We start from the raw sequence: 60,948 nt of genomic DNA, 5'->3' as shown, positions 1-60,948 counted from the left end.
AGGGTTATAATTAATCCAATGGCCAGCTGTGGAGGCATAGAAGTTTCTGGGAAGAGGACTGACATGACTATAACCATACCTACGGAGATGAAATGAACGCATTACTGGATGGCCCAAAGGTAGAAGAGATGAAGGACAGAAAGTCCCGCTAAGATGCCTCACTCGATGTAGGCTGTTGTGTTAACTTTAATTGTATCTAACAATTTATTTTATTCCATCTTAGCACACTAATCTCATGATTTTAGAGAGCTGATTTATTTTCTATTATGTTCTTAGGTTTTTACAGGTCTTTCTTACTGCTTTTTTTTTTTTTTTTTTTAGGTCTTTCTTACTGCTTATTTCAATGGATGGAATGTTCTTTACAGAGTTCTGTAAGAGGGGAGTCAGATGGCAGAGTTTTCTAATGTTCAAAGTTTTTTAGGAAGGAAGAGACAGCCTTAAGGGCTAGTAAATTCCCTAATGTTGAAGGTAATCAAACACAGGCTGGACGACTACCACCTGGTAGACAAGTATGAAGAAAATTCATTCATTAAGTGCAAGGGTGAATGAAACAACCTTACTTTAAGGTACCCTGTAATGCTGAAATGACCTAAGATCACCCCCGTTTCCTTATGCAAAGAAACTGAATCCCAAAACACGTTGAGCAGAGAGAAAAAATACAAGATGAAGAAACTAAATAGGGAGAAAGGAGCTAAAAATTAACAGGAAAATAAAATCAAGCATAGCAGAAAAATAACTTTAAAAAATATGGGGCATGAAGAAAAAGGAACCCCCCAAAAAAACATTATGGTCCATTTTGGGGAGAAAGGACCCCTTCAGCTTTCTAGAGGAATAGTTTTATTCATTTTTAAGACTGTTTCCGCCTCTGTTATTGTGTAGGACAGATAGAACACAGGTAGCATAGCAGGAAAGGGAACAGGATACAAATGGTCAAATTAACTTCATACTTCAGGAATTGTTGAATTTCTGGCCTGAAAGGATCCAGAATCTGCTTGCCTATGGGATCAAGCTCATTTGCTGGGGTAAGCTTTTCTCTAACAAGGGAGTAGTGAAGAATGACTGCTAAGGAAAGCAAGAAAAATTGGAAATCAAACCCAAGTTTCTACCAAAGCCAACGTGACAAAGAAAATAAAAACTACATAAGAATGAGACGTGTCCAAAGCAAAGCCATGGAGGAAATGGGGGGGGGGGGGGGGAACACACGTTAAAAAGTTATCTCACACACATTTCATCTGAATTTTATCACCATTTGTAATCAACTTCCAAGGTTTCATAATACCCTTGAACCTTAGTTTCTCAAACCATGAACAAGTCATCTCATTGTTACCCCATTTGAAGGAAGAGTGGAGACTCTTTTCATGTTGATAAGAGACAGAAAAAAAGAGTCAGTCCCAGGAAAGAAAAGCAGTTCTGAGTAAATTCCAGGAGTCTAATGGTAGGAAGTGGTGATAATTTATCACTTGCCTTAGTTAACCCTTTCAAGCATTTGTCAAGCAAGTAGTTAGAAATTGACGTAACTGATCAAATAAAAGTTTGTTTGGTTTTTTCATTTAAACAAATGGAAATTTTTCTTTACAAAACAAAGGAACAGAAATTCTATCACTCACCCATTTCCTAGGTCTGCCTCTTGGCCGTTTTTCTCCAGTGGCTTCTGCTTTCTGCAAAATGAAAAGGAAGTCATATAGTTTTCTACCTGATTTATAGGTGCTACACCAAGGGACACATTTCAAGTAAGAATGTTGTGGTTTGCAGATGACGTATATGGATTTTTTTAACAACCTCTTTTTCCATTAAGGTTCATCTTTGAGTAGATTTTTCATTTTCTTTTTTTTTTTACATGGGCAGGCATCGGGAATCAAACCCAGGTCCTCTGGCATCACAGGCAAGCATTCCTGCCGGCTGAGCCACCATGGCCCGCCCTTAGATTTTTCTTTACATTATGCAATGAAGAACTATCAGCCCTTACCCTTACTCTCCTCTGGAATGCATGAAAATGTTTTTAAAAATCTATTTTGCTTTTTTCCACAGGCATAAAAACATACTGAATACCCTAAATTATGTAAATTAATATTAAAAAAACTGTTTCTTAAATGACTAAAATTTTCTCTCCATGTCTCAACTAAAATGACAAAAATTGATATTGACCATTGCTTTTCATTTACAAAGCACTTCTACCTACACTGCTGGTCAAAAGCAAGAGTAAATGTTAAAAAGAATACAGAAGCATTCTAATTCAAAATAACAAACATTTGCATACTTCTATGTGGTTAACTTTCTGTTCCTCACAAAAAACAATCACCTGTTAATCAGTACACCTACCAAAGCAGACTCTAGTCGACCTTAAGCAGAGGAAAAGAAAGCTGGCAGAAATGAGTTTGCTGAAACGATGACTGCCTAAAATAATAATTAATACATCTGTCCATTATTAATAATTTCACATTCAACACGACCTAGCATGAAAAAGCTTCTAACTACTTTGCGACTTTGCTTCGTTGCTGAACTTCATGGAAGATTTTTCTGGTATCCCAGTCATTCATCTTTTGAATCAAAACACCTGTAATCAGTCTTTTCCCTGTTTTTGTCACCCCTACTTAAAGCCCCAAACACACATCAACATACATACATCACATACACCGTCCATAAAAATACGTGTTTATATTTCTCGGGGTAAAGAAACAGTACCAATTATTGGGTGCACAAGAATCATCCCAAAGCTGTATCGACATGAAAACAATAGGAAACCTGAGCCAGAATAACTTTTTTGTTTTACTTTTGTCACCTGGGTTGGCAGTCAGTGGGTACCTGATGCAATGACACTAAAATTACATTTATAACTTTCTACATAGCCAAATAATACTCTTCTCTGTCTCTGCAATCTGCTCAGTAAAAACAGGTACCCAAAAAAAGTCCTTAAAAAAAAAATACAGATGATAGATGAGTTGGGTTAGGTAGGTGTAGGTAGGTGGGCTGGTAGAGAGATAAGGTAATATAAGACAAGAGAAGTCACAAGATTAGTCACCAAATAAAATCTTCCTGATCTGACATTACTATCCAACGGGCCCCCAAATTAACCCAGACTCTATAATAATAATGTCAGCTCCCATTTACTGAGCATTTAAAATACTGGAAGCCTTGGGCTAAGTCAGCCCCAGGTGTTACATTTAATCCTTACGAAAGGCCCACAGGTGGGTACTATCATTTTTCTCACTTTGCAGAATAGTTACTGAGTCTTAGGTTAGGTAAACAACTCGTCCAAGGTCACACATAAAATTAGTAAATGGCAGAGCTGAAATTTGAACCCAGTTTGTCTGCTCCTACCCTCCTAGTGACACTGCCTCCCTTTGGTGTACAAACATCTGCTACCTGAAGAAAATATTTTAGGAAACCAAAATTGTTGTTGATTCAGCTAATTTCCCCTGAACAAAAAGCAATCTGATAGCCTTTATGAGCTCCACGGAACCATCAGAGTTGGGCGCTCTGAATGGTTATTACATTTGAATGGCTCCACAAAGGAATCATTTATGAGCAGGGTTTGGTGACATTGTCTTACCTTCAATTACACGAAATTAAATGAAGTGAAAGCCAGGGGTAGCCAGTGCATCACACTCTCTTAAGAGTGCTGTCTCTGGGAGAGAAGGAGGTTTCCCAAGCGGAGCACAGACTCTACTCTGGAAAGCTTAGATTCATATCCCTGCTCTTCCAGTTTAGCTTGATGACTTCGGCCAGGTCCCTGAAAACCTTGATTTGTGAAATGGAGACGCTTCCTGGGAGGAGTCATGGAGATACTTGAAAACGCCCGCCATAAATCAGGTGCTCAGTAAATGTTCTTTCACTCCTGACAAGATGGAACCCTTAAAGTAAGGGAAGTTTTCCTTCAAGTCAGCCTGAGCTCACAGAGGGTTCGGTTCATGCATCCCATTACACCCAACCGTCACCTTCAGAATGTAGCTTTTAAGAAAAGCTTTGACTAGTACATAATAAGTTAAACGAGTACAAGCTTTCCTAATACAGAAGGAACATCTGATTTAATCTCTGGGAGCAACTGTAAGACTGCCCAGTTACCCAGTAGTATATTACACAATGTAAGATTGAATCCCTTTTCATGGGAATGGGATGGGGGTGGGAAGGGAAGTGGGGGTTAGAGGAGGAGGCTGTGATCTTAAAGTCTAAGAGAGGGCACCAGGCTTTCCCTACAGTGGTTAATGTTTCAGGGTTATGGTGTGATCAGGATTTTCCTGAATCTGTTGAAGGGAGGGTTATTTCCTAAGAGGGATTCACTGTATTTCAAAGAGAAAGTAAACCCCTCAAAAAAAGAAAGCCCTGCAAATAAGCTGACTTTCAAATGAGCATCTCATTTACAGAAAACCTATTCAAAAATAAAATTCGCACCATTAACAAAAGGGCAAAATATCACGATTATCACTCGGACTTGTTAAATAGAAGTAAACTTGCTCTTGGTGGTTCGGGCCAGTGTTACATGTAAACTGAAACCCTCTTCTGAGACTACATCTAGAAGAAACACATTAGCTGTGCTGTGTGGCGACGATCTGGGAGGTTTTCATTGTTCTCTAAAACCCACATTATTTAATCATCCTCTTCAAACTCCACACAGCCTGCAAACCAACGTAGGGTTTTACTTTGCTAATCAGCATTTGCAGGACTTTACTACATTGGAAAACACTAGTTTTGATGTTTTTTCCCCCTGTGTTTAATGCTCTTCAGGATATTATTTTTCAATAGAAGACAAAACATTCAGGGAACCTGTTTTGCTTTTAATATGTCAACACGTGAGACTGTGGAAGTGTATATTTGATTTCCCTTTGCCAGAGTGATTTGGTTGTATATTGCAAACCCATATATAATTGAGATAGCTAGTTCTAAACATTTATTGCTTATTGCTTAGCTTGGGGAGGGTGGGGCTCAGAATTTTGAATTTGTAAGAAATGAAATTTCACACTATTACTGGCACTATTATATTAATTTTCACTACTATCATAAATCTTATCTAAAAGTGTGTTATTTCTTCCTAGCTTGGTCTTATTCACAGTTTTGCTTTGCTTTTAAGTTTAGGTTCAGAACTATATATTTAATTTTATAATACATTGAGAAGCAAGTTCATCAGGGTTGAGAAAAGGGTTAAACGGAAAATGTAAAATAATTTCTTTCTCTAAGAAGTTCTGGTATTCTAGGTTCTCAAACGTACTCCACATATAAAAAAATGAAATGAAATTAATTTATTTTGCAAATTTATCTTTTGAACTAGGAGCTTAGCATAGTCCCTGGTGCACAGAAGCAATGGAGGAAAAAAGAAACACTGTTGTTTATATTGCATGTATGCCTTATTTCCCTCTTTCCATCAGAGTTCTAGAGTTTAGTAGGGCTTTAAAAAGCATTTAGTGTAATCTTCTCGTGTAATAAATAAGAAAATTTTGAGATGTGCTATAATGCCCAAAGGCCTAGGTCTATAGCTTTTCTGGGGGGCCAGAAGTCTGTGGGTACTGATAAAAGTGGGCACACATTTCTAATCCCTTTATAAGTCTGTAGGGAGCTGCCCTCCAAAGGCTTCTGAAAACTTAACCTCCGGGGTCTGAGGGTGGTTCAGTGGTAGAATTTTTGCCTGCTATGCAGGAGACCAGGGTTCGATTCCTTGTCATGCACTTCCCACCACCCCCGACCTCCCCAGAAAAAAAAGTCAACAAATGATGCTGCAATAAAAGGCTACTAACATGAAAAAAGAATGAAATGTGACCTCCACCATACAGCATACCAAAAAAACAAAACTTAACTTCCAACCTGCATTTCAGGTTATTTAAGACAGCGTAAAGCTACAAGATATTACAAGACATTTGCCAGCACATAGCAGTGAAAGGACATAAGGTCTAGAATCAGATTGGATCAAACCTAGGTGCCAACATTTACTAGACTTAACATTAGACAGAACTTAAGTCTCTGAGTCACAATTTCCTTATTTGTGAAAGGGAGACCATAATGCCCACCTCAGAGAATTAAAAGAGCTAATATATATCTATACACAGACACACACACACACACACACATATATATATATATATATATATAAAGTGCCTGACAAAAGCTACAGCATTTAGTGGCACTCAAATGCAATTTCTTCCCTTTCGGGTGTTTAAAAATGCTATGCTTAAAAAAAAACCTCCCAGTTCTGTAAGTTTCCAAGTGATTTCTCTGAGCATTATTTTACTTAAGTAGGGCAGCTATTATTTCCCTGTTTTTACCAAATGAGAGGTTAAGTGACCTGCCCACATTTACAAATGGTGGAACTGAGACCCAATCTGACTTTAAGGCAATAAAGGGTCTGTTCTTTTGGGAGCTATTCCCATATAAAATTAAAGAGCCAGGGGCAATAATGTAATTCCTGGGGTAGAAATCAAATAAATGATTAAAAGTAAAATATTTCCAAGTTTCCTAGAAAGACAAGGACAAGAGCTGAGACTGGGCAGCAAGAGAATAACTAATTCAGTTTTGACTTAGGGTCAAATTTAGATGGCTATTCAATTTTTGCTATTCTAAATGCTTTCATCATAGTTTATATGTACTGTGATGGCATGAAAGCCAAAGCACCCCCACCCCAAACCAATCAATGCATCCGCATAAAAGAAGGGCCAGAAAATGATGCGGGTATGGTAGTATCCTGGCTTTTTGTTTGTTTGTTTAAGGACTAAGGCCTCATGGGCCTAACAGGGTACTGAGCAGACTATCCAAAGTCTATTAACTCACATTTTATTTTCTTCAGTTGCTCTTTTAAAAATATTAACAATGTAAATGAATGTGTCCTCCTGGCTCAAAACCCGCTGAATTGATCGATCAGACTAAGCCTGGTGTAAATTCCCATTTTACCTTTTTGATAATCCAGCTCTATGTGTTTCCAAATTTAAGGGCAACCATTTTCAGTATTTGAAAGATATTACAAGTTTGCTATCACGATACGTCTTCCAATAGGCAATGAGGTGAGCGTACCTAGTTTTGTCGCTGCGGACATGAGCCAATGGTACCTGAACCTCATTTGTTGCTGATTTACATCTGCAGTCGGCTAGGAGGTGTGCCTGCTGCAATGAAGGCCCTTTGACTTAATTGGCTGGTGCTTAAATGAGAGAGCACAACATAGGACAGCCTAAGCAGCTCGGGATTCCTCATCTCAGCACTCGCAGCTCAGCCCAGGCCTTTGGAGATGCAGGAAGAAGTCACCCAGGGGAAAGCTGTTGGAACCCAGGGGCCTGGAGAGAAGGCCAGCAGAGACCATCCAGTGCCTTCCCACGTAAGAAAGAACCTCAGTGGAAAGGTAGCTGTCTTTCCTCTGAAGAACTAACAAATAAGCCCCCTTTTATTAAAAGCCAATCCGTCTCTGGTGTGTTGCATTCTGGTAGCTAGCAAACTAGAGCAGTGTGTAAATCCCATCACCCACTGTAGTCCGTGCTCATTTTACCCAAGAAAGCCCTGTGGTAACTCCTGGGCAACCCGTGCACTACTTGTCTTCATCCATACGAACAGGTTAAAATCAAGGCCAATGGACAAGAGCCGTTCTTTTCAAAGTTTAAGTTCATCCTCCTTTAAGCCTCTCTACCTCTTTTGTAATCTGAAAAATCAAGTGCAATGATACAAGAGTTTACAGAACAAATTTCTCCCTGTGTAATTCTAGTGGGGGAAAGGATGAAGCTGCACTACCCTGGGCTAAATCAAATAGAAAATACCATTTAAAACTGTTCCGTGTGAATAAAACAATAGCCCAATAGAAAGAGGAAGTTCTCCATTCATCTTTTTCCCCTGGTTAGCAGAACAAACATTCATAACTACAAATTTGAGAATCTAGGACAGTGAAATTCAATGTCACTGAATTTGCACCCTTGTGCAAGCTATGTGGTTCCAAGATGAGGCCCAGAACCTGCACAATCAACAAAACAAGACAGGTCTGAACGATTTAACTGACATAAAATGCCCTTCAGCAGCCATCCACTCTCAAAAACAGAATTAAAATGCAGTAGAATACCAATCACATAAATTCTATTTCCTCAGCAAAATGATCTGTTGAGACCTTGAGATCAAAATGTGTCAGGTATGTATACAGATGAGCCAAATTAATGGAGAGCTCTTGATGAAAAGTTTCAGAAGAATGACCATTTCCAGCAAATTAGAAATGTGGGTCCCTTGAAATAAAGTTATCTCATAAAATAATTCAAATATATTTGAATCTCCCATATTTGGGTCATAATCTATAATTCAAAGGCACTGCCAGATACAACACACTACTACATTAAGGCTTTGTCCTACCTGACAAACTGAAGTAAAAAATGAGGCAACTGTCGAGGTAATTCAGGCTAAAATATCAAGATAATGGAGACAACGGTTAGGCTTTACTTAATTCCACTTGCTTGAATTCATCTGCATACTTAGACAGGGCCTAGATTCCACACGGAAACCTACCTGTCCTTTAAAACACAAAGGAATCAAACTAAATCATACTTGTATTAACCATAGGCCGCAATTGTTCGACAACTTCCAATGCCATCTTTTCCTGACTTACCCATACTGATGCCTTTGGCTGTTTTCTCCAATGAGGCCCGTATATTCTGAAGAAAATCCTTTCTTCACTCAGCATCTGTGCTCTAAGATGTATCCATGATGCATAAAGCCCACCTTCTCTCAACTTGAAATATCTATGACTGGTGGTAGTAATAAACTACGAAAGCGCAACCCCATTTCTGAGAACCTAAATTAACCCGCCTTGATTGTATTTAATTAACATTAGGCCTTCTTTATATTAGCAAAACGCAGACAGAAATTAAATGTTTATCCTGAACTCATTATTTAAAGTATACATACTTTACCTAGATGAAATTTTCATTCCGTGCTTGGCTCTACAGGACATGTCGCTTATACACAAGTCAGAAGGAAGTTAGAACAAATCTATAACCTTACAAAGTAGGGCTATCTCACACCTGAGGACCTTCTTTCATAAGCAGTTTCTTCAATTACTATTTTCTTCAATCTCAGAAAAACATTTCTTTTTCTTAAAAACACTTGGGTAAGAATCGGCTGTGACTTTAAGATGAATTTGACTTGTGACTTTAAACCCTGGGGAATTAGTGATAACTCCTCCAATATTCTCTCATGAAAAGAAAGCAACAACAAAAACCCTAAACTAGATATAAAGGAAACTATATCTTTCTTCTCTCCAAACAAGGGAAATGTTTCAAAAATACAAAGTATTTTCATCCGGCAGAAACATGAGAAGAAAAAGGAAATTAAGAGAGAACTGGTCCCAGGTGTATCTCAAACTAAAAAATAAAAAGACCTAAATAAAAGGATAAACACACACACACACACACACACACCTAAAAACAGATAAATTATTGATCATGAAAATATTAACTTATAATTGCTTTTCTTTTACTAAGGTAACAATATGAAACCAGCTCAGGGGCAAATCTTGAGCACTCAGATTAGAGTTCTTGGGAATGACTAGGATTGTCACATATGGTCATCCACAGGAATTCGTTTTAATGGAACATAAGTAGATTAAAATATAATTATTTTCACATCCAAAATTCCCAAGCACAACAAACTGTGTTTTTTATAAATCTGTTTTATATGCCACACAAATTAATTTTCTGAATTAAAATGACTGTTAATTTAGAAGTAGCCCAATTGGTCTTACAACTCCCAGTATGCATTGTCAAGTTTCACACTGCCAATTTGCAACAAGCCGTTTTGTTTTCAAATGCCCAAGGCCATTTACTGAGTCTAAACACAAACTTTGGAAGTAAAGAAACTCCAAGTGGCAAGACATTTTAAACACACATTATCAAGATTCCAGTGAACCATGTGTCTCTCCTCGAATTTTAAGAGTTTCTTTTGTTTATACGTACCAGTTTTTGTAATATATTTTTCATTGTGATGAGTCTCAGTTTACAGGAGAATACCCAATTAATTAATCATAGGTGACTTCTTTTATCTACTCTGGTCATCCTAGCAGGGTGTGTTTATCTTACATGTTATGAATAATATAACTTTTTCTCCACAAGATTTTTAAACACTAACACATACATATTTTTGTTAGAACACAATATATTTTTCATAAAAAGTATATGTTCGATAATCATATTCTTATGTAGCAGTAGCGTCAATAAATATGATTTGAAAGTGAAAATACCTTAAATTGACACATGCCCTGAACAATTCAGTGTCGTTCGTTATTTTGCCAATTATTATCTTCTCCAGATGTAGCATAAGTCATAAAATTGAAGAGAAATAGTCATATTATGGGAGAATAGACTTATTCACTTTTATTAGAAAGGGGATTTTCATAACAGAATTTTATGAAATAAATCTATCTGGAAGAAACAGAAAAATAAAGAATTTGAGGGAAGGACTTCTCTATTTGTAAAAAGCAAATCTATTTCTTTTTTGGAAATTGTACTAACGCAGGCACACGCATAAAGATTTATGAGGAAGAGGAGCAACTTGGCAGGGTGCAGAGTCATTTGGAAATGCCTAGCAAAAAGGTTTCTAAAACTAAATCAAACCTTACTTGGAAACAGAGCAACTTTTTTGTTATTTTGCTTTAGGTTATAAATTAGGCACAAGTCACCTTTTTTTTTTTACTAATTCCAAAGCTGAAGTCCAGTGAAATCTGGCAAATAATTTGCTTTCCATTTCTTTGATATTGAAATTTAAATAATTTATATATGGGAGATGTAAAGATTTCTTCCTGGGAGATATTATAATGATATATTTTGCAGAACAATTGCATCACAGTTTAAATGTTTATTAGCTATCTACTAAGATATTCATTTGCCTTCTCATTAGAGTAAAATTAAGTGAAGTAAATTCCACACCTATACAACACAGAGAAACTCCTTTTTAAAAGTAGTCCTTTTTAGTTAATTTACTAAACCAAGTAAAATGTAACAAATAGAAAGTATTCCTATTTAAAAGACCAAATTGTATTTTATCACTTTTAAATGGTAAGGTAACTTAGAGCTATTATAAAGTTTACTGATTAAATGTGATTCATATTAAATCTACACCCTAAGAAGCAGTTCAATTTAAATATATTAGAACTCTGCTCCTTCAAATCTCTTCAAAACTGTTAAAATAAAATGGACAATAGTCAGTATCCCTTAAATAATTTTATATGCATCGCTAATTAGTATAGCCATTTATAACACTAAAAATCAACACATAATATGGTTAGTGCCCACATTCAGAGAAAACCATACAAAACATTAATCCCAATAAGATGAGTATATATATAGTCCTTTTCAACAAATACTCTACATACGGTATTCAAATGTATTGAAAAGACACATCGAAATTTACTTCTGAATTTTGAACCTTTGTATTCAATTACTACACAACCCTACAAATAAAATGCAGAAACTCAATTTCTGATTTATTCGTGAAGCTTAAAGACTTTTACATTCACCTTCACTTCTCTATACATGCATTGACCCACAGATATTTACTCTTTGCTATCTCAAACACAACCAATATGATGTTATTTTAAACTGTAATTTAAAGTTTATTAAGAAAGATATCGAATATTACACTTGACTGGGTTCTATCCTATCCAACAATATACATGAAATGATTCGAATTTTACAAACTTCTCATTTCCCAATTCTGATAATTTCTACTTCGCTTGCTGGAAAACCTTTTTGAGAGATTACCAAATATTATAAAAGTACAGATTTCTTGTAAAACAAACAGTATACTTTATCATCACATTTAAAGCTATAAAATTTGTGAACTTCTTTTCTAGTGTTACATAATTAGATTTGCTTCTGGTAACCATCAATTTGGCCAAGCACCTAACTTTGATGGGGATTTGGTTTGCAATAGTCATACACATAAAAACAGAGTAAATTAATCTCATTTACCAAAAGAAATTGCAAAAACTTCACCACCAGGCAAAAAACTTTAATTTTGGTTCATTTGAAACTATTTTATAACTGGTGAAAATCTTAATTCTGTCATTCTTTACCCCTTCCCTCCTTTAAGGATATTATTAGGTGAAGGTTTGTGGTGTTTATTTAAAAACAACACTGTAAGTATTTTTAGTGGTGTATGTAAGCATCTGCTTAGAAAAAAGGCCAATTCCCATCTAACTCATGGCCATGGGTTACCCAGTTGGGACAAATCCTTAGGTGTGGATTTAGAATGGGGGAATTATAGCCTGCCCCTCCAAGAACATCAACTAATTCCATCCCCCTATCCCATATTATCAACACGCCTTTCCATCATGAAAAAGTTAGAAAAGGCAGAGCCCAAATACCTCTAAAGATGTGAAGAAGGATCAAAGGAGAAGGAGGAGTTATAACAGAGAAGATAGGATTTAACAAATGAGTATGACTGCTGAATCATCACATTGATATTTCTTTTAGTCTCCAGTGTCTTAGAGGAGCTAGAAGGAAAAATCCTAAAATTATGGAACTAACTGTAATCCATACCAAACTCTGAAATCTCTTCTATAACTGCTTGTTACAATGTACTCTGAAATTTATTGCTTTTTTGTGTGTTATATTTCATAATAAAAACTGTTAAAAAAAAAAAAAAAGAGAGAGAGAGAGAGAGAGAATGGAGATCATAGGAAGGCTCCATAATAGCAGGTAAAGTTCGGGACAGCTTGAGAACTCTCACCTTTTGAGCTGCTTTAGAGGGACTCTTGTTCTTGCTGCCTTTAGGTCTTCCCCTGGGTCTCTTCGGAGAGGGCTCACCAGTTGGCTCCTAATTGTGGGGGGGGAAAAATGATGTTGTGGCAAGAAGTTCTGGAAGACATTGACCTTGACTCTCCAGCTACATTTTCAGCATGTGCTGCTTAACAGTGTTGGATCACACACAATTCAAGCATAAATGGATGATGATGAAGCAGACTTTACAGAGAGAGGAAATAACTATACTCTCAATTCAAGGGTTCAAAGAGGAAATTCTATTCTGTATAGATAACCAGATTCCATTTCAACCCTAATAACAAAGGCCGGCAAGTTTGCATATTCTAGAAAGAAAGTCATGCGTTTTTAAGGTGTAAATTTTGTATGATTATGCATTTGGAAACTCACAGAAATAATAAGTCTTTTATACAGTTATCACTGCCCACTGTAATAGCATTTCAAACAACAGAAGAATGAAGTTTACATTGTAAATATTTGAATGATCTATATTGAAAAACTGATTTTCAAGCATCTCTGTTTACCTGCATTTTAGGTGGATTACATGCAACTGACATATTTGGAGTAAAATTTGGAGTAATTCTCCCAATTCTTAGGCTCAAAATAATTTCATTTCCCCCTAAAATTTCTAAACAAGTATGGTGTCAAAAGACAAATCAGAGTTGAGTTTGCAGACTACAGCATTTTATTTGGGTCACCAAAGTTTTGCTGCAACAAAAGCAGACAAATCACTTGCAAGAACAAAAGTAGCTTTGGGATTCTAGGGACGGCAATTTTAATAGACCTAAAAAGGAAGTTAGCTTGACTCCTACTGATTGGATGAGAGTTTGTCCATCTTATAGGGGTGGGGTTACGGTTGGTGGGCTTTATTTTGTATCAGGTAAAACATAATGAATCTAGGGGCTTGATTGGCTTTCTAGGTCAGCTGTCTTGGTGGGGATTTCAAATTTCAAAAGATATCAAGTGGAAATTAAAGAGAGTTCAAATGTGAAGTAGAACAGGGTTTTGTTTTGTTTTTTGGCTGTAAGGGGGTCCCCAGGTCTAAAAATTGTCCCCCTTTTGGTCATGCCCTTGACCAAAGAGGTTGTTAGTCTCTCATTCACCACTAAAAGCCTCCCATGTTTCAGCATAGATTTCCCGCGCAAAAGTTTGAGATTTTCATTGTCCCATTCACACTGGTTTTGTATCCTCAGTTGTATCACCTTTGATTTAGTGGCTGCACAGTTGCATGTAAAAAGAGAAAGATCAGACAACAAATGGGGGATACTATTTTAACAACTCTGAGAAGTTCTCCATGACCCCAAAAAGCCAACCAAAAAGAGACTCAGACCAATCAGATTCAAGAGGTGCGGAAGTTGATTTGGCTGCTTCTCTAGCCTGGGCTTCTGCTACCACTACCTCTTGGTAACTTTCCTTGACTGTCATTTACAAATCCACAGCACCAGGTAGCCACTAGTGGACACAAACCTCCTTGGGAAGTCAGAATACAACCTAATGCTAATCCATTTTGTATAGTCATTTTGTAAAGATCCAGTACTTCATCAGCTAGAGAGCTGATGGCCTGCTATAGGTGGGTGATAGATTTTTCTAACTCTGAAACTACCTTTCCTAATACCATCTGTAATCTTATAGTTATCTCCCAACATAGGAGATAGCTGCCCTGACGACAAGAGGTGAAAAAACCCGAACAGAACACCCTGTGAGTTTACCTTGGGTTATTGGGTTTTCCCAGGATCCATTTAGAGTTGTGTGTAGTCTGGGGGAGGTCATAATAAAACTCATATTTCTAATTTTCCCTTTTAGAAGCTTATCAAAAACAGCCATTTGAGGAACATCATAAGCTGTATAACAGGAACTAACCCAATTTAGGTGGTAAACTTTGTGTGTCTTGTGTCCACATACAAAATAACATCCTTGAAGGGCTAAATAAGGGTATCTATTGCCTTTAGGAATTGGATATTGGCATGTAGAGTTCATTAGGTATGAACTCCAAATGGAGAATCATAACCATCATAATCTTTATTGCTACATGATATCTTAGTCATATTTAGTCCACAATCTTTTTTGTCTGACCTTTCGGCCTATCAGATACTTGTGCCTTAAATGGAGTAAGTTCTTATGTTATGAAAAATGCAGGGTGCTTGGAAACCAATGGTGCCTCTAATGGGGTCTATCCCATACAGTGTGTTGCTGGCTCATGAAAGTCAAAGGATGTCATCTAGAAACTGGACAGTCACTACGACCTACAGGGTGGCCATTTTTATCTGTCTGGTTTCTAGTAAAACACAACATTCCTTGGATTAGAGAGGCCACGTCATAATCCCAGTCTCAGGGGCTTTTAAGGCACAGCCCAGGGTATCTGATGTTCTCTGGCAGGGCAAAGGCTACAGGTGTGAGGAGAATGATTATTAGAAGAATGCCTATTTTAGGACCAGGTGGGGGATGGGCACAGACCCAGTATTACAATAATTGGTATTATTTACTACATGTATGCGAGAAAGACAAAGGAATTGTGTTCAAGGTAGGAGAGTAAACAGGGGAGAAATAAGGTAAAGAGGAGATCAAAGAAAATAATGGTGAAGATAGGGTATTACTGGGGTATGAAGTTTGGACATTGTATGGAATATAAGCAAATAAGAGAATGTTTAGACAGATGGCAAAAGGAAGAGAAAGAGAATAAGATATGGAAATACAGGTGTGTCTTGGTCCTTGATCATGGGTATCATCTCCTTGTTCTGATGTCTTGTATAGAAGGTGTTTACATCAGATGCTGCCTGCTTCTGGAATCCTCGTGTCAATTTTAGCTTGAAATCTGGAATGGGAATAACTTCCCAAGGGTCTGAAGCACGTTTTGGTTATGACAGGTGAAGCCAGAGGTTAATTCCCTGCAGTTTTACTGCTGCAATGGTGGTTAATAAGACTGATAAGGTCCTTTCCATCTAAAGTAGTCCTCCACTGATGGCTCTTCCAGCATATCGTCTCCAGTTGGAAGGTCATGTAGCAACTGCTGTAGAGGAATCTCAGGAAAGGCAGCCTACATCTGTGAATGGTGGAACTGGGTATATGGGATTAATCCCTTACAAAATTAGCAATTTCATATTGGAATAAGCTGGAGTTGGTAAAGTCGGAGAAATAAGCCTCCTGGGTCTTCTCATTATGATTTCACAGGGGGGTTAGCCGGTGTTTCCCAGCTGCAATAGATCTTACGGCCATCAAGTCTAAAGGAAGAACTCTAAGCCAAGCTAGAGAGAGAGAAGGATTAAATAATTTAGCTAATTTAAGTTTTCAGATATCCTGTGCTCTTTCTACCTTTCCCTACCTGTGGATGGTAGGGACAGTGAAGCTTTTGGCTGATAGGTAAGAGGTTGCAAAGTTCCTTAATTGGGAGCCTCTATTGCTTGAGAGAATAGCAGCAATTCCCCAGATGAGGAAAACAAAGTTTAACAGTTTTTCAGCTGCTGAGGGCTGTACCTTTGTGATAAGGAAAAACCTCCAACCATCCAGAAAATAAGTAGAGGATAAAAAGAACATATGCATATCCTACAGAATGGGGTAGCTGTACAAAGTTGATTTGTCCGAAGGGCGCAGGAGCTTGAGGTATTTGATCTTATCCCACCTTTAGTTTTACCAGGGCTATGTTAATTGACAGGTGGAACATAATTGATATCCTCACCTTGTTTCTCATTTAAAGTCCCTTTTTTGTGTACTGGAGATTTTAGCTCTGCCTGCAGCTGATTGCAAGCACTTTCAGAGAAGCATCAGAATAAAATTGACATAAAATTTGGTTGTTATGTAGTATTTTAAAAATAATATCTAAATTATGACCAAAAACAATATAATGTTGTCTAATATCATGCACATTAGTGTCAGAACATATCACAGACAGTAAGAACATTGTCAAATCTCTAGGAATTCTAGATAATCTCTATGTATATGAGTAATATTTTACACATACAAATTTAACCAGCAGAAGATTAGAAAATCCCTTTTAATTTGACAACACTTCCCAGGCAACTCACAACATATAACATGAACCAAATTATTTCTAGTACATCTCTTTTTATAAGGTGAAGGAACAAATCCTTTGGGATATTCCAGGCACACTCTGGAAAATCCCAAAGAGAGGGTGAAATACAAAGATATTCTTTAGGGTTTGATTTTGAGAAGGCAAAATGTCAAAAGTTTTCAGGTTTGAACACTTGGCTAACTGGGATCTTGGTCACTGATAAACAATAGTTAGTTAACTATTTAACCAAAGTGACAAAAAAAGACTTTAAAAGTGAATATAGGAGGTAACAGGGTTGTTTAAAAAAAAAAGTTGGGGGGGATAAAAACTTAGTTCTTGTAAAATGAGAAGACTTCTTGTCTCAAACAAGAAAGAGTAGTTAGGTCAATGTAAATATCAATGAGGATATTATTCTGACATGACATAGAATCTTTGCCTTCTAGGCAGATTACTCAGATAGCTAAGAAAAAACTTTTATAACCTCTCACTAAGAGGAGACCAATAATCCAAGAAAATTTCATCATTTTAATAGGAAGAAAAACAAATTCTTGGTTTTTGTGTGAATATATTGTTTGCTACAAAGGCCTTTAAAAATTTTATAAATAAGCCTATCAAATCTTGGTCAGTATTGACCATGACAAATAAAACTCATCCTTCAACAACTTTCTATATCTATTTAGGTTTTGTCTTACACTTTCCTGTCTCTCATTCTGCACCACTCAGTCAATTTACTATAGGACAAATTTACTCTTTTTCCTTAACAAAAATACATTCTGAATACCCTTCATACCCTTGACAGTGGATATTGTCTTCAAGTCAACATCATATAAAACACAATAACTCTTGAATTAAAGTTTTATCAGAATAAAAACTCAATTTGATTAAACACAAATTTACATTTTTCATCATTTTAAACATCTGGTAGATATAATGCCATCTTATTTGATCAATAAACCTGGTTAAATTTAGGAAAAAGATACCAAGTAGAATAAAATTGTACTCTTGTATTGTACTTCACATTATAACTTAGAAGAGTGCAGCTGGTTTTACTGAACTAGCAACATTAAAGTAGTCCTGTTTGCCAAAGTTTCACCTAACTTACGCACCTGAATTTTTAAAACATTTGGATTTAGTTCTACAAACAATCTTTTTATATTGGAAGTTTGGTTCCTTAATTTCTGGGATTTTAGGAGTATTAATTTACATGTAAGCACTTATGTATCTCTAAACAATTTGAATGGAGCTCTTTTAATGGTTTTTGTTATTATGGCATGACCATCTGGAGGTAGGAAAATAGACAACAGATTGATAGATACATAGAGAGAGCTTATAGCTTCAATTAAAATTTTTTCAGTCATGAGTCAGACATTAAAACAGAAACACAGAAATACAAAACTTACTAGTTTATATAAAAGAGCTAGCTTTCCCTCCTTTGTCCACTCTTACATTTTTATCAGAATTTTTGTTCTTGGCAGATGGGACAAGTTAGGTTTTTTATTTAGTAAGAGGGCTAAAGCTTTTCAATGTAATTGTGGAGGAGACTATTAAGAGTCTCTCTGTCCTGACATGTGATCTTACAGAAACTTTGCCTTAATTCTCAGGCTTGCTTGACTCTCAAATTTACTGTGGAAAGAGGAATCTTTTGGGTCCCTTTCTAGGTCAGTCCAACCATCCAGGATTTAGCATCTGAGGTTCTGAACTACATGTGTACACGAGATCAAGGTCAGGTAGCCCTGGATCCAAATAATTCTATATTCTAAATTCCAAAATAATTCTAATTTCTTCTACGAACTTTTTCAGGACTTCTTCGGTGAAATCTTTAATTAGCCTTAATTCAGTTTGGGTTCAAGGTTTAAATTCTGCTCTAGTGGGCCGCCAGCTTCCATGAAAAGCTTAATCTTTAAAGGAGCCTGGACTAGCTCATTTTCCTTCAGGGGGTCAAGAGGAACCGGTTAGGGCAGCTTGGGGGAAGGGCTGGGAGCGGGAAGATAGGGGAGCTATAGGTTTGGTTTGGAATTTGTTTCCCTTCTGTTTTTGTCTTGTTTGTTTTGTTTTTTGCCTTTTCTTTTTCTATCGAACCTTTAAGGGAAGCTGTTGTGGAAGCAGATCGTCCTCTAACAGCCTCCAAGTACCAATGTTGGATTATTTTTTCTTTTCAAGGCACCTCTCAAGTGCACAATTTTGTTCCTATAAAGTTTCTCAAAATGGCCATAGAGACAAATCGTCTTTTGTCAAATCAACCCATGAACAGAAAGTCACAGGTCCATAATAAGAGTTTATAAAAGAAGGAATTTTAACAGAGGAAGATAGGGAGATTTAGAGCAAGAAGAGCTGCAGCCAGACAAAATGTCTCTTGGGCCTTTAGGCTCAGCCATTCAGACATGGCTCTGATCTTAGCAGAATTCCACGGTAAGTGGACGTTCCGGGAGAGTGTCTGGAACTGAACACAGGTAGCTCATGGGTAGAAAAGGAGGCTCATTACACAGGAGCGAGAAGGTTGGCAGAAGCTTACCATGTGACCTACATTAGGAACTGGCTTATCACGCCTCATGGATTCCCAAACCATATGTCTTCAAGAGAGCAAGTCAGAAAACTAGAGAGCTGGAGGAAGAAATGGAAGGTCTGACAATAGAACCGAAAACAAATCCAAACCAAAGGTACCTAAAACAAAGTCACAAATAAATGGCAATTTATTTGGACGCATATTGCGGAGCTCAGAGATACGAAGAGCTTACTTGGGGAATGTCAGACAGCAGACACAAAAGGATTTGTGATGGGCACCTCACCTGGCTGGTCACCAGAACCCACAGCCCCAGAGGGTACCCTCAATATCTTTCTGGAGCCCCCAAACTTGTCAAACGACAAATTGAAGTTGAGTTTACTGACTACAGCATTTGGGGGGGAGGGGTGGGACAGCAGAGTTTTGCTGCAGCAAAGGCAGAAAAATCACTTGCAAGAACAAAAGTAGCTTTGGGGTTCTAGGGATGACAATTTTTATAGATAGAAAAAGGAAGTTAGCTTGACTCCTATTGATTGGATGAGGGTTTGTTCATCTTATAGGGGTGGGTTTAGGGCAGGTGGGCTTTATTTTGTATCAGGTCAAACATAACCAGATTGACTATCTGGGTCAGCTGCCTTGGTGGGGATTTCAAATTTCAAAAAGTAACAAGAGGAAACTCAAGAGAGGGTTCAAAGAGGAAGTAGAGCAGGTTTGTTTGTTTGTTTGTTTTTTGGCTCCAAGGGGTTCTGGGGGCTTTTCCTATATAATTTTATCAATGGCAAATCTGTGGTGGGAGGTTTTGCTGGAATCATCTGGAAAATTGCTTTCATATTCTCCACTTCCTCTGAAGATGAAAGCATGATCTTCAGTCTAAATTTAAATATCTTTTGATAAAAGCAAACAGATTCTCTCCTAAACTTTTTTTTTTGAGAAAACTCTTCCTTTTTTGAGAAAGGAAAAACTCTAAGTAGGAATGGAAGTGTTATGGGAAAGAGAAATTAAAACTACCAATAGGTTTAGCAAAACTTCAAATAGTTCCTATTCCAGGTACCAAATACTAGAGTGGTTAAGAGAATGTGATTCATATCCCAGGTCCTAAATATTTATCCAGTGAATCATCAAATCACATTTCGTTCAGATTCGTAATTGAATGAGACTAATGAACTTTAAATGCATGGTAGTCCTCATTGTAACTTCCTATTTGGAGAATAAAGTTCCCTGCGGGCTTCTGTGGGACCACGAGAGGCAGTGGGCACATCCGGGGCAAATAAAAGTAACACATTTGGCTTCTTTGTGAAGACTGTGTTAACGCAAAGGTAAAACCTCCAGTCACCCCTAGACCCCACCGATTTGTTGTTTTGTTTCGTTGTTGTTGTTTGGTGCGGCGGTGGAGGCGGGGGCAAATACTAGAGTTAGAGAAGCGTGGCGGGTGGGAAACAAGCCGAGGAGGTGTAAAACAGAATCCTAACGCGGTATGCAGTGCGCCTGGGCAGGGCGGGAAAACACAGGGGCCTCTAGATTGGCTTGTTTCCTTTGATGATTTCAAAAAGGTACAACCCTCTCTTTTTCTAAAACGCACTGGCAAGCAAACATTGTTCAATTTCTCCACTTTACTCTGGGGCAGCTGAGGGGGGCTCTTTAGGATTATTTTCTAATCGGCCTGCTTACCATGGAGGAAGCGATTTAAGGTTAAGGAACGAAGAAGTTTTGAAGTCCGCGCAAGCGGACTTTAAATGATCTCAGTAGACACGTTCCGCTCCAACCTTGTCCGCCGAGGCTTGGAAATTGCAGCAAACCGCCCCCCCCCCCCGCCCCCCCGCCCAGGGCGCTGCGCTGAGGCTCTGCGAGAGTCCGCTGCACACTTAATTGGTTGCATCCGCAGACAAAACCCTCCACTCCGCCAGGTCCCAGGCGCTCTTCGATCGTCCCCTCCCAACCTCAAGCCACTCGCTCCGGAGAAGCACATTTAACGTCTGCAGCTTTGAGGCGAGGAATCCAGAAGCAAAAAGGAGACAGGCGCCTGGGGAGGAAGTGACCCTAGCTACCGCGCACCCTCTCAGACACCCCTTCCAATGCGCCCTTGGCGGAGCAAGTTAACCCCGCCGCGCTGGGGGCCGGGGTTTCCCCTCCAGTCCCTTCTCGGGGCCACCTCGGCAGTGGCGGCCCGGCGAGCCACCCGCCACTCAGCGTTTAAAGAGCCCTAAGAGGACCAGGCGGCCCAGTCCCCACGCATTCTTTGTCGGGAGGGCGCGAGTCTTGGGCCACCCGGGAGTTCGGGGAGGGCGCCAAGAGGGTGGCTGCGGCGCGCCAGTCTCCAACCCGCCAACAGCTCCGGGAGGCGGGAGAAAGAGGCTCCGTTCCCTAGGACTCCAGCCCTTCCAGTCCAGAACCCCAGAGCGCCGAAGTCCCCCAGCAACTCCTTACCCCCAGTGCAATTTCAAAAGTGGCTTGGAAAGCCGCGGCCAGCCCTGGTTTGTCGGACTCCGGCTGCTTCCAATCACGGGAAGACACCGCGCCACCCAAGGCCGTGCACAATAGTGAAAGTCCGAGGACGCGCTTGGCCCGACCCCCACATCCCACCGGATCTCCACATCCCGCCTCTCCCAGGCTGCCCGCCGCGGGTCCCCACCTCCCAGCCCGGAGGGGCGCGGGCTCCCGGGGCTTCGTTGCGCACTGGAGCCCGGGACTCCGCTGTCCCTCCTCCCACCCACCTACCCCCACCCAGCGAGCAGCGTGCGGCCGCCGCTCGGCTCCCGCGCTAGGGTCACCGCACATCTCGCAGCCAGCGCGGGACCCTAGCAAGGGGACAGAAGGCGGGTTGATGTCCCCACCCGGCCCGCGCGTACTGACTTGCTGCTGCTTCCTGGGTCGTCCGCGTCCTCTCTTCTGAGGCGCCGGGGCGGCAGGTTGTCCCTGGGCTGAAGTGGATGGTTGCCCGGCGCCTTCACCTCGTGCGCTCATCCTGCCTGCCGCCGCCGCCGCCGCTGCCGCTACCACCGATGCAGCCGCTGCGCCTCGGCCGCCTCAAATCTGCCCAGCACCTTTCGGGAGATTGGGTGTTAGGGGCTAGAGAACGAGGCAGGGTGAAGCGAGAGCTGGGGTGCTGCGAGGTGTTGCTGCTTATGCTGCCGCTGCTGCCACCATCAACACCGGACGTCCAACGGCTGCCAAAAGAGAGAAGAGGGGAGGAGAAGAGACGGAGGCGCTGCTGGTGTCGGCGGTGGCGGTGGGTGGGTGCCGGAGGTGGAGGTGGATGTGGTGGTGGAGGTGGAGGTAGCGAGTGAGGAGGGGAAGGAAAGCCAAGGAAGAGGAAAGCAGAGTTGGAAGTTGGCGAGGCTCCTCTCTCGGTTTGCGATCAGAAGTCGCGGGCACCAGGAGTACTTCGGAAGCGGATTGGAAAGGGAAGAGACTTGGAGTGAATTGTGTCCCTTCAAATGTTAGGCGGGGAAAGAATTCCTCCTCCTCTTCCCCCCCCCCCACCCCCACCCCGCTCCGCGCTCCCAGAGCAAGAAAGAAAGAGAAAAAATAGCGCCTTGGGCAGTCGGGAAGCAAAGGGAGGATGGGGAGATTTCGCCTGGATCGGGTCGGGGGCTGAGCACAAGCAGGAGACAGAGCAGTGGGTGGCACCGCGCCTCCTCGGGTGGCGGGAGCGAGCGGCGGCGGCACGGGAGAGTCGGAGCAGGATCGGCTGCTATCTCCTGCGTCCTGCACCAAGCGTGCGCGGCCGGGGCTGGAAGTTTTCTAAGTTCTTGCCCCAGAATTCTAGTGGGATGAGAGAGAGTGAGTGTGTGTGAGCGCGCGTGTTTGGGGAAGGGGCGGCTGTGTGTGTGTGTGTGTGTGTGTGTGTGTGTGTGTGTGTGTGTGTAGGGGGTGGGGAGGGAGTGCCCACCTCTAATCGTGGGCGGATAAAGGGGAGGGGGCTGCGCAGGAGGAAAAGTATGAGGAGGAGGGAGGCCGGGGAACAGCCTAGCCAAGTCGCTTGGCTGCAGGCCAGAAGCAGCGTTCGAAATACTACTGCCTCGGCCGCGGCGGCGCCCGGCTGCCACCCGGAGCCCCACTCACGTGCTCCCGCCCAGTGGCGGGGTTAAAGGGACCGGTCAGGGATCCCAGGCCCTATTGCCGCGGGCCTAGCCCCGCCCGCCACCCGCGGTCGCCGCAGGGCGGGCGGTTGCCCTGGGACGGCGCCGCAGGAACATGACTGTCCCAGAGGCGTGATTCAGGGCTCGGCCTTTACCTGCGCCCGCACGATTCGTAGCCAACACTTAGCAGGAAACGTCTAGCTGCACTGGCGGCAGCGTTCTAGCTCCTTGTTGGGGAGGGGCGTGGGGGCGGAATCTGCAGAGGAGTAGGAATGGGGTCCTGGCAGCCCTCCTCCGCCTGGGAATGCCCTTATCACAGAATGCGCGGGCGGGCGCTCACAGAAACTTATGCACACAGTTACACGCATCCACACAAGCAAACAGATGCACACTTAAATGCACGCAGATACACATGCACGCATACACACGCGTACTTACATGCACGCAGATATACAGGCACACATGCAAACAATGAGCACACACGCACATGGAGCGCGCCAGCTTCTTCATTAAGCTTTTTTTTCTTCTGGGAAGACTAAAGGCGACGCGAAGTATTCCCTCCGGCTGGAGCTACGCACCAGGATTCCAGCGCTCCCAGGGTAAATGGGTAGCCACGGGCGGGGACCTCGAAGCTTCCTAACCCCACAAATTGTGCCAACTGCCCAACTCTCCCTTCAGTTTACCTCCATTTAACCTTCTCCCAAAGAACTCCCTTTCTGCCAAGACCTAATTTTATAGCTTGGGCTGTTTCTGAGTTATATGAGCATCCTGATGGCCACAGTCCGTTTTTAAAAGGTGGAGTACATTTTTAAATGTACCTCTTTTCATCCTTGAATAACACCAAACCCTGAAAAAATTAGGTTCAGATTTTCACACATCACACCCAAAATTATTTTGGACTACTTCCAAAATAAAACCTTTCACCCGAGGAGATGTATTTTCCCCAAAGTTACAGATCACCGTGGAATTAAAACGCCTACTTTGAAGCCCTAAGCAGGGCGTGAGGCATCGCCAGGTTACACTGTGCACGCGGAGGAGGCGCATGTAAAAGTCCGCTGCAGCGCGGCGCCGCTGATTGGCCGGCGTTGCCATTTTAAATTTATTTCCAGCTGCCCTTTGCAGAGCCGGGACACTTAGCTACACGCTGAGTGGTGTGCTGGAACCCCGGGTTTCTCCCGGGTCTGGGAACGCTTAGCTGTGATGGAAAGGGAGAACCCCCCATCCCTCTAGATGGAGCCCAGAAACTGACTGGGGAGATAAGGGTCTGATGGGAATTAAAGGTTTTCTGCCAGGGCTTGGCTGAAAGATGGCATCTTCATCAAAGGGATTGAAGTTCCACGTACTAACGCCTGCAGTGACATTCTTAACTGCCACATTTTAAAACCTGTGGTCACAGTTTTGTGTTGTGGTGTGCAAGTTTTACATATACATACAAAATAGGCTTTTGGGTTTGGGTTTGTTTTTGTTTGCTTGCTTTTTGCAAGGAGTAGAGATAAAATTCTATGAGAATGAATGTAGGCGGAAATCACTGAGAATTTCAGCCAGCTGCTTTTTACTAAGTACTTCATTATTTCCTAGGATTTTTTTTTTAATTATGTGCACAGAGGTCGACAAAGAGGGGATTTCATTTTTTTTTTAAATTTTACATTAAATCCCTGAATCTATGACGAACACAGAAAAATCGGGGACAGGGTGGATGTACAAATATTCATTTGCAGGCCACTATCACTTTGCTATGAAACGTGACAAACTATTTGACTACTTTTGAATTTATAACAAGTGAGATATAAAACAAAGTTCATTGTCTCATGTTTTATCTAAACCAGTTTTATGTATTTTCATTGTTCAGAAATTATGTCTTTTTTTTTCAAGTTTCTGTATATTTTCTGTGGTTAAGATATTAAACGTGTTTTCATGTTTTACATTTAAAAAATGGGTGCCCTTATACTATCTTTTTTTTCTATACTTTCTTTTTATAAAGTTAAATAGTTAGATTTTATTTTTAAATGGAGGTTTTTTCTACATTTACTTTTGAGGATTTTTTTTCCAGTTTACATTTCTTTCTCTATCATCCACTTCTTCTTCTATAACTCACTTTATTTTACTCAACCTTTCCAACCTAAACTTTTGTTCCAAATTGAAAACTTTCCTGGTGGTTTCAGTCCAGTTAAACTGTTCCTTTTCTTCTGTACCTGTTATCAAATAGAACATTTAGCACCTTGGTTGTATATATGAACAAGGTTTCTAATTATCTTTGGCACATGATTTAAATTAGTGTTTAGATCAGGTCAGCTCATCAATGGGAAGTAAAATTAGTTTAGTGGGCCTAAAACATCATTTTTTAAAGACAGAGTAGAATAGAGAATGTCACTTGTTAAAGTTGTTTTAGTTGTATAGTACATGAGTATATAAACTGTAGTAAAATGATTTTTTCCTCCTTTTAACATCTTGTTGGGATGTGTCTAAGAGTTAAAGGTATCTTAACGTGTCTTTACATACTTAAGCAGTAACTTTTCTATTCCAGTGGTATATAAAATAATGATGCATTTTATCATTGGCACCTAAGATCCGAGAAATATAGCATATATGTAAAGCAGATTTCTTATTGTGGGTGCCGTAGATTGAGTTATGCACCCCAGTAAAAAATCATGTTCTTTATCTTAATCCATTATTTCCAATGTGATTACATTGCAAATAGGATTACTTAGGGTGGTATTTTTAGTTAAGGTGTGGCCCAACTGAATGAAGTTGGATCTTTATCAGAAGAAATTTAGAAATAGTGAGAGAAAACCTCAGGGAGGAGCCAGAAGCCAGAAGTCAGTGGGAACCTGGCCGAGAAGCTTTGCCGTGCGCCTGGCCATGTGATGAGGAAAGCCAGAGAACCCAAGGAGCAGCGCCAGCTAGAACACTCCCCACCCAGGAAAAAGCAAGCCAGAAGCAAGCCTCTGAAACTGAGAGCCAATACCTTCCTGTTGTTAAGTCAACCCATTGTATGGTATTTGTTTTCACAGCTGGAACACTAAGACAGTGGGGTATAGTGAAACATGTTTGAAGGCGATCTATTTAGACAGTTATAGCCAAACCAGCTTTGTAATCTTTGGTAAGTCATTTCTCCTCCTTGTGTCTCAATTTCCTTATTTCTAAAATGAAAAATTGGTGTAACCTCTGAGAGTTCCTCTAATCCTAGCAGACTGTTAAGCAACATATCTTGTCCTCTAACTGCATCATGTTTACATGTAAACTATGCGTAGTGCGTGGAAACGGGCAATATTTCTTTCTTTTTGTATTCTGTATGGTGGGGTCACATTTCATTCTTTTTCTATGTGAGTATCCCATTATTGCAGCAACCATTCATTGATTTTTTTGTTTGTTTTTGTTTGTTGTTTGGGCAGTGCGTGGGGCAGGAATCCAACTGAGTCTCCCGCATGGCAGGCGAGAATTCTACCGCTGAACTACCCTTGTGCCCCCCCCCCCCAGGCAGTGTTTCTAACACCTCTTTTCGCACCAGTTGTATCTAAGTAGTGTTCAGTATGTTGTATTTACTTGCTGACAAAGATACTTTTTATAAAGTTACTATTTTACCAAATGAACCACACAGGGTAAGAATAGCATCATACATATTGAAATATCTTCAAAATTCTTTTTTCAGAATTTTTCCAGATTATAAATGATTGAATTAATCACAGATATATACCACATGTTAAACAGAAATTGATTATAACTAGATCTATAAGTGATTCTATAAGGGTTAACAGAAAAAATGTTAAGTAATCTTTATTGAATCCACAAAATGCATAGTACATATATATAATTACATATATATAAAAGCTCAGCACAGTACAAAGTCAGTATATATTTTTTGTCTTCATGTGCTTGCATTCTTTTTGTTGAAAACATTTCAAGTATTTTAACATGAGTTCATTGAACATTGCTTGAATCCACAATTTTAGAAATTGTGTCTTTTAAAATATGCTTAATATGTCATGAAATGTGGAAAGGGTGATTGCTGAGAGTTTCCCCATACTGTCACCAGGAAGAATATATGCTGTCAAATTAGCATTTTTCTTGGAAAGTGGAGTGAAGAGCAGCCTTCCTGGTCCCATAGACTGAGGATCACCACACACACTGAATTTGTTCACTAATTCACTTGGTAAGCATAGATTGAGTTGGCTTTGCACTAATATCACCTATCATTCTCAGAACTCAGCAATATAATTCATTCAGAACTGAAGCCAATTTATTTATTTTTTCTTTTCTGAAAAACAAAACAACTACAGAAAGCGTTTATTTTATTCAAAGCGACCAGTGATATTGATGCAAAAACAAAACAAAACCAATACTGCCCTTAAAAAAACTAATAACTCCCCAATAATATTACTTCAAAACAAATATATCAAACTTGGTTTCCATTAAAATAGTAGTTTTTCTTCACTAATAAAAAAACAAGACCCAGATTATAGATATAGATATATATATAAAGCAATGCAAATAATTATTTGAGCTTTATCTTCTGGATGAGAATGCCAAGTTAGTCTCTCATAAAAGCAATTATAATTTGAGAACACCTCATGTTTGCCGCTTTTGCCAGCACCAAGTCTGCCTCATCAGAATCTTTCTATTTCATGAGAAACATTAATTCTCCACTGCTCTCTGTGGCACCAATTATGTATTTAGGATCAAGACCTCTAACAAAGCTTCTTGGAATGTCAGCAGCATCTTTTTTTTCTTTGATTTGCTGTCATCAGATTCGCTATCAGATAAAGATTTTTTTTTTGTACCATTCTTTTCTTTACCAGCTTTTTGAGAATTAGGAAATGCTTCCAGTAACTCTAGGCAATCTAAATTTTCTTCAGACTCCCAAGTATTCCCAGCATCTGTAAATCTCTTCCACTTCAGGAAATACTCCACCTTCCCATTCACTATACATCAATCCAGTACTTTTTCCACCACAAATTCTTCAGGCTCTGCCTCTTCAACTTTTTTTGTTCTTTCCATTCTGCTTCTTTTCCATTTTTTGCAATGTAGTTTTATTGGAGGCCATTTTTATTGCAGACTTGAAGAGCTGTTATTCACCGCCTCTGAGCTGCTCCAGGTCCCAGGTCTGCAGAGTCTCCCAAGCCAATTTCTTTTAAAGCAACTAAGTATGCATTTAAAATCGTTTTACCTATTATGTTAAGCTTTCCATTTATCCTTACCAGTGCTTGTTCTACTCTCTCCAGTCCATGGTTCACTCAACAAATATTTATTGAACATGTAATACATACTAGGATTCACTGAACATTCTTTTTCGACAAAGTCATGGAAGCAGAACAGAGTGGAATCATTTCATTTCCTCCTATCATTTATCAACATTATACTGTCAGCCGCAAGCAATTTAGATCTACAAAGACTATCAAACATTGTTGTATAACAGAAGGAGCCCAGGCTTTTAAATCAGATTTAGGCATGGATGTGTGGTAGGCAGAATTCTAAGGATGGCCCTCAAGATTTCCTCCCCAACCCCCAAAAGTGTGCATGCCTTGCATAATCTTCACTACTGTAATATGATAAATTTTAGGTTATATTATGTGGCACAATTGACCTTAAGTTAGGAGTTATCCAGGTTTGCCTAAGCTAAACAGATGAGTATTTTTACATTCATGAATTTTCTCTGGCTGGTCACAGAAGAGGAAGTTAGAGATTTGAAGCATAAGGAGCATTTGACTAGCCTTTGCTGGTTTGAAAATGGAGGCAGGAAATGTGGCCTCAAGGAACTGAGAGCAGCCCCACACTGATGGTCAGGAAGGAAACATGAACCTCAGTTCTGCAACCACAGGGCATTGAATTTTGCCAATAACGTGAATGAACTTGAAAGGAGATACTCAGATCCTCAGGACAAGAGTTCATCTAAGCTGATGCCTTGATTTCAGCCTGGCGATACCTCTAGGAGAGAACCCAGTGATGTCATAGCTTTCTTCTGACCTACAAAGCTTTGAGCTAATGAAATGGGTCTTATTTTAAGCCATTCAGTTTGTGGTAATTCTTCATGCAGCAGTAGAAAACGAATGCAAGAGGGATCTGGTCAATTAAACCTTCCCTCCTTTCTCCATCCCATAGGCTGCTCTTAAAGCACAGTTTCTCCACACAGCCCATCTGAAAACATGGCATGTGGTTGCACCATGTTGACCCAGCAACCTGCCATATCTTTGTGCTTGTGTGAAGCAGTAGCCAGCATGGAAATACATAAACTTGCATTGCTTTCCATCATTCCCTGCCTCACTTCCATTTTTCCTTGTTTTCACTGCCCTGGGTTTATATCTCTGAAATAACACATGAGCGTTAATCCTTAGCTCAGGCTCTGTTTTCTAGGTACCTAGGCAAAGGCTCCCAGAAACTCATGATCAACTTATTTGAAACTGAATTTATCATCTGTGTTGATTTTTTTTAAAAAATAGTTTTATTGACAAATCGTCACACACACACACAGTCCATACATGGTGTACAATCAGTGGCTCACAATATCATCACATAGTTGTATATTCATCACCAGGATAATTTTTAGAACATTTGAAAATTATCACCCCAGAAAAAGAAATTAAAAAAAAAAAAAAGAAAAACTCATACATCCCATACTCCTTATCCCTCCCTGTCTTTGGCCACCAGTATTTCCATCTACCCAATTTATTTTTCCCTTTGTCCCCCCTATTATTTATTTATTTTTATCCATACTTTCTTACTCATCCATGCACACCCTCGATAAAAGGAGAATCAGATGCAAGGTTTTCACAATCACAGTCACATTGTAAAAGTTTTATCTGTATATCTGTGGTGGCTTTAAAACATGTTTATGAATTCTTCTACATTCCTTCCACAATAACCTGGCGTCTTATTCCTCTTCCCTTAAACCTGGATCAGCCTTAGTAACTTATTCCTAATAAATGAAATGCAATAGAAATGATGCTACATGACCTTCGAGATTACATAAGAAAAGGCGATGAAACTACCACCTTGATTTCCCTCAGGGCATCCTGAGATCCTTGAGCCAACATGTAAGAAGCTTAGCCACTTTGAAGCTATGGTGCTGGAGAGGCCACACTGAGATGGAGAAAGATGCAAAGGAGCCCTTGCAGTACCAACCTCCCAACATTTGTCTTCCCATCAACTGCCAGATATGTAAGTGTGTGAACTTTCAGATAATTCTATCACTACCCATTACCTCTACCTTCACAACCCAAGCAGATGTGAAGTAGGGCAGAGATGAGGGACCGTGGCTGAACCTTGCCCCAATTGCAGATTTTCTTCTGTTTAAGTTTTGGGGTGATTTGTTATATAATCATAGAAACTGGCTGTGTTGGTTTGAAAGGATTATATACCCTAGAAAAGATATGGTTTAATCCTGATCCAATCTTGTGGGAGCAACTTTCTTTTAATTCTCATTCAGTACTTTAGGTTGGAATCTTGATTACACAGAGATGTGTCTTGCCCAATTGTGGGCATTAACATTTGATTAGAGGGAGATGTGACTCCACCCATTTCTGGTGAATATTGATTAGTTCACTGGGATCCTTTAAAAGAGGAAACATATTTGGAGAGAGCCCAACATATTTGTGGACAAGATCCACAAAGGCCATGACAGAGCCACCAGAGGTGGCAGAGCCCAGGCAGCCAGAGACCTTTGGAGATGAAGGAAAAAAATTGGGAGCTTCATGAAACAGGTAGCCAGGAGAGAAAGCTAGCAGATGTTGCCATGTTTGCCATGTGCCTTTCCAGTTGAGAGAGGAACCCTGAACTTCATTGGCCTTTCTTGAGTGAAGGTAGCCACTTGTTGGTGCCTTAATTTGGACATTTTTATAAACTTGCATTAATTGGGACATTTTCATGACCCTAGAACTGTAAACTTATAATTTATTAAATTCCCCTTTTGAAAACCTGTTCCATTTCTGGTATATTGCATTCTAGCCGCTAGCAAAGTAGAACACTGGCCTGTCATTTTCTACCCCAAACTAGCTTCTCTTTTGATTTTCTCCTCCCAATTAGTAACCTCAAAGGATATTGCGTTGCTAGAAACCTGGGAATCCTTCTAGATCCTTTTTCTCACTCCACATCAAATCATCACAAAGCCCTGCCAATTCTACCTTCTGAATATTTCTGGAATCTGTCTACTTTCCAATTCCACCGTTACTACTTCAGTTAAGGCTCTCTCCAGTTCTCTTTTGGATTACTCTAATATATTTGTTTCTGGAATCCTAGACTTCAGTCTTACATTTAAAAAACCCGGTCTCCATACTGCTTCTAGAAGAATGATCCTCTTTCTGTTTTTGATCAGTTATTTTTATTGTCCTATTTTTCTTATCACAAATATAGTGGAAAATGCATTGTAGAAAATACTGGTGATAAAAAACTAAAGAGAAAAATTCCTATCTTTTGACCATCCAGAGGTAACCCTGTAACATTTTAATCCTTCTAGACTTTAAATGAACACAGGTAGGCTCATAGTGTGTATCCACTTTCATAACCTATTTTTATCTAAAAATTATATAATGAATATTTTTCATGTCAGTTAATGTTATTCTACAACAACTCTTCAAATGGCTGCATTGTATTCTATAGTGTGTATATGGGTATGGGTGGGAAGTAGAACACTTGGAATTAAGTTACTATCTGACAAACATTTTTATAACATCCTTGTAAAAATATGAAGAAATAGGGCCTGAATGTTACACACTCCTTTGTGCTGATGACAACTTCAAAGGTGGTCTCTTGTATCAGCATCCTGGCATAATTTTCAGATATCCCAAAGGTCAAAGACATAACTAACTCTGTTAATGTCTGAGTCAAGATTCAAAGACATCTCCATAGGTGTCATGGTCAGGTTCATGTATCAACTTGGCCAAGTGGTGGTACCTGTTTGTCTGGTTGGGCAGTGCTGGCCTGTCTGTTGCGATAAGGACATTTCATAGAATTAAATCATGATCACATCAGCTGTGTCCTCAGCTGATTTCTTTTGTAATCAGCCCAGGGGAGTGTCATCTGCAATGGGTGATGCTTAATCTAATCACTGGAAGCTTTTTAAGGAGGATTCAGAAGAGACAGCTGTCTTCCTGCTTCAGGCGGCGAGCCTCTCCTGTGGAGTTCGTCCAGACCCTCCATTGGAATCGTCGGCTTCACAGCCTGTCCTGTGGATTTTGGACACTGCATTCCCATGGTTATGTGAGACACTTTTATAAATTTTATATTTGTGAGGGTTTCCTGTTGATTCTGTTTCTCTAGAGAACCCTAACTAATACAACTTAGTACCAGGAGTGGTTCTTAAGAAACAGAATTTTTAAAATGGGTTTTTATGAATGGTTTTCTAGTCTGACTGGACTCAAAGGCACTAAGAACTCTGATTCCCGTAATCAGAATGACACTTCCAATCCATGGAGTGAGTTGGCAAAGGAGATAGTCAAAATATCACCATTCGATTCTCCTAATGCTTCGCTCATACGAAGCCAGACTCTGGGGGATAATGTTTTTGACACCTTTATGGAGATTTGTGGAAATAAGACATATAGAAATGTTGGCTGGTTGTTGCTAGATACACTGGATACATTAAGGAGTGAAAGGGATGGACTTAAGGCTTCAAACAAGAAGCTTAAGCACCCTCTGACAGATATAGAAGTTTCTATGACTATCCTGAAGGAAAGTCTTATTTCCTATAGCCATAGACTTGAGATCTCTGAAAATCAAACTCAGAATCTTATTGTGAGAGTAGCAACTTTACAACGTCAACTGAAATCTCAATCTTGCATGGTGTCTACCATTAAAGTGAGGGCATTGATTAGAAAGGAGTGGGACCCTGAAAAATGGGATGGTGACTTATGGATTGATAATAATGTTGGGGTGAGGTTGAAACCCTAGGTCATGCTGAGTCTTCTGTAGATAACCCTGTAATAGTCTTCCCTGAGGACATAGCCACCCCACCTCCAGCTTGCCTTGAGGAGTTGGCCACCCAACCTCCACCTGAAGGGATTAGCCCTAGAGTGATTAATCCTGTTTCACCAGATGAAACTGCAAATGAAAGCCTGAAGCAAATGGCTTGGAAGATATTTCTAATTCTTTTCATGACCCACCCCAACCACCCCTCATTTCTTCCAGACCTATAACTAGAGTAATGTCCTAACAGGCCCCTAAACGTGAGGTGCAAAGTATCACCCATGAGGAGGAATGTTATACTCCAAAAGAACTGTGTGAGTTTTCTAATTTATATAGACAGAAATCAGGAGAATATGTGTGGCAATGGATTTTAAGGGTGTGGGAAAATGGTGGGAGGAATATGAAGCTGGATCAGGCTGAATTTATTGATATGGGCCCACTAAGCAGAGTTTCTGCATTCAGTGTTATAGCTCGAGGGGTTAGAAAAGGTATTAACAGTTTGTTTGGATGGTTGGTTGAAACATGAATCAAAAGGTGGCCAACATTACCTGAGATCGAAATGCCAGAAATGCCCTGATATAATGTAGATGAGGAGATCCAGAGGCTTAGAAAGATTGGAATGTTAGAGTGGATTTATCATGCAAAGCCTGCTCTGACACCCCAGGAATGTCCGGAGGATACACCTTTTACCAGAACAATGAGAAATAAATTTGTGAGACTAGTGCCATCATCCCTAAGAGCTCTGTAGTTACACCTCTCTGTAGGTAAGATGTTACTGTGGGAACTGCTGTCACTGAGCTGGAATCCTTAAACACAATGGGGATGACTGGATCCCAAGTTGGCAGAAGCCAGGTGGCAGCACTTAGTCACCAAAGACAGGGTAGATGTGGCTATTATAATAGACAGCAAACTCAAAGCAGGAGTCAAAATTATATGACTCACAGAGATTTGTGCATTGGCTAGTAGATCATGGGGTACCTAGAAATATAATAGAGAGGTAGTCTACTAAATTTTTGTTTGAGCTGTATAAACAAAAGAGTTCTAGGTCAAGTGAACAGAAGTCTAACCTGAATTACAAAAACACAGAGTCATGGCCCCTTAATCATTTTTCAGACTTGAGACAGTTTACAGACCCAGAGCCCCTTGAATGAAGGGGAGGCCAGGTCCCTTTGAGGGAGAACCCTGTTGCACTGCCACAAATTTATACTGTTAATCTTCCTCCAAGCCTTCCCCAAGGAGACCAACCACCTTTTACTAGGGTAACTGTGCATTAGAGAAAAGGAAATGATCAGATATTTCGGAGATTATTAGACACTGGTTCAGAAGTGGCATTAATTCCAGGGGACCCAAAACGTCACCCTGGTCTACCAGTCAGATTGGAGGCTTATGGAAGCCAGGTGATCAATGGAGTTTTAGTTCAGATCCGTCTCACAGTGGGTCCAGTGGGTCCCCGGATCCATTCTGTAGTTATTTCCCCAGTTCCAGAATATATAATTAGAATAGACATATTGAGCAACTGGCAGAATCCCCACATTGGCTCACTAACTTGTCCAGTGAGGGCTATTATGGTAGGAAAGGCCAAGTGGAAGCCACTAGAACTGCCCCTACCTAGCAAAATAGTAAATCAAAAGCAATACTGGATTCTAGAGGGATTGTAGAGATTACTGCCACTCTTAAGGACTTGAAGGATGCAGGGATGGTGATTCCCGCAGCATCCCCATTCAACTCTCCTATTTGGCCTGTGCAGAAAACACATGAGTCTTGGAGGATGACAGTGGATTATTGTAAGCTCAACCAGGTGCTAACTACAATTGCAGCTGCTGTACCAGATGTGGTATCATGGCTTGAGCAAATCAATACATCCTCTGATACCTGGTATGCAGCTATTGATCTGGAAAATGCTTGTTTCTCAATAGCTGTTAGTAAGGACCACCAGAAACAGTTTGCTTTCAGCTGGCAAGTTCAGCAATATACTTTCACTGTCCTACCTCAGGGGTATATCAACTCTCCAGCCCTATGTCATAATCTTGTCCTCAGGGACCTTGATCATTTCTCTCTCCCACAAGATATCAGACTGGTCCATCATATTGATGATATCATGTTGATTGGACCTAGTGAGCCAGAAGTAGCAAGTACTCTAGACTTACTGGTAAGGCATTTGCGTGTCAGAGGATGGGAGATAAATCCAACAAAAATACAGGGGCCTTCCACCTCAGCGAAATTTCTAAGTGTCCAGTGATGTGGGGCATGCCGAGATATCCCTTCTAAGGTGAAGGATAAGTTCCTGCATCTGGCCCCTTCTATGACCAAAAAAGAGGCACAATGCCTAGTTGGTTTCTTTGAGTTTTGGTGACAACATGTTCCTCGTTTGGGTGTGCTACTCTGGCCCATTTATCGAGTGACCAGAAAAGCTGCTAATTTTGAGTGGGGACCTGAACAAGAGGAGGCTTTGTGACAAGTTCAGGCTGCTGAAGAAGCTGCTCTGCCACTTGGGCCATATGATCCAGCAGATCCAATGGTGCTGGAAGTGTCATTGGCAAATAGAGATGCTGTTTGGAGCCTTTGGTAGGCCCCTATAGGAGAATCACAACACAGACCCTTAGGATTTTGGAGCAAAGCCTTACCATCTGCTGCAGATAACTACTCTCCTGTTACTGGGCCTTAGTAGAGACTGAATGCTTAACCTTGGACCACCAAGTTACCATGAGACCTGAGTTGCCTGTCATGAGCTGGGTGTTGTCTGACCCATCAAGCCATAAAGTTGGGCATGCACAGCAGTACTCTATTGTAATATGGAAATGGTATATACAAGATAGGGTCAGAGCAGGTCCTGAAGGCACAAGTAAGTTACATGAGGAAGTGGCCCAAATGCCCATGGTCTCCACTCCTGCCACATTACCTTCTCTTTCCCAGACCAGAGCTATGGCCTCTTGGGGAGTTTCTTACAGTGAATTGACTGAGGAAGAGAAAATTAACTGAGGCAGAGTCTTGGTCTGGTTTACAGATGGTTCAGCACAATATGCAGGTATCACCCAAAAGTGGACAGGTGCAGCACTACAACCCCTTTCTGGGGTGTCCTTGAAAGACAGTGGTGAGGGGGAATCCTCCCAGTGGGCAGAACTTCGAGCAGTGCACCTGATTGTTCATTTTGCTTAGAAGGAGAACTGGCCAGAGGTGCATTCATGGATGCTCATGGATGCTGCTGATAGTTTGGCTGGATGGTCAGGGACTTAGAAAGACCATAATTGGAAAATTGGTGACAAAGAGCTGTGGGGAAGAAGTATGTGGATACACCTTTCTGAGTGGGCTAAAAACATGAACATATTTGTGCCCCATGTAAATGCACACCAGAGGGTGACTTCAGCAGAGGAAGGTTTTAATAATCAAGTGGATAAGATGACCCATTCTGTGGATACCAGTCAGCCTCTTTCCCCAGCAACTCCTGTCATTGCCCAATGGGCTCATCAACAAAGTGGTCATAGTGGTAGGGATGGAGGTTATGCATGGGCTCAGCAACATGGACTTCCACTCACCAAGGCTGACCTGGCTACAGCCACTGTTGAGTACCCAATTTGCCAGTAGGAGAGACCCACGCTCCGCTCCCGATATGGCACCATTCCCCGAGGTGACCAGACGGCTACATGGTGGCAGGTTGATTACATTGAACCACTCCCTTCATGGAAGGGGCAGTGATTTGTTCTAACTGAAATAGACATGTACTCTGGATATGGGTTTGCTTTCCCTGCACGTAATGCTTCTGCCAAAACTACCATCTATGGGCTTATAGAATGCCTTATCCATTGTCATGGTATTCCACACAGCATTGCTTCTGATCAAGGAACACACTTCACAGCAAATGAAGGGCAGGAATGGGCACATGCTCATGGAATTCTCTGGTCTTACCATGTTTCCCATCATCCAGAAGCAGCTGGATTGATAGAATGGTGGAATGGCCTTTTGAAAACTCAATTACAGTGCCAACTAGGTGGCAATACCTTGAAGGGCTGGGGTAATGTTCTTCAATAAGCTGTATATGCTCTGAATCAGTGTCCGCTGTATGGTGCTATTTCTCCCAAAGCCAGGATCCGTGGTTCTAGGAACCAAGGGGTGGAAATGGGAGTGGTACCACTCACTATTACCCCTAGTGATCCACTAGGAAAATTTTTGCTTCCTGTCCCTGTGGCCCTGAGCTCTGCTGGTCTACAGATTTTAGTTTCAAAAGGGGGAGCGCTTCCACCCAGGAGAAACAACAATGATTCCACTGAATTGGAATCTAAGACTGCCACCTGGTCACTTTGGGCTACTCATGCCCCTGGATCAACAAGCCAAGAAGGGGATTACATTATTGTCTGGGGTGATTGACCCTGACTATCAGGGGGAAATAGGACTGCAACTATACAGTGGAGGCAAAGAAGAGTTTTCCTGGAATATAGGAGATCCCCTAGGGTGTGTTTTAGTACTACCATATCCTGTGATTAAAATCAACAGAAAACTGCAACAACCCAAACCAGACAGGACTACCAATGGCTCTGAGACTTCAGGAATGAAGGATTGGGTCACCCACCAGGCAAAGAACCACAGCCAGCTGAAGTGCTTGCTGAGGATAAAGGGAACATGGAATGGGTAATGGAAGAAGGTAGTGATAAATATGAACTATGACCATGTGATCAGTTGCAGAAACGAGGGCTGTAGTGCTGTTTTGTTCCTGTTATACTATTTAAGTTATAAGATATCAAGTTTAAGAATGAATATTACCCAAGGACTTGCACCCTATTCTGGAGAGATTTAATGTGTTTCCAGTTATATGCAGGACAGTTGAGTATTGTTAGGTGAAAGAAAAAATGTGCATTTTATTGTTTTTTATTTAGAAATTAGGTATGGCTTAAAATGATATTTATAGCTGCCAAGTTGACAAAAGTTTGACTATCATGGTCAGGTTCATTTGTCAACTTGGACAAGTGGTGGTACCTTTTGTCTGGTTGGGCAAACCTGTCGGTTGCAATGAGGACATTTCATAGAATTAAATCATGCATCCACAGCTGATTACTTTTGTAATCAGCCAAGGAGAGTGTCTTCTGCAATGAGTGATGCTTAATCTAATCACTGGAAGCCTTTTAAGGAGGTTTCAGAAGAGACAAGCTCTCTTTCTCCTTCAGCCAGTGAGCCTCTCCTGTGGTGTTCGTCCAGACCCTCCATTGGAATCGTTGGCTTCACAGCCTGCCCTGTGGATTTTGGACTCTGTGTTCCCACAGTTATGTGAGATGCTTTTATAAATTTTATATTTGTGAGGGTTTCCTGTTGATTCTGTTTCTCTAGAGAACCCTAACTTATACAATAGGCCATAATATAATTTAAAAAGGTAATATAAAGTACATAATTACTTTCAAAGGTGAAAAAAATCAGTACAACAGTGTATTGCAGAAGCTGTGACTTAGAAACTATTCCCATGATTACTAAGAATTAAAAAGCAGATATTGTTAAGTTTCTAGCCATGACCCATTCTGCTCTTCTAATTTAGCAAAAAACAAACAAACAAACAAACAAAACACACCTATAGTGTTGAATATGGTAATGTACTAAACCATAAAACTACATTTGCCTACCTCAATTGTGTATTGGGGTTATCAGTGAAGTATAAGCATAAATCTTTACAAAGCTCTTCTGGGAAATCTCTGTAAAAGGGATTAGTATAACAATAAAAAAAGAGAGGACTATACAACACTAACAGTGAATTCTGATATAAACCATAGACTATAGTTAAAGTAGAATTATAATAATATTCTTTCATGAGCTCTAACTTACTTTAAAATTTTGATTCTTTGTTACCAGCAGCCAAATGTAACAATTAAGCAATTTCTTAATTGATAGAAGGTTTAGTCAATCCAAGCCTTAAGTTATTAGGTGACTGGCTTTTTAAGACCCAGAATAGAGAAAAAATAATATCCTATATTTTGCCCTGGCCGAAGTATATCAGAAGAAGTATTTTTAGTTCTAGACATCATGTTTTAAGAAGGATGGTGACAAATAACGTGTGACCAGAGTGGATTTTCCACACATGTCACATGAAGAACATTTAAAGGAAATGGGGATATTTAGCCTGAAGAGGGCCTGTGCAACGTGACACCATTTTAAACTACTGCCATGCTGAGCAAGCAAATTTAGATTTATTCCTTTTTGCTTCTAATGAAAGACCGATAGATTATTTAAATTCCAGCCAAATATAAGATAGAACTTTCTAAAATGAGAATTATTTGAAAATATACTGATAATCTTATTGGATAGTAAGCGGAGATATTCAGGCAGAGACTTAGTGACTGGACATAGAGACATCATGGGGCCATTTGAGGTGTGAGCAAAAATTATTTATCATTGTTTTCATTCTTTTCAAAGACTAGATCCCTTTCTTTAAATGAGAGCCTGCTGCTCATTCTATCTATCCCCTCTCCTGGAAAGATTCTCTAGAACTCCCCAGAGCATAGTTGTAAAACACTAGATTAGAAAAGAACTTTATAACTCTGATTCTAATCCATAATGATTAGAGATGAATATTTGCTCATACACGGTTGTTTTCTTTGATATGCAAGAAAAGTACTGGGAGAAAACTAGGTTTATGACCTGAAAAATTTTAAACAAAAATAAAGTCCCCTCTCATTTATGTATCATAGGTGAATGATTGTTGCATATAATAAAATGGAGCAAATACAGTATCATGAAAGAATCTTAAGGTTTGTCCCATGATTTTCACAAATTTTTAGTAAAGTGTTCTTTGTAATAAGTTAGTTGCTGGTATTTATTATAGTAGTAATAAGAAGCTGTAATAAGTAGTAACAAGTAGTAATGAGATCTAATGACAGAGCACTGATTTGGTGCCAAATCTTGTTTCAGGTGGTGGGGGGGTGGGAGGAGGACTGGGAGAGGCAGAAAAGGGAGCGAGAAAAACAAAAATAAATTAGACCTGGATGTATGTTCAGACATCAAGGAGCTTACAAACTGGCTGGAGCTACATATACATAAGTCACTATAATTTAAAACAGAAAAAGATAATCACTATCAAGTATGTGCTGAGTGAGTTCAAGGAAAGAAGAGATTTCCCATGGTGTGGGATCAAGGAAGGCTACTTGGGAACAGTGGTGTTTGAGAGGCCCTTGAAGGACAGCCAGACACAGAGATGGAAGGAGAGGGATTTCACGCAAAGAGAGGAGCATAAGAAAAGTTGCTGAAATGCAAACTTGAAATACTCGTACCCGGAGAGGTTTCACTGTATTAGTCAGATGCCAGCTGGAAGCAATTCACTGCAGATGGTTCTCGTGAAGGCATTTAAATGAAGGGACCACTTATAGAGATTGGGCAGGGTTATAGGAACAAACAATGGCTGTTGAGGCACCCAGAGACTAGCAGCAAAGGAGAGCCATTACCACTCTAGGGCTGAAGGGCAAGGGCAGGAAGTAGTGTTAAGCATCCCAGTGAGAGCTCGAGCCATGGAAGAGGAGATATCTGGTAAGAACTGAGGTCAGGGAGGGATGAATACATAGGGAAGGCACCAGAGAAGGAAGGAGATGGGAAGAAATGCCCTGACCTCTTTCTCTTCTGCCCTCCCTTATTCTGCCAGTGTATCCCGCTGGCCCATAAAGCAAGGGATCCTGAGTAAGGTCACCTGGACCAGCCTCCAGCTTACAGAGAGAGCAGAGGACAAAGAATAGATCTTGGGTGGGTGGTTGGGTGAGGGGACATGAGGAGTTCAGAGGAGTTTTTGGAGTATCTTAATGAGCACACTAAAGAGTTGGTGAGTTATTTGAATTATCTGACAGCTAATGTAAAGGTGCTGATGCTTTGTCAGCAAGAGTGACATAACAAAAAATCCAGAGGTGGACAGGCCAGGCTGGGGCAGAACTCCATGATATTATCAGTGTTCCATGTTCCTTCTGTTTTGCTCCCCAGTGACTCTCATCTACACAGTCACCTCATGGTTCGAAGATGGCTGCACTACCTCTAGTCTCACATCCATGTCCTAGACAATAACAACAAGAAAATGACAAGGAAACTAAAATCTCCAGAAATCCCCAATAGATGTTCAGTGTAAGATTGTCCCCAGCTATGAAGGAGGTAGGCTGGGAAATGTGGATTTTATTTCAGCTAGACACATTGTTATTCTGAATAAAATATATTTTTTTCTTAAAGAAGAGGATAATAATTCTTAGGTAGGAACTAGCAGAATTTGATACAAATGAGGAGAAAGCTTGAAGAGAAGGGTACTCTAATTCTTAATTATTTGAGCATCTAATAATTCCAAAGTGGGGTGGCACTGCCCCAAATGAAGAAATTGGAAGGAAGAGTGATTTGGGAAGTGAAGAGGATTCCTTAGATTTGAGACACACTGAACGTTGAATGGCAGCTACACATAACTAGGAGAGGCTAAGGGGTGGTGGAAAATAGGAAGGGAATACACTGAAAACAGAGCTGGGCTGTGACACAGATTGGATTTTTGCTCCCAACTTTTCCTTTCTTAATAAAATTGTATATCTATACCCTTTGCCACTGCAAGCAGAGTTTACTTACCTGCTCCATTGAAGCTGGGTTTGGTGACATGATTTCTTTGGACAATGGTGTAAGAGCAGAAGTGACGTGCCAATCCAGGTCATAGACTATTTCTGCTTGCTGCTCAAGATTCTGACCTCCCCTATGAGAAAAGGAAACCCTGGTCCGCAGATGAGGACACAGAAAATAGACCAGAACTAGCGCCTTCGTGGAGCCCTACAATTCCAAGGGTGTAGATTGGAAACTACTCCTTAACTAACTGCTTTGACATGTAATATTTTGAATCATAAGGATAGATTTTAGGCATGGTTTATATAACAAATTAATTCCAAATTAAAAAGTTTTAGCTACTTGTAAGAGTAGTGCATGATTTTATGCCAACCAGTTGGATTGTTGTCAACTAGGCCTACTTTTAAAAGCAGTGGTGGCTCCAAATTTTCTACAAAGGAGAGCCTTAGGGGAGGCAAGGCAATTGCAAGAGAGGGTATCATGCATGCAGGGCAGAATCCTGGCCTAAGGTGACTTGGTTGGGGGGAGGGAGCAGGGTGCTGCTGAAAATGGTTGGAGGAGGGGGGTAAGATAAAGCATCCTCCTTCATCCTACCACTTGGCTTGACCATATCATAGTGTTTCATAAATTCAAAACTAGGTGTTTTAGGAGGACAGAATAATTCAGACGCTAGATTTTAGCTAAATTTTATACCCTTATTACTTATGGCTCTGTGTTAAATCCAGATTTAGAAATATGAACTTTTAGAACACTTATATTACTGGCAGCTAAAGTTCTTGGTAATCCAATACAAAACATACGGTGACATTAATTAATTCTAATGAAATTTTTAAAAATAAAGTTCAAGAGCATTAACTATTTCCTTAGCAATTCATTTTGAAGACATCAGCATCATTTGGCTAGGAAAGCATCATAAAATATAAAAATTTTATGGTTCCCAATTTCATTTTACAGAAAAAAGAAGTAAATCTAATTAAAACTGCCTAGTTGAGTACATTTACTATCTGAAGCTAAAACCTGGCCAGTAGTTGAAGAAAATAAAAGAAAGCAAAACACCATCACATTGAAAGGCACTCCATTCCCACCTCTTGTCACAACCATTAATTTCCTCCTTAAGAGCAGAGGCTTTGTATCTGTATATCCCTAGGATCTTGGATATAATTCAGTAAATCTTGAATGAATAAATGAAAAAAAAATGAATGGGTAGCCATCAAATCTGAGTGGCCTCCTTCGCTGAAAGGAGAGGGTACATAATTTAATTAAAACATTCTGGCCTCTTAAACACAGTTTTTAATAAAGGGACAGGTCTGTAAAAATACAAACTGGTTCCTTAAAATTAAAAAAGGAAATATACATCCCTTATAAAGTTCTCAAATGCTACAGAAACATATAAAATGAGAAATAAGAATCACCCCTACCCACTCCCCAACTCTCGCCTTAGTTCCATTCTCCAGAGGCAATTTTTGTTAACAATTTCTTGTTAATTGCATGCAAATGTTTTGTGCTCTGTGAGCCTCTGTCTAGCGAATATCTCTTACTCTTGCTTGGCCACCCAAGATCGTCATCTTCTTCCTGTGTTTTGGGAATTCCCACTTAATGAGGCAGATCTTGCCTTCCAATATAAAAAGTAAAAAACAGATTTCCCCCTTCTCTGGTCTCTCCTGCAGCAGAGATGTAAACATCCTCATCGGGTCACTTAGCCCCTAGACTTTAGAACTTAGAGACTCAAAGAAGAGGAAACACATGAAATCCATGCTGGTGAGGATGGGGCAATGCAGGCGGTCAGCAATCAGAAGCAGCAGTAGGTTAGCAGTGCTGGCCGGGCAGCAGCAGCAGCAGCAGCAGCAGCAGCAGCAGCAGCAGCAATTTCTCTGTGCAGTGCGGTTTGGGACATTGTTATCCTCTGCTTAGTTCGAAGCTGGTTCTCTCCATATAGCACATTTAATTGGTGCTCTGCACAGATCCCCATTGGATCCCTCTGTACTGTTTCGTTTGCTCTGCCTTTCCACCAGCTCAAGGTGCTTGTACTTCCAAAAGCCACCAAGAATATCTTTCTTTTTTTTCTGAGAACGATTCTTGTGCAAATGGAGATAGCTTTTGCCCAAATGTCTGGAGAGCCCGAAGTGCTAGGAATCTGCCTTCCTAGAGCAACCAACCTGTCACCAGTGGCTCCCGGGGGTGGGAACAGGAAAGCCCAGTTCCCTAGCCTTGAGTAGGGACATCACAAGACATAACTTCCACTACAGAGTTCCCTTTTGAAATCACGCTGAAATTACCCTCTGGTTCTGGGTTTTGAGATTGTACCCTTGCTGGGCTTTCTTACTTTCTCTGTCCCCCTCTCCCCATTCCCTTGCTGGTTTCTTCTGGGACCATTTAATAAATCACCAGCACAGAAATCCTCCGGGGTCTGCTTCTTTTCATTCTGACCTAAGACACCCAACTTCCTAGAGATTCTGGCACATGTCAAAATCCTTTCAATAACCCCTTTTCCTGCTTAATTCAGCCTAGGCTAGTTTCTCTTGCTTGCAATTCAATATAGTTATATACATATACATATACATAAAAATATATTTTAAAAATACTTTTAACAAAAAATAATACTGTACTTTACATTGATATGGCCCCTACATTGTTTTTTGCTTTTTTTCTAACCTCTCAATTAATCTTAGGTGTCTTTCCATTTTAGCACTGACAAATGATCTTATTCTTCTTAATGGTTGCATAGTATTTCACTGAAAGCATGTTCTCTAATTTTGTTAACCCATCCATTATTAATGAACATTCAGGTTGTTCCCAGGTTTGTTTTGTTGCAATTTAAACAATATTGTAACTAACATTCTTGCACATGCATTTTGCATATTTGTAGGGTTCTACATGGGAGTAGGATGAATATCTAGAGGGAGAAGTGTTGCACCAAAGGGTTTATGCGTTTACATTTTGTTGGTCTTTTAAGTATCACTTATGGACACTTTTGATTAATAGCAGTTCTCAGTTTTATTTTCCTTAAATATCAAGATTTAATTTTTACAATATTTTGCATGTTTTTTAAAAATTCAAATAAACTCAACCCCTTTAACATTTTTGGTCAATTACTATGTGCCAGATACTCTTCTAGGTGACAGGAATATATAATAATAAGAGATGCTATTTTTCACCCCGGAGTAGCTTATAATATCTTAGGAATATAGTCATTTGGAGGAAAAAAGGTAATAATTGCTCTAATTGGTCACCCGTGACCTCCATGTTGCTACATCCAGTGGTCACATGTCAGTCTTTATCTTACTTGGCCTATAAGCAGTATTTGTCACTCCCTCCTCCATGCAACTTTCTTTTTACTTGGTTTCCAGAACACCATACTTCCTGGTTTTCTTGCTAACTAATTGCTTCTCCTAGCTCCTAATCTTTTCCCCCAAACCTGCCCTGCCCTGAAATCTTTCCATATGTATTAATGGTAACTATATTCTTCCTGTTGCTGAGCCATAAAATCTTGGAATCATACTTGACTCCTCTGTAGATGTAGATGTGCTACATCTGAACTATAAAGCTTTTCCTTGGTCTTTGACTTTGAAATATACCCAGAATCTGATCATTTCTCATTACCTCCACTGCCACCATCCTGGTTCGTCATTTCTCACTAGGATTGTTGCATAAAAGTCCTAACTTGTCTCCCTGATTCCAATCTCACCAACCCTCCTCCCACACTTTACTATTTTATGCTTAACATATAAGCCAGAATAGTCCTTTAAAAATGGTAAGTAAAATCATGTCACTTTTATACCGAGAGTTCCATTTCACTTAGATGAAGGCCAAAGTCTTGGCAAAGGCCTGCAGAGCCCTTCGGACCTCCAAAAATTCTATGGCTCATCCTACCTCAGCCAGCTGGTCTCCTTGCAGTTCCTTGAACATGTCAGGCCCACTCCCAACTCAGAATATTTGCACTTGCTGTACTCTCTGCTCAGAATGCTTTGGGTCCAAATATCCCATGGCTTGCTCTCTTATCTCCTTCAAGTCTTTGCGTAAACATCACCTTCCCAGTGAGGCTAACTATGACTACGCTTCTGTGGCTTGCCCTACCCATCCCATTTGAACCATAGTCAAAGACATGGGCATGTGAAAGATGATAGGTTCATAAAACTCTAAGCAGTTCATTAACAATGGCATAAAGTGGAGGATGGCCATGGAGAGGTTAAAGTGGGAGTCAGGGATTGGATCCTGAAAAGTTCTATTTACCAGGATAAGTAGTTTGGATTTGATCTTAGAGGAGTAGGAAGTCATTAAAGGATTTTAAGCAGTTGAGTAGCTTGATCAGATTCATATTTTAGAAATATGGTTCTGGAAGCACTACAGCAATAGCAAGGAAGTGGGAAAGGGTTGGAAAAGAGGCGATAGATTAAAGAAACCGCTAGAAGTCAGAGATGTTAGGACTCACTGTACTTATTGGTAACAAACGTAGACTAGGTTTCAAACTTGGCTGACTATGAAGATGGTAGTACCATTGATCAGTGTAGGGGAAATGGGCAAAAGAGCAATTGGGGTGCAGAAAAGTGATTCCTATACTGTGAGGTTACCCCAACACTGGAATGTGGGTACTGGTTCAAAGTTTAAGAGTCTCTAGTCTCTAAATGTGTTCAGACAACTGGGTAGATGCGATTATCCAAGGAAAGTAGATGAAGAGTGAGCTAGGAAGGCCAAGGGCAGATCTATGGATGGAAGAAAACCATATGAGACAAATAGAGAAAAGAGAGACAGTCAAGGTTAATCAAATATTTTAACTTCTTATTCTTTGTTTTTACTTTTTTATGTCCATTTTTACCATCTTTAGAGTCTACCATTATAAGGACTCCATCTTGTCCCCTCTCTAATGCTTCCCTAAATTTCTCACTAACCCATTTGGGTTGAATTGGACCCACTGCAGCTTCAGGGATTATCTATATTTAACTGAAAACAATCAGCAAATCCCACATTTCTCAGAAATGAGATTGGTTCCTGAGATGGTCACACCACCAAATCTGTCCAATCAAAACAACAGGTTCTGGGACTTTTGTTGAAACTCTACTCCCCTTCCCACCCTACTCCCAACTGAACAAGGACACGTGTGCCTGCCTCATAACTATAGGCAGCATTCTGGGACTAGCAGAGAAGAGCCAGCTAGGACCTGGAGCCAATATTGTAGAAATAGGACAAGGAAATTAAGAGAGAACGATTTTTTGTTTTTAGTCAATCACTTAAATAGAGAAAAAAGGAACAACTATTTCTTAAGTGCTAAATTCAGTATTATATCATACCAGTATATTTTAAATAAATATGAAAATTAGTATATATTAAACAATAAAATAGTCTAAATTCCAAGTATATTAAAATATGTATGTTTATCACTTAAGATCATTTGCTCATAGTAATCACATAGTAACACGGTATATTCAATGAAGACACATTTTTTTCACCCTGAATAAAACCTCTTGTGAAGGGACTGTTTGGTCACATGACCCAGCATATTTCATTTTTTGTTCGAGACAGTTTGCCAGACTTTCTATAACTTCCATACTGTAGGTTTGTCATGAGGTTAAAAATTTAATATATGTAAAGAATGTGGCTTAGCTTTCTGACTGCCATGACAAATACCACAGAATGGGTTGGCTTAACAACAGGAATTTATTGACTCACAATTTCAGAGGCTAGAAGGCTGCTTCCCTTAGGGGCCATTGTGTTCTGGCTGGCCAGCAATCCTTAGGTTCCTTGACTTTCCTGTCTCAAGGCAATGTCCTCTGCTTTCTCTTCCAGGTTATGTTGACTTCCAGCTTCTGGTTTCTCCCCATGACTTTCTCTCCTGTGTCAATTTCCTTTGTTTATAAGGACTTGGGACCTGAACGTGTCTTTTGGGGGGCACTTGATTCAATCCCCAACAAAATATTTAGAACCATACCTGGCACATGATATTCAAAAGATTATAATAGCAGAGATAGTAGGGCCGGTACATGCTAAATGATACAAAAATCTTCATTTTTTTCTTGTTTATCTCTGGCCTTTATAATCCATTCTCCCACTTCTTTGTGATTCTAACCACTTCTGAAGTACTCCCATTACTTTATCACCCCACTTTCTTCTCCTTTTTCTGTCCTTTCTCCCCCATCATTTCATTTTTCTCTATTTTCCCTTCTCAAAGCAATGTGGAGAAGCAGGGTTTAAAATCAGAGAGTGAAACTCTGGAAAATGATGGTAATGATTTCAGGGTCTTTTTTAGTTATATATCTTTTTGTCTCATATTCTTCCAAGGTTATTTTTCTTTCTTTCTGATACCTTTTCTTTCTTCATGATGCTCCCCGAATTTTGTTGTTAATAAGTAGTCATGTGCTATCACAATATTTATGAAAGCTTATAGCAGCTCTAATACTGACTCAAATGAAAATATGCATCTACTAGAAAGGCAGATTGTTCTTCCTTTTGATTTAATAATTCACCAAGAGTTCCATAATACTTTACACTTTTTTCAATATTTTCCCTTCCCAATAAATTCTTCCACCAAAGATTTGTAATCTATACATATTCCTTTTCTGTTCAGATGAACAATTGTGTAGTACAAGGTACAAATTCCATTGAGGTGTTTGGATAACTTCACATTTTCCACACAACTGAATTTTTAGTGGCTTGATATCAGGACTTCAGGATAAAATTTATTTTGAGTGTAGCCTTGCCTACCCTTAAAAATATTCATTTCTTCAAACTCTTGTTACTGGGAGACAACAAAAATTTGTCCTAATGTTGATTTACCATAATATTGTTTTATCAATGTACTATAGTCTCTAATGCTAATCTGACTTTGGAATTTACATTGCACACAGGCATTTTAAGTAGAAAGACTCTAGTTTAAATTTTAAGGCAGGTTAGAGATATAAAATTATTCAAAGAACAGTATTTTTCTCCTGAAGCACTAATTACTGGTGATTTGAATTTATTTTTCCCTATTTATGTCTCCCCAAGTCATTATTTTAATTATTTAATGTTCATCATTTGACTTTTAATCTACCTGCCTTGGTTTACCAGGGCTGCTATGACGAATACCAATCACTGATTGGCTCAAGCAATGGAAACTTATTGTCTCATTTTTTTTGGAGGCTAGAAGTCCACAATTAAGGTCCCAATAGCCATGCTTTCTCCAAGAGTCTGCTGCATGCTGGCGCTGACTTGCTGTGATTCTTGAGGTTCCTTGGTTTATAGGTGCATACCTGCCTCCCTCAGTTATGTGGCAATCTCCATGCTCTGGCTGCTTCTGACTTCTGGCTTCTACTCACCACATTCACATTCCCTCTGCCTTGCAAGGACTCTAATCATATGGATTAAGTCCCACCCTGACTCAGCCTGGCCTCCTTCAAATAGAATCTTTGAAGATCCTATTCACAAATGAGTCTATACATTAAATAATAATATTTTCAAAGGTTCTATTTATAGATGAGTTCACATCCATAAGATTGGGATTAAGACTTGGGCATATCTTTTTGTGGGGAATATGATTTGATCCCCAACACTACTTATCATTTATTCATTTATATATACAGCCAACAAATCACTGTACTAGATAAAAGTGAAGAAGTCCCTTTCCCTGGAAGAGCTTACATTCAAACAGGAGCAAGACTCAACATAAAAGAACTCTAAAAAAAAATAATGTAAACATTGGTAAGTAACCTAAGAATAAACAAAGTTTATGAAAGTTCTAAAATATTTACATATAAAAAGATGAAGTATGAATCAGGGAAAGAGAAGCCCAAGTCAATAGCTGCAAATATAGTAATTCGTAGAATCTCGGGAGCCTAAAAGATTCACAGAGGATGTTGAAGGTGACTTTATAAGGAGCAGAACTGAAACCAGGGTTTTCACTACTTTGGGGACATTGTAAATAGATATGGCAGATTGGATCCACCATTTTTAATTTCATCAAGTTGCACCATATAGTTTTTTTATGACTCTATAATAGGGGGAGATTTAGTGCTATAACTAGCCTATTTGTGACTCTCTATTGTCTAAGACTTTGCATTCTTTTAAAAGTCGAAACTGAAAAGTAGAGTAAATTACAAATATCTGCTGCCTAAAGCATTTATATTTCCCTTTTGTTTGTTCTTAAATACCATCATTCTACTCATCTGTTGGCTATTTGATTGCAGGATATTGTAACATAAAGCCAGATATTCTTTTCTGAGGGGAAGGGGGTTCTCCCTCTCCCAGCCTCAAAAAGGAAAAGGGGGTATATGGAGGGAGAAGAGGAAGAAAGGCAGAGGAAGTTCTGCTTTACTAAAGAGCCGATCCAAAAATAAAAGAAAAATACATTAGCATGAATACCACTACAAAGACATTTTCTGATTAGCCATACACTTGGAGTATTGTAGCTGGCTCTGGTTCACTTCTGCTGTACAATGAAATATAAAGACGGCATAAATCTCGACAGAACATTTGAATCCTTTGTGTTGGTGCTAAATCTCAGCCTAAGGAGCAGATGGAGGGGGCTGGCTCACCTGGATACTCAGCACTGGCTCTGAGTTCAAGTTTGTGACTATGTGATGACCCAGGGAGGGAGTGTGTGGTAGCTTCTCACTGCTCCCAGGAGGCTGGGCTGTCTGTCCACCCTCCTCACTGCTCTTCTGGGGATTCCTGAGATCTTGCATTGTCCATCGGTGTCTACTCATTTACTTTCCTGTAGTCCCTTAAGAAGTTAGGCTAGGTTTGATTTAGCGCCATATTCAAATATTTATCCAGACAGCAGTTTGATTTCATTACTTAATGCTGTATATTCCCCATCTCAGATATCAGGAGGGCTCTTCCTTTCTCCCTCTCTCTCCTCTGTTTTTCTTCTCTTTCCTCCACACCTTCCTTCCTCCTCTTCCTTCCCTCACGCTTCCTCCCTCTCTTCCTTTCCTTTTTCCTTATACTTTTTAAAAATTTATTTATTAATTTAAAAAAATTAAGAACAAACTAAAGCATTAACATATAATTCCATTCTACATATACATTCAGTAATTCTTAATATCATCACATAGTTGCATATTCATCATTTCTTAGAATATTTGCATCAATTCAGAAAAAGAAATAAAAAGAAAACAGAAAAAGAAAACAATAACAGAAAAAAAAGATTATACATACCATATCCCTTACCCCTCACTTTCATTTATCACTAGCATTTCAAAGTAAATTTATTTTAACATTTGTTCCCCCTATTATTTATTTTTATTCCATATGTTCTACTCATCTGTTGACAAGGTAGATAAAAGTAGCATCAGACACAAGGTTTTCACAATCACACAGTCACATTGTGACAGGTATATCATTATTCAATCATCTTCAAGAAACATGGCTACTGGAACACAGCTCTACATTTTCAGGCAGTTCCCTCCAGCCTCTCCATTACATCTTGAACCACAAGATGATATCTACTTAATGCATAAGAATAACCTCCAGGATAACCTCTCAACTCTGGAATCTCTCAACCATTGACCCTTTGTCTCATTTCACTCTTCCCCCTTTTGGTCAAGAAGGTTTTCTCAATCCCTTGATGCTGAGTCTCAGCTCATTCTAGGATTTCTGTCCCACATTGCCAGGAAGGTCCACACCCCTGGGAATCATGTCCCACCTAGACAGGGGGAGGGCGATGAGATTTCTTATTATGTTGGCTGGAGAGAGAGGCCACATCTGAGCAACAAAAGAGGCTCTCTTGGGGGTGACTTTTAGGCCTAAATTTTAAGTAGACTTGACCTATCCTTTGTGGGATTAAGTTTCATATGAACAAACCCCAAAACTGGGAGCTCAGCCTATAGCTTTGGTTGTCCACACTGCTTGTGAGAATATCAAGAATTCAACTTGGGGAAGTTGCATTTCTCCCTGTTCTTACCATTCCCAAAGGGGGCTTTGCAAATAATTTTCCACTCACTGATCAAATCACTCTGGGATTCATTGGGGCATCACTCTGGACAAACCAACAAAATCTCATGTCCTACCTGAGATTCCAAGTACTTATGGTGTTCAATCAAACTATCTACATAAGTTATATTAGGAAATGAACTAGTCAAAAATATAAATTTTGTAACAAACATTTTTTGCTTTAGTCTCACACATAAGGTGACATTTTAAAATATTAATTACCATCTATTTTCAGCACCCTGCAGTAATGACATTCCTTTGTTCTTCCTCATGCGAAAACATTTTTAAAATTTGTACATTTAGTCACTATTATTATACACTCTAGGCATTACTAGATTATACCATCTCAATCTTTAACATCTATCTTTCTTTCTGATTTCATTTATGTCCTCAGCCCTCCTCCCTCTATCATTCTCACATGCAGCTTCATTCAGTGTTTTAACATAATTGTGTTACAGTTAGGTAGTATTGTGCTGCCCATTTCTGAGTTTTTGTATTCAGTCCTGTTGCACAGTCTGTATCCCTTCAGCTCCAATTATCCTTTATACTCTTGCTAGAGAGACAGTAGTCATTTCATATTGTTCAAGTTAAGAGCGGTAAAAAAGAGTACTCATGCTCCAGAAACAATGTGTTGCCTTCAGGAAATGGCCGATGGTATCTAATGTATGTTGACACAGAAAATGCATATGTGGGTTTGTCTTAAGTTAGATGTGTAACTGTAGGTAGTGGGGTTGGCATTCCTGGACAGGAGTTCAAGGTAATCTGTACTTTGAAGAGCGTAGGAGAAATGAGGCTGTTTATCCATGGCACAGATATTTGTAGACAAACCATAGGTTTCTATCCACACCGTGTGCTTCCACCAGCTGATGTACAAAAATGGTTGTGTGGCTGCCCATCTTCTTGGAGAAAGCAGCTGATACCGAAGGATCCTTTGTTCTGTGGCTATCATGTTAATGTTCTGACAGCATCTGGGGCAAAGGCACTGCTCCTCAGATGACTTACAGGCTAACTTAGAACAAAAAGGCCAAGGATGACACTCTGTAAAGCTACTACAAAACCACATCCACAGGAAGCCAGTGGGAAAGGGACCTTGGTCTCCAGGGCTATTCTGAGACTCGTCGCTAAGCGAAAGAGAAAACACAATCTTTTTGCCCGCAATCTTTTTGTCTAGAAGGATTTCAATTGAGTCCTGAGAAAGGTACGCTCCTTAAACCCTGATGTCATGTTTACAGTCATTTCAGAAATAGGAAAACAATGCTGCAAAGTTGCTTCCAAAATGTTTCACGAAAAAAATTGAAAATGACTACAAGGAGAAAAGCCATGTGGATGGCTTCACTAAAGGTTATCTTGGGGTTAAGGACAATGCTTCTATTGGCTGAGGCTCGATCTCTCAGGAGACACAATCCAGAGGCAAGTCAAGGGTAGTATTGATTAAAGCATCTTAGAATACGCTAAAGTCAGATGGTCAGTCTGGAAAAAAAAAGAAATCTGTCAACTTCATTGTTTTAATCTTAAACTAAAATCAAATGGTAGGTTTCGTATAATTATCAGAAAACCTCTGATGGACCACAACTTTCTCATGCTTCTAATATTACAATCATGCTATACACCTGTCTCAGACTGAGGGAAGAAAAAATACTCTACTAGATTAAAGTTTTCAATGAGCAGACTGGCCAGCACGCTTTTATGATTGCTGGCATCACCTGTTTTGTTGACATATATTTTCTCAGTGAACTGCATTTGTCATTTTCTGGGGTGAAGACCTGCATCTACTTACCTTCCTAGTTTTTGACATCTCAGCTATTGACATTTTAGCAGAGAAGTCCCTTGAAAAGCCAGTATTTAAAGAACATGGATCAGTGAGCCACTCTTAGTTCTTAAGATGGTGGGAGTTGCAGGAAGAATTGAAAAAAAAAAAGAATAATGATGGAGACATTGGATAATGACCTCAAGTGATATTAATAGCTTCTTAACTTGGAATTTAATTTTCAGAGCCCGACAATGCATACCACTTTGCCAGTCCCTACATTGTGAATGATTCGGACCTGATTTATCTTGGCACTTATCTCTAGGGACATTTCAACCTGCAACTGTTAGCCAGAATGTGATTAAAATTGTTACTGTAATGATAATTCCCATGTAAAGGTGACTTGTAAGATGAGGCTCAGATTTTCAGAGTGGAAAAACTGGCAACGATTTGACAAGTACATGTGGCCGTTTGGCATTATGTTGGCATGATCTCAATAAGAAAACCTTGCCAGTTGTAACTACTGGCTGCATAGATATTTGGGATTGCATGTACATGCTATCAGAAACACAGAATGGGACATTCTTACACAGCTGTGTAACTCTTGGGTGTATTTATGGATATAGGTACTTTCACCTGTGAATAAGCTGTAATTGAAACATGTTCATCATGCTTAATTAAAGCACCATCCTGGGAAAACAGGAGCATCTGCTAATGCAGAATAGGGCCAAAGGTAACACAGTATTCTTCTGTTACTAGAGTTTTAAAACCTATTTACTAAAACATTAAGACAAGCATCTAAGGTGCTTGGCTCATTAACAATACTTATTTTTTTTAAATCAGAATTAATATTCTAGCATATTTTCTTTGGAAATAGCAATATTGCTATTTATAAAAAATGCAAACAAATGATGCAATGTTTTACATTTTCCAGACTTTCATTATATAGTCATTCTTTAAAGTTTTATGTTAGCTTGCCTAAAAAAAAAAAATGCTTCCACCATTTGTTTCAAGATAATACATTACTTCATTATAGGAAATGCAATGCGACTTGAGCGTAGGAACTAGAAGCTAAAGCAATCTTTATATGTGTATTCATTAGGTCTTGAACAAGGCTCCTTTAGTAGGTCCTTGGACCACTGATAAGTTATTAAAGGGCACAATTTTGAAGCAAGTGACTTAAGCTTTTAATTACATATGGACATAAGTTATAATTCAATGCACTGTTAAAATATCACTGAAGAGAACATCCTAGCAGCAAAGAGAAAATTATAAATATATAATCTAAAAAATTGGATGAACTTTACAAGAAAAAGAAAATGAAATTTTTACTTTTTGCATTTTAATACTTCTGTGAATTATAGATCTCACTCAGCGGCGCTGCATATCTCTAACCTCCACTCATTGACTTCATCACTAAAGCATATTAAAAATTAGAAGGTCAGTTGAAACTTCTAAATCAATCAACTTCTTTGAAAGTTTTAGTAGAAAAAACTGAGGGATAAGCATAAAATAATGAATAGTTGAATTGAAGCAGACAACATTGGTCTGCAATATATCATTAAACTTTATTCATTTCTTACTATATGCCAAGCATTATACATGCATAAATTCATTAATCTTCATGACAATCCTATGAAGTAGCTTTCACACTATCTCCATCTGCAGATTTAGAACAAACAGCCCTGAAACTTGCAGAAGTCAACTTGCCCAATGCCACATCACTAGTAAATGGTGGAATCTGCTCTTTTACCACCTCACGATACTGTCTCTCTAAAGATGATTCAGATCACAGAATATGTATTTGCTTCATATCACTTAAATATTATACATTCTATTTTTATATTTAATTGGATGACATAATGTTCTCTCTTGTTTAAATAGGAAAATTTAGGGAAAAAATGAGAACTTTAGGTTGTTAAAATATTTGAGCAATGTCTATCAGAGCCAAGTACTAAATAGCAAGGATGACATTACACATATTTCCTTAGGAATACGATCTTTTAGTAGATCATAAATATTTAAGCATAAACATACCATAGACTGGCAACCAGGGCAGTTCTTGTTCCAATATGGATTTTTTTTACTTTGCTAACTATGCAATCCACGTTTACTCGTTCGTTGTCAAATATCCACTTTGTTTGGGAATGTGCAGATATAGCCTTTAAGTTTCAAGTTTTAAGTTTTATCTTCAGGACCTAGAGAAGAGTGTGTGGAAGTGACATATGAAGGGAAATATTTTACTATAATCAATATTTATGATATTTCTGTTTTTGTCGGTGTCTCTCCTATTTCTCCTTTTTTCTTGTAATTGTTACACTATTTTATTTTATTTGTTAATCACACATATGACTGAGATTGTTAGTTTTCCCTCAAATATCCATTCTACCCTTCTTCCTTAAAAAGAGGATTCATAAATTTTAGCTGAGCCCGTGGCTTTCCAAAATAGAGGTTTCATTTCGTAGCTTCCCTTTGCAGCCAGGTGAGGCCATGTGATGAATTCTTGCAAATATGAGATAAGTGGAAGTAAGGTGCCAACACATATTACTTCTTCATGTCTTCCTCCTGTAGTCTAAACTGGAGCTGTAATCGCTGGAGCTGCAGCAGCCATCTTTGAACATGAAGTGACCTTGAAATGGAGGTTTCACACAGCCAGGCCACCACACGGAAGCAGGTGAGTTCCTGCCACTGGAAAAGGCCATTCCAGCCAGGATCAGCTACCTTCAGACTTCTTAAACACATGAGATCTGTTTCTAGCATGTTTAACCCATCTGTTTTTTTTTTTTTTTGTAACTAGCAGTGAAACTGAATTTTCAAAACAACATATAATTTACTATCACATTTGATCTTTATTGCTTATAAAGTATGAGAACAATGACCCCTGCAGATGTGTTTTAGAGTTCTGGTAGCAGGCATAAACAAACAGTTCGGCTAATCAGAACATTGTTGAGGTCTAACTGCTTCTGAAGTTGCTTTCTCGTTGGCACTTTTTGTATTTTACGTGGTAGAAGATTATTTCTCTTTGTTCTGAATAATATCTGACAAACTCCGGTTCAACAGTTTTGCAGGCGAAATGCTCCTTGGACTAGTTATGCATGTGTGTGCCTATCTTACAAATTTTTCTGTAACTGCTCTGGTGTGAACAACATGGGAACTAATTTACATCCAGAAGTGTGGGGTGGGGCAGGATGTGGAGTTGTTCAGTTGTTCAGCCTTACGGGTGAAGCAGACCTTGGCATCTGCCAATCACTGGCAGCTGCTGCACTCACCTTAAAGGGAACCTCCCTCAACAGAGGCAGACCACACTTGACCTAGGATCTAGCTGCCAGGTTTGAGACTGGTGTTCTTTTTTTCTTTTTTTTATCTACCCAGTTTATTTTAACCTTTGCCCCTCCCGCCATTATTTATTTATTTTTTTACTCATCCGTCAATACCCTGGGTATAAGGAGCATTAGACACAAGGTTTTCCCAGTCACACAGTCACATTGTAAACTTCTTATCTGTATACAACCGACTTCAAGAATCCAGGCTACTGGAACACAGCTCAAGCACAGTTTCAGGTACTTCTTTCCAGCCACTCCAATACACCATAAACGAGGAAGCTACAGGCTCTCTTAAAGGCATTTGAATAAAGGGGCTGTGATGCTTTATTTATCTCGATTGCACGATATTGTTATATAACTAGACCACTGTGAATCATACTTCAGTCAAGTGTTTAGTTAAGTGCAATCCAACTATCCTGATTTTACTCCAAATTTTTAATATGGTGAACAGTGTATTGAACTTTGTAAAATTCTAGATTAATTTTATTTCTAATTTCTCATATGATACCGAACGAACAATAATTGAGTACTACCTAATTTATACATAGCATTTTAAGTCTTTAAAAGTTTGTGTTTTAAAGTTTAAGATATTTATACTTAAAAGTCTTTGAAAAAGAAAAAAGAGGTTGAATAACTATTTCCTTCTTGGATGGAGAAACAAATTTTCCTTTAACTTAAAAAAAAAATCACATTTTGGGAGGCAGCCACCAGGGACAGTTTCACTTGGAAAGAGACTTTTTGAGAACGTTCCAAGTGACTGAGAAAAGAGAATTATAATGGAATTTGCACCACAAACCTTATTCTGACAGAGGGCTATTCATCCTATGGAATTCTTTTAAAATCACTGACCTGAACAATATGCTTCTGAGAATGTTTTCCTGCTTAGCTTATAAAGATATTATTATGTATCTATGATATAATCACTAGAAAATGTTCCTTCTAGGGCATTTGTTGTTTCTCTAATTATCACAGTTGATCATAGAACTGATACACCTGGTATGCTTAAAGGTATAACGGGAAAGGAGATACAATCTTTTGTACAAACTGCACCTTCTGTCTTCATACTGAAATCTATTGCTATATATAAAAAAGTCTATCAATTAAAGATATCCCATAAACACATTTTTTTAAACAGGCAAAAAACTTATTGTAACAGGGTTAAAAAATTATTGCTATAGTTATTGGTGATTTTGACAGCAAGACAAATCTGTTTTCAACTCTGACACCAACTTCTCTGAGCCTCAATTTCTTTTCTGTAAACTAGAGCTGGAAATTCCGCCTCTCTCATCAGCTATGTTGAGGATAAAGATATAAAGGCTCTAATATAATGTTTCACTCACTGACAGCTACTGTTAGTGTTATTTTAGAATCTGTACAATTCTGTAGCCCACAGCCAGAAATAATAGATTTACATATTTTATTATACTGATTTTTCATGATTTTGATTGTGAAGCTGAAGAAAAAGAACTCAACCAAGTTAGCCAACTATAAAGAAAGAAACTGTATGCTCTAACTGTCATTTATGTCTCAATTTTTCAAACTATTTGGGAAGATCAGAGATTAGGTTAATGTAAAACAGCCGTGAAACTAAAAATTCTTTACATTTGGCTTTGGAATGTGTTTAGTTCTTACATTTGAAAATCAGTGTGTCTGATGGTCTAGATATTTACATCAAAGGAAACGATGAAGGCATGTTGAGGAGACATGGTTCAGATACAGAGAAAGATACCTCGTTTCCCCATTCAGGGTCTCTATCCAACCTCTGTCTCTGACTCTCTCCTTAACCCATGTAATGGTAGAAAATGTCTCCTTTCCCTTAACAGTTGAAAAATCTGTGCTCTCACAAAATTTCCCTAAAGTGGGGAGGTGGCTAAGTTTTTTCGATTCAAAGAGCTACTCTGCCTGCAAACTAACTAGAGGAAATTGAAATGTCTAAAAAGCTGTAATTATGTAGATGCAATACTAACTGCATTGAAGTTGAAAGCAAGCTTGTTATGGATAATCTAAAATTCTGATAAACCACCCAAAGACAATACTGATTGACAGCAGTTTTCTTTGAATATTTATGAGGCATAAATCTGAATATACAAAAAAAGCCTCTACCATTGATTTTATTATTTATTTAAATATATTAAATTTTTTTTTCAAAAAAGTGAGCTTCTAAAGAGCTAATTTAATAATAGCATTAAACTGGAAATAGGTTTTGAAGGGAAAGAATCACTTGTAAGAGATCCTCAAATTCTTTTATTTTAGCTAAAATACTTAATGTTCAAGTTAAATTTGATAGAAATTATTTATATAAGGCAGATCAAAGTGCACCTAAATAACAAAACTTGTAAATGATTTTCAACTAAATCTCTGGCTAACAAAAGTGAAAAATGATATTCTTATAAGAAGTAGATGGCATTTTAGCAGGGCAAAGAAATTGAATCTGATCTTTAGAGAGCGTAGAGATTATAGCATGACAGTGTTTTTTTTTCTTTCTTTCTTTTACATTTTTTTATTGTATAATATAACATATGTACAAAGCAAAGAAACAAAAAAGCAATGGTTTTCAAAGCACTCTTCAACAAGTGGTTACAGGACAGATCCCAGAGTTTGTCATGGGCTACCATATGATCCTCTCAGATTTTTCCTTCTAGCTGCTCCAGAATATAAGAGGCTAGAAGGCTTAAATATTTTTTATCATCACAATCCACTTTTTTTCCTTCTTTATTTTTGTGAAATATCAGAGCCAGGATTCAAATGGAGGAAGTCTGGCTCCTAAGTTTAGCTTTTAACCACTACAAACATGGCCTGCGAAGTGCTCGAGTACCAGATGCTTGCAGGCACAATAAGAATGTTGTAAATGGCCCTAGTCTGGGGGGCTAGGGTAGAGTATCACAGTGGAGGCGACATCTGAGCAAAGTCTTAAAGGACAGCCAGGACTTAGTCAAATGGAAAAAGAGGAAAGGCAATTTCAGCCTCCAGACCCAGTGTTCCCAAAGGCAGAGTCCTGTCCCTGAATTGCGGGTTTAGCACATGTTGGTGTGAATAGAGAGCATAACAAATGATGGAGTGCTGGGAGATGAAAGTATAAAGTTAATTTTAATTTTGGGGAAATAAAATCCATTACCACAGTGTTATTTATCTTATATCTGCAAATATATAATATCACTATTCACCTTTGCAAAGAATGATTCACTGAGTGAGGAATGTCTGGCTAACATAGATGTGGGGTGTGGTGGACACTGTGATGCACTACTCAAGAGTCCCTTTCAGGATAACTTACTCTCCCAGCTGCTGGGGGTGCTGCCAGCAGAAAGTACTCGGCTATCAGCCCCCTATGGAGAATGTGTTGCTTAAGAGAGCTGCCTGGCCAAGGTCATGCCTCTTTCCCAGGATGCTGCATCCAGTGAGTGATCGGTGTTGGGGTATAAGGCCAGCTCTCCACCCCAACTCAGGACAATATGGAGGGCCATCCCAGCTTTAGAGAACTCTGAAGAGGTACTTGCAGCCTTGATTGATATTGCATTGGAGCTTGATGTCTCTCTCCACCAGTCCTAACTTTGTGTCTTCTCTTCCTCAGTTAGTGATCCAAGAAGTTCCCTAATAAATCTCTTGAATTCTAATCTCTGTCTCTGACTCTGTTTCCTGAGGAACTCAACCACTGACAATTCTTACCGGGAATGTTCTGAAAAAGCAGATACTGACATGAACTTTTGGAGCTGAAATATTCACCTTTTTGCTGGCAATTAGAATCCCATCACTGGTGGAGTAGTGCCCAGGAAGCCTCTAATATAAGCTTGCAAGACAATTGTTAACCCTTTCACCAGTGGTAAGAGGGCATGGTCTGCTGGTGGAAAGGAATGCATTAACTGGTGCAGAGTAGTAGGTGTTTGAGAAATATGAGATGGAGTTTTAACAATAAGAATGGTGGAATTGGGCAGCTATTGCTAATCTTGACTGATGCTCTGGAAAAAAATAATTGTGACAAAATCTGAGAGTGATTAATTGACAATTGGAAGTTAAGCAAGAGACTCCTTAGTAACCTCTACAAGGCTCTCATCTCCTGGAGGGATGGCAGAGAGAACAGGACTTAATCAACACAGCACAGCTCAAAAGAAGGTTAAACCCAACCAAGGTAGATGTGTTATATGGAGGTCAGGGCCCTGGCAGGCAAAAAAAGTGACCTTGGCACGTGGACAGGGACAACGGGATTGTTGTACATGAGAATCATAAATGACCAGATTCTACTGAACCCACAGAGCT

The 60,948-nt window shown here is 39.5% G+C and overlaps 1 protein-coding gene and 1 pseudogene across 1 annotated transcript; both read right to left on the bottom strand.

Moving 5' to 3' along the window:
* Positions 1-1,505: 1,505 nt before the first annotated feature.
* Positions 1,506-22,168, bottom strand: HMGA2 (high mobility group AT-hook 2). The gene is made up of 3 exons (XM_077168121.1): positions 22,058-22,168; positions 12,673-12,759; positions 1,506-1,658 (listed from the first exon to the last, which is right to left on the bottom strand). Exons 1-3 carry the CDS (start codon positions 22,166-22,168, stop codon positions 1,551-1,553), a joined length of 306 nt encoding a protein of 101 aa, XP_077024236.1. The 3' UTR covers positions 1,506-1,550.
* Positions 22,169-27,740: 5,572 nt separating this feature from the next.
* Positions 27,741-28,327, bottom strand: LOC143690681 (chromobox protein homolog 3 pseudogene; annotated as a pseudogene).
* Positions 28,328-60,948: the final 32,621 nt, after the last annotated feature.

This window comes from Tamandua tetradactyla, chromosome 7 (genome assembly GCF_023851605.1).
Source record: "Tamandua tetradactyla isolate mTamTet1 chromosome 7, mTamTet1.pri, whole genome shotgun sequence".
NCBI classification, from domain to species: domain Eukaryota; kingdom Metazoa; phylum Chordata; class Mammalia; order Pilosa; family Myrmecophagidae; genus Tamandua; species Tamandua tetradactyla.
This window is presented reverse-complemented; position numbering and strand designations above follow the sequence as displayed.

What these genes read in the sequence shown, in the direction of transcription:
- HMGA2 (XM_077168121.1), bottom strand. Translation starts at nt 22,168, where the DNA reads ATGAGCGCACGAGGTGAAGGCGCCGGGCAACCATCCACTTCAGCCCAG. An exon ending in GACCCAGGAAGCAGCAGCAA is followed by an intron (nt 12,760 to 22,057) that starts GTCAGTACGCGC and finishes CCCCACAATTAG; the next exon opens with GAGCCAACTGGTGAGCCCTC. An exon ending in CCTCTAAAGCAGCTCAAAAG is followed by an intron (nt 1,659 to 12,672) that starts GTGAGAGTTCTC and finishes TTCATTTTGCAG; the next exon opens with AAAGCAGAAGCCACTGGAGA.